The 72,089-nt window shown below is 39.7% G+C and overlaps 3 protein-coding genes across 3 annotated transcripts; all 3 read left to right on the top strand.

Annotated features, from left to right (window-relative positions):
* Nucleotides 1-27,976: 27,976 nt before the first annotated feature.
* LOC118574684 (melanoma-associated antigen B4-like) lies at nt 27,977-29,005 on the top strand. Its single transcript, XM_036175607.1, has one exon. It carries the CDS (start codon nt 27,977-27,979, stop codon nt 29,003-29,005), a length of 1,029 nt encoding a protein of 342 aa, XP_036031500.1.
* Nucleotides 29,006-44,863: 15,858 nt separating this feature from the next.
* On the top strand, nt 44,864-45,880 carry LOC118574683 (melanoma-associated antigen B4-like). Its single transcript, XM_036175606.1, has one exon. The coding sequence runs from the start codon at nt 44,864-44,866 to the stop codon at nt 45,878-45,880; it is 1,017 nt and encodes a 338-aa protein (XP_036031499.1).
* Nucleotides 45,881-70,113: 24,233 nt separating this feature from the next.
* On the top strand, nt 70,114-71,133 carry LOC118574682 (melanoma-associated antigen B4-like). The gene has a single exon (XM_036175605.1). The coding sequence runs from the start codon at nt 70,114-70,116 to the stop codon at nt 71,131-71,133; it is 1,020 nt and encodes a 339-aa protein (XP_036031498.1).
* The last annotated feature ends 956 nt before the right edge of the window (nt 71,134-72,089 follow it).

The following is a 72,089-nucleotide window of genomic DNA, read 5'->3' as shown; positions in this document are numbered from 1 at the left end:
TCAAAATCATCTTCCACTACATAACAAATTCAAGTGTAATTGGACAGCATTAGACCTCATTTCAAAAGAACAACAGCAATATAAACTCATACCAAACTCATAAACTAAAAGACAAAAGATAGAAACCAGTTACAGATAACATATCTGTTTGGAAGGAGTTTGGTGGAAGATCCACCTCAACTCCCCTCCCCATCTCTTTCCCTAAACCTGCCCCATCAAAGCCCACCAAACACAGCTCCTCCCCCAGAGAGGCTCAGGACGACTCCCACAGGGGATATCTAAGTGCATCCCCGAAAACAGACCCGTGGTTCTTCCAGTCTCATGTCCCTGTCTCCTCTCTGTCTCCTCTCTGTGGCCCGGGCCAGCGAGACCGCTTTACCCATTAAGCCTGGGCTTTCCAATTTGTTCTGATTCGTTTTGTTGCGAGGCAAAGAGGCCTTCAGGAGGCCTAAAACGTATCAATATACATTAATATAACTATATCAGAATAATTTCATGTGCTACAGTTTAAATATATTAATTGAAAGGTAGATAATATGTAAGTGTATAATAAAACAACACCCAGCTAGTTGTTTTTGAAACAAGACTTATTTTAAATAAAAAGACAATGCTTTTCTGTAAAGGACAGAGGTTTGGACAGATGGGCCAGAGGTTATGAGGCCTTGTTGCTCTAGTAGAGTACCTAGATTCAATTTCCAGCACCTATAAGTTGGTCCACAAGCACGCTTAACCCCAGTTCCAGGGGCTCCAATACCTTCTTCTGACCCTCTTTGGAAGGAAGCACACATGTGGTGCACATACATGCCTATAAGCAAAACACTCACAAATAAAAGAAAATGAATATATTTATTAAAAAGGTTGTTTTAAAGATTGGAGAGACACATGAAATAAGAGCATTAATTTTAGGTTAACATCCTTCATAAGAAGGAAATTTATCAAAGAAGTGCATTCGAGGGTTTAGCAGGTAAAGGTGGCTTCTGCTATGCCTGACAATCTGAGTTCAACCCATGGAACTAGGGCTACATAGAAGAAACTGACTCCCCTAAATTTTCCTCTTCTAGCTACCACATGGCACACCTCCTCTACTAAATGAACAAGTGTAAAAACAATAAGAAATATATTACATAATGACAAAGTAATAATTTTCAAATGAGATCTGACAGCAGACAGTCAAATACACTGGTTGAAAACTGGTCAAATGCCAGACAAAAATAAACACATGCCGGGCGGTTGTGGCACATGCCTTTAATCCCAGCACTCAGGAGGCAGAGGCAGGCAGATCTCTGTGAGTTCGAGGCCAGCCTGGTCTACAGAGTGAGTTCCAGAAAAGGCGCAAAGCTACACAGGGAAACCCTGTCTCGAAAAACCAAAAAAAAAAAAAAATACACTACTGTAATTGAGAAATTCAATACCCTTATATCAGGAGTTGAGAGTTCCTTAAGGTAACAAATGAGTGTGGATATATTTGAATTTTATTAGTCAACCAACAGGATCTAATTGATAATTATAGAATAATTAATCCAAGAGGAAAATAATGAACATTCTTTTCAAACTCAAATCAAATGCTCACTCTTACCTGTGTTGTCTTAGCATTTCAATTGCTGAGAAGAGATACTATGACCATGGCAACTCTTATAAGGGAAAACCTGGCTTCTAGATTCAGAAGTTCAGTCCATTATCATGATGATGGAAGGCATGGTGGTGCACAGGCAGACATGGGACTAGAGAATGAGCCAAGAGTTCAACATCTGGATCAAAATGAAAAAAATCAATAAAACTGATAAACACCTAACCAAACTAATAATGAAAAAAGAAGAAAAAGGACAAATGAATAATTACAAAAAATAAAAGAAATTTCATTAGAATTGTCCTTGTTAACATTAAAAGTATAATAAATTAATATTTTTACAACTCTATAACCACGAGCTTTATAATGTAAATAAAAGGGACTGGTTTCTTGCAAGACTTAATGTGCTAAAACTCACATCAGGGGAAATGTATAATCTGAACAGGCGCTTTAATAAGACTAAATCAATGATTAGTACCTTCCTAACACCAAGCATTTGTTCACTAATGTTTTCACTAGTTATTGTACAAAACATAAAATGAACAATGCCATTATTTGTCTCTGATCTGTTCCCCCCAAATCTAGCATTGTTGAGGCCTACTTACTCATTCCTTGAGGTCAGCATCATCCTCAAACAAAACCAGGCCAGTATCAGAAAAGGAGAAAATTGATGAGCTGTATCTCACACGAACACATATGTAAAATTCCTAATAAAATATTAGCCAAAAAATTAAGCAATGTAATCTAACAGATTTTGTTCCAAGTATGGGAAGTTATTTCAGCATTCAAAAATCAAGCAGTATATCCCATTATATCAGTTGACAAAGGGTAAAAAAAATGTACACCAATTTATCAAATAGATGCAGGGAAGAAATCTGACAAAATTTAATGCCCATTCATGGTTTAGAATAACTGTCAATGAACAGGTAATAATTGAGATTGTTGAGAGGGGATAATAACAATACAGGAGTCTTAGAGCAGTAAAACTTATCTAAGTTATAATCATAGACACATGTCATAATGCACTTAGAAACTCTCAAAAAAAAAAACCCTATGCAACACAAAGTATTTCCTCAGGTAGGCCTGGTGCTAGAAGCCTGTAATCTGAGCTACTTTACACAGGTGAAATAAGACCTCAAGTTCAAGAACAAACAGAAAGCTCTGTGAAATTTTGTCTCAAAATTAAAAATCATGGCCAGGCTGTAGTGGCGCTTGCCTTTAATCCCAGCACTCAGGAGGCAGAGGCAGGCAGATCTCTGCAAGTTCAAAGCCAGCCTAGTCTACAGAGCGAGATCCAGGACAGGCATCAAAACTACACAGAGAAACCATGTCTCAAAAAAAACCCAAAAATTAAAAACCAAAAAAGGGCTGTGGTTACAACTCAGTGATAGGGTACTTGCCTAGCATATCTGAGTCCCTGGATTCAGTTTTCAGCCCTGTTTACCATGTTTTCTTATATGAACTTTGATTTTTTTCTTCATAACAATGTACTGATATTGGACAATGTCATGATAATATCATCATAAAACAATACAAGGTGTTAGAGAGGAGACTTTTTGGATGGAAGAGCATACGTGAAAAATGTATTTTCTGTTAAATTACTGCAAAAATAATGTATCTCAGAAACAGTCTATCCATTAAAAATAAATAAATAAAAGTTGCCACAATGGGAATCTCCACCCTTTTAAGGCCCTAGAGAGATGACTCAGAGATTAAGGGCACTTTTTACAGAGGGCCCAGGTTTGGTTTACAGCACCCATATCATGGCTGACAACTATCCAATGACCTCTGCTGGCCTCTGTGGGTACTGCAAGCACATGGTGTACAGATACACATGCAGACAAAACACACACATGCAAAACAATGAAATAAAAATCTCAAAGATAGGCTTTCTTTAACTATAAATCAGTATCAAGGATTTGGTAGACAATTTTTATCTTTCTCTGTAACTAGCAAAGCATCTTTACCTTTGATCTTGATTATGTTTCAGAATATGTAAAGATATTTCCCTTTTCATGTAGGAAAGTCCTTTATCTTCTTCAAGATCATGTGCTATATCCTCCCCAAAACTTTTCCTAATCCCCCAAATCTGAGATAACATCATGCTCCATTTATGTTTATATTTATTTGAAACACATATTTGTTATGTGATTATCTATCTCTTCATTTTCCTAGTAATTCATAAATTTCTTAATGGTAGGATTTGAATATTTTTATATTGGACTTGTATAATTTACTAAATATTTGGACAAAAGCCTGAATGAAGAGGAAACAAAAAGTTTACAATGTGTCTTCCATATTTTAGTCAAATAAGGTTCTTTTTGCATGTGGTAGTCCAAATAGATATCAAGGATGAACCAGAACTGACTTTTACTTAATATTGCATCTTTCAAATGAATATTATATCATTGTTTATTGAAAAGATTTGAAAATATGTTTTCACCAATCAGCTAAGGATTCTTTTGCTCATTTCAAACAGAAATAAAACAATATAGCTCTTTTTGATGTTTCCAGCTTTCAGCTCTGTTTAAGTGTTATCACCTTTTAGTTTTACCAGCTCAGACAGGAGTGCTATCTCTTAAATCTGAGTTAAAAGGCAAAGCAATGTTACCAAAAGCATCATTGATGCTTGTAGCTGAGCACAAGGGAAGGAGAGAGAGAGAGAGAGAGAGAGAGAGAGAGAGAGAGAGAGAGAGAGAATTCCCAGATCAGGTTTCCGAGAATATAAGAAACGAAACATATATAGGCAAAGAGGTCAGTCTCCTGCAGGCAGAGGGCAGCTACACAGGATCACAGAATTTCTACAGTCCTCTCAATTTCTTTGCTCTCAACATCAAGGTTTGCACTTGCCTCAGCAAACAGCTCATGTATGTTGGGACTGTGTGATCATGAGCTGCAAGAAATGATGGAAGTATACATTACCAGTACCTTAGGAGGCCAAAAGAAAACTTCAAGGAGATTTTTGTCAAACCTCAAGGGATCTTTGTCTACTAGATTAGTGACAGTGGCAGTTGTTAGAACAGAAGTAGGGTTGCCACAATAGTAGCAGAAGATGCAGCATCATGAAGGATAGTGAATGCAATGGCAGTAGCAGTTGCTGCAAAAGTAGGAGCCCATAGCCTATGGTCATGAAATTCTGGCATATATGACTACCTTTCAAAGCATTTCAGCAGTGGCTGTATCCGACACTCAGTATCTCAATAGCATGCTCTTAGTCTCCACTCTATCTTTGCCCATTCTGAATGCCAGAGGTAGTAGAGGCTTTATATATAAATATATAAAACAAAACAATCCTTTCTGGGAGATGAGACCTCTCCTATTTCGTATCAAATTAGTGTGTGTGTAATTTACCCACACATTCACAGCATTTCATGGATATAAGCTTTTTAACTAAAACATGTCATGAATCATTGAAACTAAATAGGTCATTAGGCATATCAGCAGCTTTCAATTTTTTATGTATTCTTTGAATTCATATACATTTATCCAACATATCCTTAATCCATAGCTGCCCCACATCCTTCCTCCAACACATTTCCTTCACGACAGCATGTCCTTTTTAAATATATGATAACCCAAAGTCCAATTATTATTCCTCACATGGACAAGGATGTGGGACCATCCACTGGAGCTTGGCTAATTATTCCTCTCCTAACAGCCATTAATTGCCAATAGCACACCATATAGGTGTAGGGACTCATAACTCAAACTCCCATGCTATCACCAGTTTTTGAAGGCAGTAATAGGTAATACAAGTGATCTGATCCATTAAAATCTAACATTCACTTAGTAAAAATGGTGAGTAATTAAGATCAATATAATCCAATAGAATTTTCTGTATTCGTAGACATTTTCTGTATCTGTGCTGTAAAATATGGGAGATACATATGATCATAAAACATTTAAAATGAGCAGAGTAAAACAACAGGCAAAATTGTATTTAAATGTTTTTATTCATTGAGAATTTCATATACTGTATTTTGATCATATTCACACCCTCCTCCTTCCAAATCCACCTCCACCCCCCCATGCCACATATTTTTCTTTCCTTAACCAATCAAGTCCAATTTCTACTGCCCATGTATTCATGGGTATGAGGATATCCACTGGAGCATGGTAAACCTCTCATGAAATTTATGTTTAAGGGTGATAGGTAAAAGAAACACACACACACACACACACACACACACACACACACACACACACACTCCCCTACACTGTCAAACAAAACCCTAAGCTAAACCAAAGTCTGTAGTACCATACTTCAGCAATAGAAAATAGGTCAAGATGCTTATTAACAAAGAAAAATTGTAGAGGATAAATCCACGATATTTCACAGTTTTCAAAAATGCATTGCAAGGAGAATATTTACCTCACACCATCTTAAAAATAAATTACTGGACTTAAAACATATGATAAAAAAATCAGACACTTGTTACTTGAATTCAGGCTCTACTGTTATCAGTTATGGATCTTAAATAAATTATTTAGCTTCCCAATATCTTTTTAAGGACTTCAGAACAGTTTTCATGAATACTTCAAATTATGTATGCATTAACTTTTTCTTATCAGAAACATTTGTGGACTAGAGAGATGGCTCCACAGCTAAGAGTGTTTTCTGTACTTGCAGAGGGCCTAAGTTTGGTTCCCAGTACCCACATGGCCGCTCATTATACTTCAGTGCCTTCTTCTGGCCTCTGTGTGTGCCAGGCACACATGCATGCAAACACTCATACAAATAAAATGAAACAAAAATATTTAAAAATTTCTATTTTATTTTTGTTTGCACAGAAATTAATTTAACTTTAGTACAGAAAGAATATTGATCCTGACAGAATTTTTTTAATTAAGAAACCAAGTTCTTGCCGGGCATTGGTGGCGCATGCCTTTAATCCCAGCACTCGAGAGGCAGAGCCAGGTGGATCTCTGTGAGTTCGAGGCCAGCCTGGGCTACCAAGTGAGTTCCAGGAAAGGGCAAAGCTACATAGAGAAACCCTGTCTCGAAAAACCAAAAAAAGAAAAAAAAAGAAAGAAAAGAAAAAAAAAGAAACCAAGTTCTGGAAATAATAACCTATGACAATGCATAGTGCCAACACTATATGAATTTTTATTCATAATTTGGAAAATCTATAAGAAGAATCAATGTTAAAATAGTTCAGTCCTGGCTATGGTAAGTGGTAGCATTAAACCCCCACTCCCTGTTTTGGGTACGATAAATGAATCTTTCTGGGGCAGTGAGATGGCTCAGTAGGTAGAGACACTTGTTACTAAACCTAGTGAGTTGAAGTTGACCCAATGGACCCACAAGGTACAAAGAGAGAACTCCCTCAAGCTATTCTCTGATTTCTACACATGCATCATCACATTCTTGGTAATAAAGTACTACGAAACTCATCTTGGACCTCTCCCTATATTCTAATGTCTCCCACTTCAACATTTCTAAAAGAATTTCAACATTTCCACAGAACTACATCCAGTTCCCTAAGAACCATCTTATATATCAAGGCTGTTTAATATTTTCCACATGTGACTCTCGACTTTTTTTACACGCAAAATTTTTTTGTTGTCTTTTGAGACAGGGTTTCTCTGTGTAGCACTGGTTGTTCTGGAACTTACTTGTAGACCAGGCTGTCCTAGAACTCAGAGATACACCTGCATCTGCCTCCCAAGTGCTGGGATTAAAGGTATATGTTACCACACCCGACTTACATGCAAAATTTTTAAATGACCCAGGAATATAAATATATAATGTAGGTATACAAATAAAACATTTACTGATAATTAAGTGATAAGGAAATAAGGGATAGAGATATGATAGGATAAAAGGGTGGATTGTTGAACCTACTTTTAAAGAGCAATTTGTTTAAAATGTTTTACATTAGATAGATTTTAGCTTATTGATACAAATTTAAAGTTAATTGTGTTATACTGTATGTATATTTCTACTCTTGTTTAAGGCATTATGTTGGTACAGCTCATTTAAATTATCATGGATAATTAAGAAATACAGATTAATAATTAGTTTTCTATGATAATCAAACTCATAGTCATGTTAAGTTTTCTAGGTATACATAGATATATTTCAGTTAGGTAAATAATCTTCAAACACTTCAAAGACCTACAGAATATGGCATTTAAAATGTTTTAAGAACTTTGACTTTCTGGACATTGAGACATGTCTGCTCCTGGCAGCACCAATCTACTTCAGAGAAGATAATGGATATTGAATAAACTCATCACGGAGTTTGCTTTCTTCATGACAAAAATTAGCCACTGAGCAAAGAAGTGTCCTTGTGTCTACTGAATAACAGTATGTCTTATAAACTGGACATGCAGTACCCATAGGAAGGTGACCATTGAACTTTGCAAGGCAAGATGGTCCTTCAGATTCCTGTTTCGCAGAAGAAACTGCCAGACATTCTACAGGACACAGAGAGAAAAGTAACTGAGAGACTCTAGGCCTGTAGGCTGAAGAATGGATGCCCCAACATTACGGAAGAACTTTGGGCAACTGTCCAGATAGCTAGCTGTCTCTGTCATTCTAGATTTTTGGAAGTTGCTTATAATTATCCTCCTTTTTATTTAAATAATAATGTATCCTTCTGAGGTCTTTGATGTACTTGAAGACTAGATAGTTATAATATTTCTTGGTTATGATCAGAGATAAGGCAGATATGAAAACTTAGACTCACAAATATAGGATAGATAGTATATATTATTTAATTTTGCCAAATATAAATTGACTAGATATTATAATTCTTGCTTGATAACTATTTTGTTATATGTAATTTTACTATGTTGATGTTAAAACCTTTTTAAATAGAAAGAAAAGGGGAAATGATATGTGATGTCACTCTGTATGCTGTGAATGTGTTGCTATGATTGGTTGATAAATAAAATGCTGATTGGCCAGTAGCCAGGCAGGAAGCATAGGTGGAATAAGCAAACAGACAAGGAGAATTCTGGGAAGAGGAAGGCTGAGTTAGGAGTCGCCAACCAGACATAGAGGAAGCATGATGTGAAGGCAGAACTGAGAAAAGGTACCAAGCCATGTGGCTAAACATAAATAAGAATTATGGGTTAATTTAAGTGTAAGAGCTATTCAGTAATAAGCCTGAGCTAATGACCATACAGTTCTTAAATAATATAAGCCGCTATGCATTTACTTGGGTCAGAGCCACTGTAGGACCGGTGGGTGAGAGAGCTTTGTCCTGATTGTAGGCCAGGAAAACTTCAGCTACAATTAAGCATAAGGAAATTTATTAAAGAAAATTTTCATAACAATGAGGTGTACATACTTGTTTACTTCTACATAAAGAACTATATCATGGGGTCTACAAGATGGCTCAGTGGGCATCTTGATGGGCATCTGCCACCAAAATCAATGCCCCAACTTTGATCCCCAGAAACCACATGGTGAAAGGAGCAAGAACCACATGATGAGAAGAGAGAATCCAATCCCCCAAGTTGTTCTCTCACTTCCACACGTATGCCTTGGTGTGAACTCATACAAAATAAATATATAAAGTGTAAAAATAAGAAATAAAGAAATCTATAGAGATGCTGCCATCAGGATAAATAGTCTTCCCCAAGGATGAGCACACTAATTGGTTAGAAAATATCAAATGGTCAGCCCTGAAAACTTATATACATACAAGTTATTTTATACAGACTGAGCAGGTTGCATTTATATTACATGATATTGGAAGGAACTATGCATGCTGCTAAACTGGGAAATGCAGAGGGTGAGTCATCTACAGTCATCTATGAACCTTGTGTACTGTAATAATGAGCTGCATGTTTAGGCAGTCATGCTGGTGAAACTTTATGGGTGGGGCTTCAGACAATCTCACAGCAAATTCCATTATCCTCTGGCTCTTACAATCCTTCCACCCCCTCTTCTGCAATGATACCTGAGCCTTAGGTAGGGGAGTTGTACTGTAGATATATCCTTTGAGACTGGGTTCCACATACATGGAGCTACATCTAAATGTAGATGGAACAGTCTTATTAAATAAGAAACACAGAGCCAAATGCAGAGTTAAAAGCCTAAGAGGTTAGAGCAGTAGCTAAAACCTTTCTTACCCTTCACTGCTGCTGTCATCCTTCTCCTCAGAAAGAGACCTAATTCCTGTGTATCTGTCTTTTTATTGACTTTCTGTTTTGCCTTCTTATTGGTTGTAAACCCAACCACATGACCTCCTCGTCACTGCCTGTCTATACAGACCTCTAGGTCTTTATGGTTGGTATTGAGATTAAAGGCGTGTGTCTCCATGCTGGCTGTATCCTTGAACACACAGAGATCTACCTGTCATGTGATCAGGATTAAAGGTGTGTGCCACTACCACCTGGCTTCTGCTACGACTTGCTATTAGCTCTGACCACCAGGCAACTTTATTTATTAACATACAAATAAAATCACATTTCAGTACAAATAAAATATCACCATATTCCCCCTTTCTATTTAATAAAAAGAAAAAAGAAAAAAGTTATAACTAGTAAAAGAAAAACTATATACTAAAGTACAATAACTATATATCACATATACAAGCAATAAATACCTAAACAATGTCTAGTCCATTTGCATTTGACAAATTCAGAGAAAATAATTCCATTATCTATCCTATTTTGGTAATTCCAAAATGTACCTGATTCACTTTCTATCCTAACTTATATTACTAACAGAACTATCTTATAATGTCTTTCAAATTTATACACTTACTCTTTAGTGAGTTTCTTTTCTAAAATTCTTAACAAGGAAGGCGCAAAGCTACACAGAGAAACCCTGTCTTGAAAAACCAAAAGCCAAAAAGCAAAAAAAAAAAAAAAAAGGAAAATTATAACTTTCTAAACTTTAACTATCTAATCTTCAACTCTAACTAATCTTCAACTCCCTCAGAGACCCAAGAAAGAAATAATATTACCTAATAAAAATAAAAACAGGAAGTCAGGCAAGCAGCTTCCAAAAAAAAAAAAAATTGAGTTGACAGAAACAGCCAGTTGCCTGGACAGTCACCCTAGGTTGCTCTGCAGTGTTGGGGCATTATTTTCAGCCTATAGGCTTAGCATATCTGACAGACTCATTTATGAAGTAGGATGTACACAAGGTTAACAGTTCCACCTCACATTTGGTGAGAGCATGGAGAAATTATATATGAGAAAAAGAAGCCCTGACATGACATTATGAAGGTAAATCCAAAGATGCCACAAAATTCATTTTCTGTTGGCCATCTACTGCTTGGTGTACAGCATACTTTTAGGAATTGTTTGCTTCCCCAGTGACACTCCCTGGGAGAAAACTAAAATTCCATGTGCAAATTGCTATCAATTGGAGATGGCTTCTGAGTTAAGAATGGGGGCATGTGTCCACTTATCCTTCCAGCTCCAGGACTCATACTGCACTGATCATGTTGATTTAGAAGGACTTGTTTCCTTGGTTTCCTCAATAACCTCTAGCTGCTGTATTCTTCATCTCCTACTCAGGGTTCCCTGATCCCAGAGAGGAGGATTTGATGGAGACACAATGTTTAGGGGTGACTGTTCCTCGGCCTCTCACTCTCTTTCTACTGTCTAGCTGTGCAGGAGGAAACTTCTTTGATGATGGTTGATCTAAGAGTATAGCAGAATGTCATTAGGAGTCATTTTATTGCCACATTCTTTTAGTAGAACACTAATATTTGGTTTTGCCCTAGGTCTCTAGGCTGTGTTGGGTATGGGTTCCATCTCATGGCGTGGTCCTAAAGTCAAATCATATATTGATTTGTTACTCCTACAAGTGTGTGCCTCCACCACTCCACTAACATTTCTTGCAGGCAGGACACCACTGTGGACCAAAGAGTTTATGACTGGGTTTGTGTTTACAATTCTCCTGCAGAGTACCTTCCTGTACCAAAGATGCTAGTACATAGGAGTGAAGGTTCTATGCAGACACCAAATCAACTTCTTCACAACAGCCTGGGTTGTTTGGATGTTCTCATGGTACTCCTCTTGCCAACAACTCAATTAGATATGACACATTCCTGATATTGGAAGCTTCTTTTGGTGACAAGAGATGTCCAGTTGGGGCTCTGTCTCAACCACATTTTTAGAGTTTTCATTTAGATCATATTCATATATGAGCATTTTTAGTAAGCTTATACTATATTAGGTTTCCATACTATCCCTTAAATGGCCCTTAATTTTAGCTGTCTCTTCCCATATTCCCTCCCTCATCCCCCTCTCCCCAACCCCTCCTCACTTAGTCTTCCCATTCCAGTCCCCCCTAAATAAATCTACAACTTTATAACCTAGTTTTCTTTAATAGGGGTGTGTATTTGTCTCACCTTGTCCCTTATTCTATGCCTTACTTCAGTTCTATGGACTTGGTTATCATTGACTTAATAACTAATACCCACGTATAAGTGAATACATAACCTATTTGTCTTTCTGGATCTGGGTTACCTCACTCAGGATGATATTTTTTTTAATTCCATCCATTCACCTGTGAATTTCATGATTTCATTCTTTATGATGGTTGGGTAATATTCCATTCTGTGAATATACCACTTTTCTTAATTCATTATATGTTGAGGGACATCTCGGTTGTTTCAAATATCTGGCTATTATGAATAGAGCAGCAATGAACATTGTTTAGTAAGTATCTCTGTGGTAGGAAGAAGCAACTTTTAGGTATATGCCCAAGAGTGGTAGAGGTGGATCTTGAGGTATATTAATCCCCAGCTTCCTGAGGAACTGTCATACTAGTTTTCATAATGGCTATAAAATTTGCATTCCCACCAGAAATTCTCTTACTCCACATCATTGCCAGCATGAGCTATCATTTATTTTATTGATCTTAGCCTCTCTGGCTAGTATAAGTTAAAAATCTCAAAATTGATTTACATTTCCCTGGAGGTGAAGAATACTGAACATTTAAGCATTTATCAGGCATTTGAGTTTCCTCTTTTGAAAATTCTGTTACTGTATGTACCCATTTTTAATTATGTTATTTTTTAAACCTAGATTTTTTAATTCTTTTACATATTTTGTATATTAGCTCTTCAATCAGATATGTAGTTGGTAAAATTATTTTCCCATTCTGTTCTTCATAGGCATCTTCTTTTTTGGTTAGGGAATTTTGTTTTATGATTTTATTTAAAATATTTTCTGTGCCTTAGACATGGCTTTCTTCTGCTTCCTCCATTCTTATTATTCTTAGATTTTGTCTTTTCATAGTGTGCCAGATTTCCTGCATATTTTATGACAGGATTTTTAAGATTTAAGATTTTCTTTGACTGAGGTATCCATTTTTTCTATATTGTTTTCAATGCCTGAGATTTTTCTCTTCCATCCATTGTATTCAATTGGTGAGGCTTGCCTCTGAGGTTCCTGTTTGAGTTCCTAAATTTTTAATTTCCACATTTCCCTCATTTTGGATTTTCTTTGCTAATTCTATTTCCACTTTCAGGTATTGAACTGTTTTATTTATTTTCCTTCATTCTTTGCTTGTGTGTTCATAGATTTCTTCAAGGGATTTATTAATTTCCTCTCCTATTTAAGGACTTCTATCATATTAATAAATGCTATTTTAAGGTGTTTTTTCTTAAGTGCTTTAGCTATGTTGCAGAATTCAAGACCTGCTATGGTAGGGTTGTTGGGCTTTACTAGAGAAATATTGCCCCAGCTGATATTGATGGTGTTTTAATACCAGTATCTAGGCATCTAGGTTTAAGATGATTGTCCTTCTAGATGCTGATATCTGATCTTGAGTTTAGGGGAAGGTGTTTTTTTCCTTGTTTTTTGTTGCCTTCTCTGTTTCTGAGGAAGTTGTGATGGCTATGTGTTACTGTGTTACTTGGTAGGGAGTTCTGAGATTCTGCTATTTGTGTCTGGGGGGGGGGGGGGGGGTCTGGGTAAAATGTGTTTCTGGGTATTGGGAAGTAACATTTAGGAATAGGTATAGGTTATGAAGCAGGGGAGGGGGTGGGGGGGGTGCGGGGGCTGAGGGAAACCGCAGGAGGAAGGAAAGCAGGTTGTTTCACCTGGATATGCTTAGTCTCTGGGGAACAGAGGCAGAGCGTGAGTGAGCAGAGGCATCAACAGTCAATCTACCACAGAGCTGGGAAGAGACTAGCAGATCGAACTTGGAGAAGTGGAGGGAGAATGAAGATCTGAAGCTCACCTACCTGCTTCTCTGGCCTACCTACTTCACTGGCCTGCCAGCTTCACTGGCCCACCTGCTTCTCAGGCAGGCTTGGCTGATAGGTTCCCAGTGAATGCCTGCTGAAGTAGGGGGCTGGGATAACAGGATGAATGGGGAGGAAGGTTGTAAGGAAAGATCTGCATAACACCAGAGATGGATGCAAAGAGGCTGGAGCAGGTGTATAGCAGGAATCTTAACAGGTCTTATTAATAAAATCAAACCTGAGGCCAGTTATTGGGGTGAATGCTGGAAGATCAGAGAAGCAGAACAAGCCACAGTTTCCTCACCTTGCCAATTCCTCAGCTGATCCTGTTTCCTCAGACTGGAAGCCTCTGAGCTGAACTGTGCTGCTAGAAGCCTGAAAGCTTAACCAGCCAAATGCTTCTAGTTTCTGGTCTTCACGCCTTGTATACTTTTCTGCTTTCTACCATCACTCCCTGGGATTAAAGGCTCTCTTTCTGAGATTAAAGGCGTGAGTCACCATGCTTGGCTGTATCCTTGAACAGATAGATCTCTGCCTCTGGAAAACTAGGATTAAAGGCATGTGATACCACTACCTATCCTCTATGTTTAATATTGTGGCTGCTCTGTTCTGTGACCCCAGATTAGTTTATTAGCGTGCACAATATTTTGGGGAACACAATACCACTACACAGGTGGTCTGCTAAAGAGCTGGGAATGAGACTTCTTTCCCAGCTTGAGTGGCCTGTGGGTTTCCAGGATATGCCTGATCCAACTAAACTTTCATTTTAGCAGCATCTGTATTTCTCATACTTATTGATATTTTTGTACCTCTTGTATATTTTGCTTATCATTTAATATGTTCTGGATTTCTGATTCTCATTGGGTTTTGTTATCAAAGAACAACTGGTTTTGCTTACTTCTTTCATGAATTCTGTTTTGTTTTCCACATTTTGATGTAAACTATCTTCAGTCAAGAACATAAAGGCACAGAGACCTCAATTCTATGAATTTTTGGCTTGGGTGATACATTTGACATAATCCAAAGTTTAAAGCCCCTCTAGTTCACAAACATTTTATTTAGATATCTAACTTTCAGTCAAAATTTCACATCAAATCTACTTCATTAAATAAGTTGTTACTAATGTGTTCAGGTTACCTGGCTATCGTATGTTTATTTGATGTTAAAACTTGGAGGAAAAAATCCATGCATTTTATACTTTATTTTCTCTGTCAGTCACTGTCAAAATCTGAAGTTCAAATTGTGATGTTAGTTTTTTTGTTGTGTTTTGGTCCCTTTATTCATGTTCTTTGAGTATTGTACACAATTTTTGGGATATTTTCTCCATAGGGGTTTTTCTTAAAAATGGAGTATTATTGTCAATAGCTTAAGCAAACATTGCAGCAGTTAAATCAATGAATAGTCAGTAGAAGAAGAAAAGAAGCAAGGAGCTGGATTTCTTAACCCATCTGCAAACTGAAAAGAGGTAACTAGATGGCAGACTTCTGTCATTATTCATAGGTAGTTTGTGTATGCCAAGTTCTTCGTTCTAGACATCTTCTAAATTTTTCTAGTGGCAAACATGAAACAGCTTGAAAATAGCAGCTACCACTGAGTGGGACAGATTATGCTATTTTGGTTACTTTGCTTTATAGGTTGTTTTAAAATTTCCTGCCTCATTTCAATGATAATTTTGAACAACGAAAATTAATACTTTTGAAGAGGAAGTGAAAAACTTTGGTAGAAGAAATATAAATATATTCAGCACAATAATATGGCACTTTGCAAAAGTTGAAATGAATTTATACATTGATGTTTAAATTTTGTCCTTTAGCTTTTTACTCTGTGATGACAAAACAGCATGTGGTTGCACAAAATTATAAAACCTGAAGTTGCTTCCTGCTTGTAGTGGTTACTCTGTGGATATGTTTCAATTGCAATTTTTTAAAGCAAAATTGCAATTCTCTTCTGCAATTCCCTGATACTTTCACAACATGTTTAAACTTTATCTAGCCAAATATTATGGAGGAAAACAATAAAGTACTAAAATCCAATGGAAGAGACACTACTAAAATGTATGCTGGAAGAACAAATTTTAGAAACAGTTCAATTTAATATCTTTATTAATTAGCTAGAATATTTATAAAACAATATGCTAATGACTTTCATGGGGTTTATTCCACTGGGCAACATAGGCACTAACAATCACTAATATTGCCCAGCAGATGTGAAAGTAACGTCTTAAAATTGTTACTCATCTGCTGTTTTTTTTTAAAGCCAGCTATCCTTAGTCATTTCATTTCCTTATATTTAATAATGTTTTGAAATATAGTACTTAAGAAAATAACTCCATAAGCTCAACACCTGGCTAATTGCCTAACATTTTAAGTCCACATTACAAAATTAGCATTTTTCATTGTTTTGCAGCTTTATCTGAGAAATTGCTTTGGTTGTCAATTGATTTGAAGTCTAAGGAGAGAAAAGGATATGCTTCTCCCAAATTGATTCAGATTTCCATAGACCCTATTTGTAACATTGCTCTGTGTCTCCATCTCCATTCTCTAACTTTCTCTTTTTCAGACAGATATATGGTGCATTATTTCTACACAGTCTATCTATCTACATTTTCTGAACTAATTACTATTCAAATAAGAGAAAGAAAATTTATCACCCCCATTTCCATGTACAGAAGGGCCTGAAAGAAAGCAATCTTTCGATAGAAGTATATAGTGCATCATTTAAATAAAATACAAGCACTTTTGTGGCTTCTATGTTATTATAATCTCTGTCTAAATAAAGCCATTTCACAATATACTAATTTTTCTCTTCCAAATATTCTCTTTCTCTACTGAGGATGAATATTTGCCCTCAGCATATTCTTTTTACTTAGATTCCCTGAAGTTTAGTCGACACACCCTTGTGGAATGGAGAACTTAGGCATATGCTTTGATTATAGCAGCCTTAGCATGGAATCATTTTGGAAGGGGGAATCTAGAGAGTCATACATTTAACATCACTGTTTTGACTATATCTCTTAACAATCAGGCATCTGAAGGTAATTTTAGATGTAGTGGAGCTCTAATGAGTTTCTAAATTGAATTTTTCGAAAAAAATAAATAACTGATATTTCATGTCATTTATTAAAATATCTTTGCACCTTAGATATTATCTTTGTGGTCACTAAAGATTTTTGGTTCTGAAAATATGTTGGAATGGTATTCTTCTTCCCTTCAAGGACCATTGCATTTGCACTGAAAATATTCAGAAAAATACAAGCTGACTATCGGTCAGGAAAATCCACAGTTTAATCTCTGAATAAACCTTAAAATGCAATATGGAAAAATGGCAGAGAGGCGTGTTTTTCATGGTCAACTGGGCTTAGAAAACTCATTCTCAAACTATGTTACCACTTTGAGAGTTTCCCAGTGCATATCAACAAACGGAGGGGGGAGTGCTTCTGGGAGACGGCAGTGAAAACAAAATTGGAAGCTAAAGTATGCTCAACATTGATTAAACTAGCTTACTCTAAAATTATTTGACTTTGGGTGGTGTGTGTGTGTGTGTGTGTGTGTGTGTGTGTGTGTGTGTGTAGCCAAATATACTACCTATCTTATTTTGGGAAGTGCTTGGTGTTAATATCATTTCATCACTTTTTGAGAGATTTGTTTGAGACCCAATAATATTTTTGCAAAATATCCATTGTCTTCAACCTCTCCCCAACTCACTTGGAAGTCCTCAAAATTGCTTTAATTTGAGTATCATGATTTCTTGATATATCTGAATTTCCCATATGAAAAAAGAATAATATAGCTCCAGTGTCCTACTCCATCTTTATTATGAGACTTTAGAGTCCCAAGCATAGTTATAAGCAGAAGTCTCTCCTATCCTTCTAAAATTGGTTGCCAAGCATGAGGAATGAGGAAAAGAGCTGGTATGTTTCTTTGTCCAATGTTATTTTCTTTTTATTGGAATCATTCATTTGTTTGAAGGATTCCAAATTATTGGAGGGAGAAATTTCAGATTATTTTTAAAAATCAAGAAAAAGACCCTGATTTGATGGGCCCAACAACACCAGAAAAAAAAATGATGCCATATAAAATTGCACCCCAGCTGTCAACTGACGTAGCACAGAAAGAAGAAGTCATATGAAATGTCACTTCACTAGAAGTCTTAGAGAAAAAATTACCTTGATCTGAAGGAAGATGATTTCAGGTCACAGAATGAATATCAAAAGAACTACCTGGTGAATACTGGAAGTCATCAAAAGTAAAACTGACAAAACTCCATATAATTCAAATGTTTGCCTTGGTGTTGATCTCTGGAAAAATTTGCAGACAACTGGATGAGGACACCACAACAAGCCTTCTTTCTTCCTCCTTCAATACTTATGGGGAAAAAACTGGAGATGAATTAGTCAGAGTAAACAAAGCTGAATGCACTATCTAAAGCTGTTCACCTATTACCTTTCATTAAGATATCATCTCCGTTTTCCATGCTTTCAAACCATACTTCTGACTGTGATCACCAAAAAGATATCATGACTGTGTGCAAGAAACATTAGTAACTATATGTACAAACAACTGGTTCACAGGATGATCTGAATCCCGGAATGCCTATGGTCTTATATAGTGCTTAATAGAATAGTACTAAGAGCTCAGGAAGAATTATAAAGTCAAACAAAGAATTTTCTCAGCTCTCTTCTAGATTGGAAAATGGCTTTATCAGTTAATGAATGATTTCTTCTCAATAATCCAGTGAAATAGATATGTTGAAAAATGTCACAAAATATAAAGAACACTTTTGGAATTCCCCATGAGAATCTTCAAGCTTATTAAACTGGCCTTCCAAGATGTAGTAAAAGGATGAGGCAACTTTTATGCCCCTGTCAAAACTTCATCTATAATAAAAGACTTTTCTCTTGTTACAATGACAGAACTAGCTTCTAGATGACTGTCTTAAGTCTGATATTCATACAGCACAATAGAGAAGATAATCTAGGAAGAATTAAATATAGTGACAATATATTTTGGTAGTGCTTTATCTTTAGGGATCCCAGGAAGCTAAATATTTGGTTCAGAAAAGGTCAGTGGAATATCAGCAAGTGTATAATAGTGACCTTGCACATTTCCAATAACTGTGGAGTCCAAGAGCCCATGTTCAAGCCAGAAAAATGAGAAGATTAAAAGTTTCTGACCCAAGACTAGTATCACAACTGGACCTTGACACACTGGTGTAAGAACTTTTGAGTGATGGGCGAAAGCTTGAGACAAATTTTGGGACAAGCTTGGCACTACTGTCAAAACTGAAACATGTTCCAGAACCATGTCCAACAGGTTGTTCCATGTCTAATAAAGGCTATGGAATTTTTTTTTCTGTGTTTGAAGTTTGTGGTCATTGTTCTTATGTTGTGTGACAAAACTTTTCCTGGGGAGACACTACACAAATGTCTATACACTGACGACAGGGAATCCACCTGAGACCAAAGTACAGATACCACCGAAGTATAAGTTGATGAACCAATGAGGTTTATAGGTGAGAGGTTACTCACAGGAGCAGAAATGACTCAAAGACACCCAGCCCCAGAATGTGTGACAGCTGGAAATTTAGAGTACAACCTGCAGACACCCCAAGTTGGAGAGTGTCCTTTCTAGAGAATTCAGCTGGTCTAAATCTCTTCCAGGCAGCATGGCTTGTTTAAGAGTGTCTCTTAGCAGTCTTTTTTTTTATTCTGGGCCTAGAGAATTGGGTTAGTTTCAAGAACATCCTCTAGTTATTTTGAATTGTTTACCTTCTAGTTTAAGGAGTTTCCCTTCATGATGAACTATTTCAATTTCAGAGGAAACTGCTACATAGTCACATAGTCATTCTAAACAATATACATGGTTGTAGGTAAACAAAGTGCCCAAAACATATGTCCTTTGTGCTATTGGTGTATATTGATACCTTGTTTGTTTATTTATGCACTGATATTTTTAATTATTTTTCTTTTTAACGTAAGATTTTTATTTGAGACAGGATTTCACCCTATAGCCCAAGTTAGCTAAGAAGTCATCAGGGATCACTGGCTGGTCTTGAACTCTCAGCAATCCTCCTGCCTCAACCACCATTATAAGCATGAGCCATCATACCTGGCTTTAATGGATGATTTACTTAGCTCAGAATCTTATGTTTTGGGGTGGTATGGATTACAAATTTATTGCTGTTTAACAAATTTAGGAATATGAGTTTTAGAGGCTGGAGCTATAGTTCAGTGATAGATTACTTACTTGATATGCTTGAAAACTAAGGTTCAGTTCTCAGTATTGCCAAAAAAAAAGAGTTATGATATTAAGCAAAACATTGAAAATACTTGATCCACAGCCCCCCACCAAAGTACAGCATTGAGGTAATCATTTATTGGAAATTATGAATAATACTACATTAGAAACAGTTGTAATCATGAAATGATGGGTGATGGCATCTTGAGCGCAATATGGTGGATTCCTGCCACAGTCGGTAAACAGCAGCATCTCCAAGCCACATCGTGCACTGCATGGCAGATTTAGCTTTTGCTAATATGGAAAAAAGGGTTTTGAACTACACACTGCTGGATGGAGTCATAGACCCACTGCCTCCTGGAGTCTGGTGGTAAACAGTTCTTCCATGTTGACAAGCTGAGGTGGGCAGAGCCAGCAGCCAAAGCTGCTACTTTAGTCCTATTAATGCTACAGTTTAAAGCAATAGATTCACAATAAAACAGAGTCAGATAAAATAAACCTCTAAATGGTTTACAATACGTGTAAAAATGTACGTAGGCTTGGAAGAGAGAAGAAAAGGAATATAGACAATTATATAAAAAAAGGAAAGTTTTTTTAAAAAAAATCTTTAAAGAGCAACTAAAAGTAATATAAAAATAAGCCATATAAAGATGGATATTGCCAGGTGGTGGTGGCACACGCCTTTAATCCCAGTACTCAGGAGACAGAGCCTGGCGGATCTCTGTGAGTTTGAGGCCAGTCTGGTCTACAGAGTGAGTTCCAGGAAAGGCACAAAGCTACACAGAGAAACCCTGTCACAAAAACAAAACAAAAAACAAAAAAAGATGATATCACACAAAAAAATCTGGATTGTGTTGTCTTAACTACAGAAAGACATTTGGTTGTAAAGGCTGCTCAGTTAAACCAATATGTACATTTTAAAGACATCTTGATTCCAAAATTTATGTCTAAGGATATGTTGCTTTGGAAAAGAGGTTCTACTTTTATTTCCATAGAAGATGTGAACTTATGGATTGCTTCCAGGTTAATATGGTTTGATCAAGGAAGACCCCATGAGAGGCCCAGATGATCCAACATCCAAACAGCTTGAAGGCAACTGGCTCAAAAAATACAACACAGACTATTCCAGTCAGAACTTGATCCTAATTCTTAATTTTCTCACGATACTCATAAGAATATAGCACCCTTTATCAACAGGAAGTAGCCTAGAAAACTAAGTTCTCATTCTTAAAAAGTGGATTATGGATGTTTGTCTTTGTTTAGGTTGTTGATTACAAATTGTTATTGGTCATAGTCAATATCTTTCTAAAAAAAGAAAGGGGGTATAATATGGAAATATAAAATATAGATATGATAGGATAAAAGGGCAGATTGTTGGACCTACTTTTAAAGAGCAACTTGTTTAAAATGTTTTACATTGGTATAGGTTTTAGTTTATTGATATAAATTTAAAATTAATTTTGTTACACTATATGTATATCTCTACTCTTGTTTAAGGTATTATGTTTGTGCAGCTCATTTAAATTGTAATGAATAATTAAGAAATACAGATTAATAATAGTCTTCTATGATAGTCAAACTCATAGTCATGTTAAGTTTTCTAGGTATACATAGATATAATTTATTTAGGTGGATAATCTTCAAACATTTCAAAGACCTACAGAATATGGCATTTAAAATATTTTCAAAACTTAGACTTTCCTGGACAATGAGACATGTCTGCTCCTAACAGCACTGATTTACTTCAGAGAGAAAGATGACCATCGAAGACACTCCATATGGAGATATTCTTCTTGGAAAAAATAGTACTTGCTTCACAGAAGAAACTGTCAGACATTTTACAGTGACGAGAGACTCTAGATCTATGGGCTAAAGATGGATGTCACAACATTGCAGAGGAACTTTGGGTGACTGTCCAGACAGACAGCTATCTCTGTCATTCTAGATTTTTAGAAGTTGCTTTCAATGCTCTTCCTGTTTACTATCCTTCTGGAGTCTTTGATGTAGTTGAAGACTAGATAGTTATAATTATGGTTTTCCTTGGTTATGATCAGAGACAAGGTAGATATGAAACCTTAGACTCACAAATATAGGATAGATAGGATATCTTCTTTTGCCAAATATAAATAGACAATATATTATAACTATAATTCTTGCTTGATAACTGTTTTGTTATATGTAATTTTACTATGTTGAAGTTAAAACCTTCCTTTTAAATAGAAAGAAAAGGGGAAAATGATGGGTGATGTTGTTCTGTATGCTGTGAATGTGTTGCTCTGATTGGTTGATAAATAAAGATGTTTTGCCAATGGTGAGGCAGAATAAGGTTAAGCAGGAAATTCCAACTAGAGAGGGATGAAGGAGAAAGAGCAGAGCAGAGGAGATGCTGCTAGCTGTTGTCAGGAGAAGCAAGATGTAGAAGTACTGGTAAGCAACAAGCCATGTGGAAAAGTATAGATTTATAGAAATGGATTAATTTAAGGTGTGAGAGCTAGCTAGTAAAAATCCTGCCATGGCCATAGTTGAAAATTAATACAAGCCTGTATGTGTTTATTTGGGTCTGAGTGGCTGCATGACCATGAAGCCATGAGAGCTGGGCAGGACCAGAGAAAACTTTCAGCTTCAATGAATAGAGAAACAAAAATGTGTGAATTGACCAAGTCTTTTTGTAGGTGCAAGATGGTACTAGTCTTATTCATGCTATGCAAACAACCTGCCTCTGGCTCCCTATTAACTAATTTTTAAAAATAATTTGAAGTCATAGATACCACTATGTTGCTCAGAATAGCCTTAAACTTTTAATCCTTCTGTTCAACCTCAGAGTATCTGAGACTACAGATATGCCCACTTGAGGTTGTCAGTTATTGATTTACCTTATTCCATTTAGAGTTTATGTTTGTAAAATTAAAATACATGTATGCACCTGAATTTATTTGGCTTATTCCAAATTGTAGAATAAACTAATCTGTAGTGATCTAGATCTCTTGATTACTGGTTTATATCATCCACAGATTAATCAAAAATCTGTTCTTTAGAAGAACTTTGAGTTGTGTCCAACTGGCAAAGACACTTCCACACAAATATGTAACAACAGCAACAACAGCACTAGCAACATCAACTAAAATTACCATAATGGAGAAATCCTGGCTGTTACTTTCTCTTTCTTTCTTTCTTTCTTTTCTTTTCTTTTCTTTTCTTTTCTTTTCTTTTCTTTTCTTTTCTTTCTTTCTTTTCTTTTCTTTTGGTTTTTCGAGACAGAGTTTCTCTGTGTAGCTTTGGTGCCTGTCCTGGATCTCACTCTGTAGATCAGGCTGGCTTCGAATACACAGAGATCCTCCTGCCTCTGCCTTTTGAGTGCTGGGATTAAAGGCGTGTGCCACCAATGCCTGGCCAGCTATTCCTTTCTTAAGTAGCATCTTTTCTTTTTACAATTCTTTTGCTTTGGGCCTAGAGCATGTATGTGGTCAGGTTCACAAGTTATCAGCATCAGTGAGACTAGGTTCCCAGTGTGAATTTTTCTTTTTCCTACACTGTTCATTGCATACCCTTTGTACCTAAGGCAAACCTTACATCCCTTAATTCACATTTCTTCACAATATCCTCAAATATAGCTACACTCTTATGAAATATCCAATATCTTGTGGAAAATTGGCAGTATTAACAAAAGCAAGCATGTCTTCACTTAATCTTAGGTCTAAACTCCTTAAAGGATTCTGAATAATTCTGTTTATAAAACATCAAATTAGAGTACAGAGTCAAAGGAATTAATAAATTATTACATAAATGAACCTTTCAATAAAAGAGAGAAAAAGATGATACATTGTGACAGTAGCATTATTTGCATGCACAATGTCAAGTAATTGCAAATTTAGGAACCATACAAACATTCTGCATAGAGATATTTTCCGTGACTGAGGTAAATCAATTAAAACAGGGGTAATATCAAACTCATACTAATTGTCATAGAGGATATACATTGCCAGCATTTTTCTCTGACAACTCAGTATCTGTGGCTCAGAGCCTGGCATGTTACATGGAGTTACCCTCACTTCACAATAGACTCAAAGTGCCAGTGGTCAACTTTACTGTAGGGACAATGTTTGAGAGGTTTCATGGACACTTCATTTTTCAAAAAAATCTCTAAGGGAAGGAGAAAAAGAACTCTATGAAGAGTACTAAAAATATACCAACTGATTTAAAAATTATAGTCTTATTTATCAATCCTTCTAAACCTTCATTCAAGGCTGGAGAGATTGCTCAGCAGTCAAGAGCACTGGCTGCTCTTCCAGAGGTCCTGAGTTCAATCCCCAGCAACCACACGGTGGCTCACAACCATCTATGATGAGATCTGGTGCCATCTTCTGGCATGCAGGCATACATGCAGGTAGAATACTGTTTACATAATAAATAAACCTGCACTCAGTCCTCACATGCCTTAGGCAGGCTATTCAAACTAGACATCTCCCTTGAGGTGAGACAGAACATTGGTGGTAACTACAGTTCTTAGATACCCAGTAAGAAACCTAAATTAACACTATTTGAGGAAGATGAAAATTGTAGTCCCTTGCAATATTGACTTTACTCTCAGCTCTCATAAGACGTGAGCATTCCTAGCCTAATGTGGCTTACCCAACAGGAAAATAGAGGCAAAGCAATCTTATTGGGAAAGAACTCACACCAGAGACGGTAAAGAACACATGGCCAGGTCCTGTTCTTAACTATGAACTTAGGGGGAGCTATGAAGCTGAGCTATGTGCTTATTTTTTTTTTTATTTTGTTTTCTGGATGGTGTCTGGGAATAATGGGCAAGATGTAATATATTGAGTTTAACTCTTCACAATCAGAAAGATGTCACTGTATGGAGATAAGGTGAGGAGACCCACTCACAGGATGCCCCTGAAAAGAGTGGTAGACCAAAAACATCTGTGTTAAGTCACTGACACAATAAAACCAAATGTCCTGAATCTGGAAAATGGACAAGTAGGGAGGGAAGGATCTTTACAGTGATAGAAGGGATGTAAGACAGAGATGGGGGAGAGTACCCAGGATGCATTATATATTTGTATGAAATTGTGAAAGAAATAATTTAAAAGAAAGAAAGGAAGGAAGGAGGGAGGGAAGGAAGGAAGGAAGGAAGGAAGGAAGGAAGGAAGGAAGGAAGAGAGAGAAAGCCTTATCCCTACTTCTTTATCTGTGAGGGTTGAGAAAACAGTCTTAACTGAGGCATGTGTACACTTCCACTCACATGAGTGAAAAGGGTGAGGAGCATGTTTATGGCAGGTGGGCTCAGAAAAGTAGAAGTCTCAGGATCCTCAGAATCCACTATGTTGAGCCAGCATATGGAATATGGGATGCCCCCTATTTCTGCCTTGAACAGGTCTCAATTCTTCAAGGGAGAATTCTTTTTCAAATTCCAAAGACCCTAAGTGGGAAAGAGAAGGACTGACCCCAATCAGGGAAACTTGGAGTCCTGCTATCTGGCCTGAGAAACGACAGCTGTGGATTCATGTAAGGCTTGGCTCAAGTATTTGCTGTGACCTGGGAAGATATGGGCTTCCTGTGGAGGCTGAAGGGCTTCAATAAGTACAGTGAAAAATTTCTTGGGTCTGCTACCACTCCAGAATAAAAGGAGGACATCAAAAGTCTTAATTCTATTTTCAGCCCTGTGAGCCAGAGAGAAACCTGTTAATCTTTATGTCCTATCTAGACTTCCACTCCAAGGATTAAGAAATGGGAGGGCAATGTTTGCTGCTGGTAAATTTGAATCGATAGAGGAAAGGATCCTAGGACAAGGTAGAAACTGTTCCTGATTGTGGTACACCAGACAACATTGCAATCTTGTTACTCTCCTATCTCTGGGAAAGCAGGGAAGTTTATCTGAAAGCAGAGAAGAAAGTTCCAATTTGGGAGGGACAAAGAATATGGGGCAAGGCATACAAAATGAGGGGGTTTAGGAGGATTTGAGAAATGGATGGAGACAAAGTGGGCAAAATGGGGCATTTGATGCAGTGGGCTTCAGAGGCTCAAACAAGGAGCTTTGTGTGCTACACACTGAAGAGTATGAAGGTCTGATGAGGCTTGAATACAGTGAGGAATTACAGGTTGCCTTCCGTATTGAACTGACAGTGGGGTTACTTAGCAACCTGGCCCTGCTGTCTATCTTGAGAGCCAGCCCCTGACCGGATGTGATCTACTCTCACTTCCTGTTGGAAGAGGAGGAACTGGGTTGTTGGTGCCCTTGGCAGAGATGCTGGATGCCTTCTCGTAGACCAGCTGCTGTTCCAAAAGGAGCCTTCACACTCAAGGTAAGGAACCTGAATATGTACTAAGATGATACCCCTCAGATAAGCAAAGAGGCTGCACTCAATTCCACCTTTATGTCATCGGGCTTGTTCTGAGAACGCTGTGGGTTGCAATGTATCTGGGAAGGTCTCAGAACAGAGAGGGGACATTGATCTTGGAAAGGAACCCTGACACTGTGGTGGTATCCTTTACCACAATTAAAGCCAAACTTTGGACCCTAAGTGATAAAGAATGCTCATTATAAACAATTGTGCTTCCACACTCTGCCCCTTTGCATTGTGCTCTAGAAGACCCCATGAAGATTAGGCAAGTCAACATGGAACAACCTGACTAAATCCTCAGGGGTTAGGGATTCTGTAGCATTCCCTCACTCCAAAAAAGAAAAACAACAGTAAAAAGAACATGGTTTAAAAAAAAAAAAAAGAAAACTAAAACGCCCCAAATATCATGTATTTAGATAGCAAGGGAGCATGTAGGAGGGATGCAGAGGCAGGAAGAGATATCTTCAAAAAGCAAGGCCAACCTGAATTGTGTAGTGATACAATGTTTTGAGTGCAAGGATCAGAACAAAGAAAACATAGAAGGATTTAACCCTGTATTTAAGAACCACATACAATTTTAGATATAAGTGGTTTATGAGAAAAAAAAAGTCTCTGAAGAAAAAGGAGGCAGGGAAAACAGGACAATGGCCAATGAATATAATCAAACTACTGTGTGTGTGTGTGTGTGTGTGTGTGTGTGTGTGTGTGTGTGTAAAATTCCATGATGATTCACATTGTTTAGTATAATCAAAATACACAAATAAAGAAAGAAAAGTATTAGTTAAGAATGTTTAAGTAGTATGTTGCAAGGGCTGGAAACAAAGTGAAATATTGAAAGCAGTATAGGACTTACTAAGGCTTGTGAGGAATCTGACAAAATAAAATGTTGTCTCATTCTTTTTTCCAGAGGTAGTGGAATAGGTTCACTTAGGCTTTGGTTTTGCAGTGCCTAACAGAAGTAAAGTGTGTGGCAATGAACCATGATGAGGTGACCACTTTCAGGAAAAAAAAAGAGGCCCATTTAGAGCCCCAGATTTGTGGTAAGCTATGAAATGCTGGCATTATTAGCCGCAATCAGTGCTCTCACGGCATTTTACCTTCAGAAAGCAAAGAGGCCAGCTGCCGGTTTCAACACTTCTTTCATCTTTTTATTTTAGCCAAAAGGGTGAATATCCTCAATCTAAAAAGTTTAGCATGGAGTGGGTGGTGCCAAGATTTTCTGGGAACTTAGGCAAGCAACCTAAAGGAAGGCTGAAGACCCCAGAGGGCCTTTGCTAAGTCTCAGCACTCTGTGTACCCAGTTAGTGCAGTTGTACTGAAGCTCCCTGAAGTTTTCTCCCTCAGGATTACAAGGAACCTTTGAGCTGTCAAATGAAAGTAACAGAGGGGAGTAGCCCGTAAGCTACAAAGAGCTGATATAATCCTAGAACTGAAGGTGCTCAAACACTAGTAGACAGGGAGCCTTGTTGAACCTCAGCAGTGCCTGCAGGTTACTCAGGAGACCAGGAGCCCTGTGGGTTTGGGGAAAGTTAAAGGAATATTGATAAAAGGCAGTATATTCAAAACATAATTAAGGTGCTTATATTATCTCATTTTCCCTGTCCAGATATCCAAGGCAACTGCTCTGTAAGCTACTCTTTCCTGCTGTCACTGACCATACCCATCATGCCCAGGGGACAAAAGAGTAAGGCCCGGGCTCGTGAGAAACGCCGCCAGACCAAAACAAGGTCCAAAGAGCTCCAGGATACTCAGACCATGACACCAGAGAAAAGAGAGTCATCCTCTTCCTCTACTCATGCCTCTGGAGATGCTGCCCCTCGTGCCTCTTCTGATATCTTTTCCAAGTTGTTTCAAGAATTTTCTAATGCCACCACATTCAGTATCTTCATTGCCCACAAAAGCTCTGATAAAAGTGCCAAGAGCCAATGGAAGAAAACCATGAACTTCTCTGGGGCCCAGCACTCCACTAAGAGCCCACAGAAGGATCTTCTAACAAGGAAGACAGAGATGCTGATGGAGTACATGCTCACCAAGTACAAACAGAAAGAGCCCCTGTTGAGAGAAGAAATGCTGAATGTAGTCAACAAACGTTTCAAGGAGCAGTTCCCTGAGGTCTTCAAGAAAGCTTCCAACCGCTTGGATCTGGTTTTTGGCCTAGAGTTGAAAGAAGTCCAGCCCAAAGGTCAATCCTATGAGCTTGTCAGCAAGCTAGATTTCCAGGATGATGGAAGTCAGAGCAGTGAGATGGGTCTTCCCAACAGAGGCATTCTGATCCCTCTTCTAAGTGTGATCTACTTAAATGGCTACTGTGCCCCAGAGGAGGAAGTCTGGCACTTCCTAAATACATTAGGAATCTATGATGGGGTCCCACACCTCATCTTTGGGGATATCAGAAAGCTCATCACTGAAGAGCTAGTGCAGGAAAAGTACCTGGAATACCATCAGGTTCCTGACAGTGATCCTCCTTGCTATCAGTTCCTGTGGGGTCCAAAAGCCTATGCTGAAACCAGCCAGGTAAAGGTGATGGAGTTTTTGGTCAATATCAGTGAAACTGGCTCCTCTACCTACCCATCCAATTATGAAGCAGCTTTGAGGGAAGAAGACAGAGCTCATGCCGAAGGTGCAACCCAGAAAAGCACTACATCCAAGCCTAAGAAACGTTCTAAAACCAAGTCTAGCCTTCCTAGCTGCTAGTGAGATCTAAGGTAGTCTCCACTCCATGATTGAAAGAACTTACTAATCTTTGCTTTTGTGATGTTCAAATTAGTTATTGACAAAGCTGTTTGGTGTTTTTTATCATAATGTTCATTTGAACTCAGAAGTTCTAAAGAACAATACCATAAAGTGTGTCTTCATTGCTGTTTACCAAGTTGAGGGTTGAAAGTTTGATTTGATGTGAAATGTGATTTGAAATTTCATAGTCAGCTTTGGTGATGTATCATAAGGTAATATGGAATTAGAACCTAAATGTGCCTGAGAGTAGGAGAGAAAAGAAGATATACAAAAAAATAATAGACTTTCAGTTCATGTTTTGTTTTGCTCCACGCTTTCTTTTTTTTAAACATGTAAGAGATGCATACCTACTTTGCTTATGATATTAAAGGATGTGTAAGAAACTAAATCACAGTAAATTGGATTTATTGCTCAAGGTTTGTATTTTACCAAAACACTTAATTGAACATCCATTCTTAGAAAGTCTTACTGGAGATGTTAAGAAAATAAGACCCAGTACCTGCCCATACAATGATAGGTTCTAGAAGAAGCTCTTATTATGGATGAAAGTCAAACGTGGTCTACTTCCTAAAGAAGAAACTGGAATATATGCTTGAATAGAAATTTTTTTTTCATTTTTCATTGCTTTGTGACAAAAAGTTTTTGCTGTTTTCTCTCTGTGTTTGGGGCCCCCAGAACTGTATATTTTATGGCATGTCTCAGGGTAAACATGAATAGAAACAATCTCAGGTGGATAATGCCAATGAAACAGCTCAAAATGCTCACATTAATGAGTGCCACCCTTTAGTAAGTACATACAGGACAAGTCAGATACCAAAGTCACACATTCAACATGAATCTTACTGGTCCTAAAAAAAAAAAAGGACTCTAATAAATTCACTTCTTCTTAGTGGAGAGCTAGCATTACAGAATATCCTAATGTCCCCAAGTTCACAGGGATGGTAAATAAAAGAGTTCATCCTGGACCCCTTATCTAGAGCCTGTGCTACTTCACTCATATGCTGAAAACCAGAACTGAAGGTCTTTTTTCAGTACTCCAAAACACGTCTTGATTAATGTAGAGATGGAACTTGTGCCCAAATTATGGGATTAGAATCCATAGCTAGAGCAAGAAAAGAGAGTCCCAAAAGAGAATGGAGGGTCTGCAGGATGGTTTAGTACCTTCCATCATGATGACAACCTAGGCTTTATCTCTAGGATCCATGTGGTGGAAGAAGAACAGACTATCACAAATTGTCTTTTGACCTCCATAAACATGCCATCATATGTGCCTTTTGCTCCCCCAAATAAATGTATTTTAATGAATAATGAAATCAGATTAATGAAAGAAAAAATGGTCATTTAACAACAGTGTGATTATTTACATTTGCAATGCTATCTAATATTGAATGATTAGGTACTTCAGGCCAGGATGGGGAATACTTTGTTGTACAGCAACTGTCTAGCTGACATGTAGCCTTGTTTCATTCAACTTCCACTGTGGACATCTTATTTACTCTATAAAGTTAAGTCTCTTGTGGCAGATGTTAATGTAGTTCTATCTATAAAGAGGATGGTCATTTTAGCATGTTTTTGTTAAGTATCCTGAATCTGTTGTCCATCTCACATCATTCCTGGCACAGGAATCTATTCTCAAGAAGGTATACCAAGGTGAACTCACTCTAGACTTAAAAGCACTGGACATTTCCTAGAACTATTCAATCTCAGAGACAAAGTCAAAAGATAATGAAATATGAACACACCTATAGAAGAATTGGAAGTATCAAAATATCAGAATATAATGTACGTAATGGAGAGTACGACCCCATCTATTTTCTGACAGAGTCCCAAACACAGTTGCCAGTCTGATAAACCTTGGTTCGCATACTCTCTTAAGGTTTAAAAGACCTAAGGGCCTTAGGGACACCTTGCTGATGTGAAATGAGAGAGGAAGGCCAGGCTTTGATAAAAATTAACTAATGAACTACGGTGAGGGTCGCACAAGACCCAAGAAAACAGGGATGTTCAACTAAGAACTTAACGGAAAGCATATACTAAAAGGAACTTTAGAAAATCTCACTTCCATACCCCTAGAAGGAAAAGAATAGGATTGCCATGTTGAATTTATCCCCTCTTTGTGGGTGAGGTGGTCTCAAGGGTAGGATCTCCTTGGATTGATGACATTAGGCTCCATATAGAAGAGATGGGATATTTATTGCCTAACAGGAGTCAACAGTGTATACAAAGCATGAATGTAGGGACTGAGTCATACTTATGGTGACAGTTCTTTTCAAGGCATCATAGAGGCAAAGTGTGTGCTATCTCATGTCAACAGAGGCCAGATTTCCTGATTGTACCAGGATCCTGCCAATTCCTTACACATAACAGGACCAGGAGAGGGCCTTGATCTTAGAAAGGAGGCGTGTCTCTAAAGATGATGGGATCCTAGACTACAAAGTCAAGCTGCAGGCTCTTGATGTTAAGGAGAAAAATTCCAACTGACTGCATGTCCATGCTGAATTAGCCCTCACTCTGTGCCCTAGAAAGTTCCAAGCAGAATACACAAATAAAGGGGGTAAATCTGACTTCATCCTTAGTGAAATTTGAAGTTAAGACCAAAAAAGTAAAAAATGAAAAATAAGTGTGTTGCATGAATCCTAAATGGTCTTATAGTTAAAAAAAAAACAAAAACAAAAACCAACCTGGAGCCAGATATTGGGGTAAATGCTAAAAGATCAGAGAGACAAAGGACAAAGCCACTAGAGAAACTTTTCACCACTACCAAATCCTCAGGCTGAATGGAAAGCAAGATCCTATCTCCACGAATCCTCTGATTTAATCCTCCTGAGTCCTCAGCCAAAAGCTCTAGTTCCTGTCTTCTCACACCTTATATGCCTTTCTCTTCCCAGCCATTTCACTTCCTTCCTAGTGATGGGATTAATGGTGTGTGTACATCCCAAATCCAGGTAGCAAAGGCATGAGATCTCAAGTGCTGGCATTAAGGGGGTGTGATTCCCAAGTACTGGGGTTAAAGGTGTGTGCCACCACTGCCTGGCTCTATTTCTCTCCTAGATTGGATCAATCTCATGTAGCTCATTGTGGCTTTGGAATTCTGCCTCCTGAGTGCTAGGATTAAAGGTGTGTGTCACCACTGCCTGACCTCTGTGTTTAACTCTGTGGCTGGCACTGACCTCTGATCTTCAGACAAGCTTTATTTCTTAGATTACAAATATTATCACATTTCTCATTTTTTGTCTAAAATTATAAAAGAAGGTTATAACTAATAAAAGAAAACTATATACAATAAGTACAATTACTATGTATAATATGTACAGACAAGAATTACATAAACAATGTCTAGTCCATTAACATTTGACAGATTCAGAGAAAGTACTCCATATTTATCAAATTTGGTGAATCTAGATTGTTGTACTTAATTTACTTTGTATCCTAACTTGTATTACCAACCAAAAACTATCTTTTGATGTCTTTCAAACTTATACACTTTACATCTCTTTAGTGAGTTTCTTTTCTGAATTTGGTAATAATGAAAACTATGACTATCTAGGCTTCAACTCCCTCAGAGACCCGAGAAGGAAATTATATTAACTGAGTAAGCAGAAAGTGCAAGAAAGTGACTTCCAAAAAATATGAGAAATGACAGAAAGAGATGGCTGCCTGCACAGTCACCCAAGGTTCCTCTGCAATATTGGAGCATCCATCGTTGTCTTAAAAGCCTAGCATATCAGACAAACTTATCTGTGAAGCAGGATTTTCTGAAGGTCTGTCTTACTTTCTCTTGGCAAGGTTTGGCAGTCCTTTCTTTTGTTTCCTGATTGTCCATTTGGACAGTATACTGTCAGCAGTTGCAGCAAGGACACTCTCTTGCCTAGTAGCTAACATTTGCCACAAAGAAAGTAAACTTCATTTGGAGTTTCTTCAAGGCCCACCATCTTCTATGAAGTAGACTGGTACTACCAGGAGTAGACATGTCTCATAGTCATAAAAAATTCTATGTTATTAAAACATCTTAAATACCATATTCTGTAGATCTCTGAAGTGGTTGAAAATTTATCTCTGTTTGACTTTGAAAACATACCTAACTTGACAAGTTCCATTGGAATAGGTGACAAACAACTAACCTGCATTTCTTTGTTATCCTAAATAGTTTATAATAATAACTTTTAAGGACTAGCAATTTATGTTACATTGTTAAATGAACTGTATAGATAATACCTTGAAGAAGAGTAGAAATGTATGTACAGTATGTTCCAACAAAAGTAATTTCAACTTTGTATCAATATACACAATTTATAAACAATATACAAAAATCCAATGTGAAATGTTTTAAAAAAGTAGTTGCTTATTAAAAGTAGATTCAATAATCTACCTTTTATTGTATCATATAAATATTTTCCCTTTATTTCTTTTCAGAGTAAATTCAATAATCTACCCTTTTATCTTATCATTTCTATATCTTTTTTCAGAGTAGATTCAATAATCTGCATTTTATCTTATATCTATATTCTCTTTCTTTTTTTTTTCAAACAAGAACCCTGAATCTAATCTCCTTTGTTTAGCTTTTTCCTGACCATTATCAATTAACAACTTGTAACCAACCATCCTAAACAATGACAATTATCCATAACTCATTGAAAGGCCAAAAACCACCCACCCCACCTCTTGGGAATGTGGGAGTTCTATTCTTAAATTTACTTCCTGCTGTCTGGGGAAGAAAGCATCTTTAGTGGATCCTGAAAAGAAAAATTTGGGGTTCATTGTCCAGTCCTGGGACAGGTATCATTTGTTGTCCAGTCTGCATAATGGGAAAGTGCAGGGCTTGTCTCAGGTCCTGGCTAGAGTAGGCTGTGAGGCAGGATCATCTCAGCTAGCCATCTCAAAATTGTCCTGAGCAGTTTGTAGTCCAAAGCTGATCTTTGGTGGTGTTTGCCACCTTAATGGTGTTATCATCGTCCTGATAGAATCCTTGTTGTGGGGTCCCATCATCTTTTCAGGGACTTCAAAGGTTGCTGTTAGGTGTGGTCATGGTTAACAGCAGAAATTTTTTTCATGGGACGTTTTTTCTGGATGATTTGTCATTTTCTTCAGATGTTTCATTTGTCCCGTGTTCTTCAGATTCCTTAGCCTTCATTCTCCTGAAAGACAAAAACAAAACCTTTCTCCAACCCTAACTTTGGGCAGGTTCACAATCTAATATTTATCGATTTTGATTTATAGTTTCTCCTGACTTTTTGTTCTCTCGTGTGTAGCTGTTCTATTATCCAGAGCATTATGGTTTTTTACAATAGTCATTAGGTTCTTTAATTGTTCTGGGAAGTAGTTTCTTCCATGGTGACAGGAAAGGACTGAACTGAATTTGAGGGGGCTTGCAAGAGGTCCTTCAGGGCATTTCCCCATGATAAAGGCAAAACATTACCTTGTCTGTTCCTGTTGATCTACAGTTGTTTGTCCAATGTCTGCCTTTGCCACACATTACACATAATGCAGAAGGGGGGGGGGGCATTCTGTTGAAATTATTGTTTAAAAAACATTATTCCTAGGGATGCCCTGTTTACAGTCCCTTCTTAGGTGACCCTGTTTACCACAATTAAAACATTTGACATGACTATTTTTCTTCAAACTTCTGGAAATCATCTCTCCTATCCAAGCATCATCATAATTATGAGATTCAATATTTATTGCATCTCACATCCATTTCCCCAAAGGTGCTGATCTTGCATTTAATGGCCTAATTACCCATTTGCATTGTGCATTGGCATTTTCAAAAGCCAGAGATTCAATTATTATCTGTCTAGCTTCTTACTTTGGTATCATTCTATTTACTGCTAAAGTCAGTCTTCATAAGAAATCAGTGCAAGTTTTTTTGGACCCTATATAACATTTGTAAATGACCCAATTTTCTTTCCTACTTCTTCAATTCTGTACCAAACACTGAGGGCTGCCTTTCAACATAAAGCCAGGGTGTGGTCATCATATAAAAATTGTCTTTGTATGTCAGCATAATTGCCTTCTCCAAGAAGATGATCTTGGTAAATTTCCATGTCTCTAGCTCTGCTTTGTTGTTCTATGGTCTTAGCCTCATCCTTCCACAAGGTCCTCCATTGTAATCATGGACCATGCTCTAAGAGGGCTGTAACCAAATCTCTCCAGTCTTGAGGGATAATTCTATTACAAGTTGACCACAAATTTAAAATCTGCTTCACAAAAGATGAGTGGATGCCATATGAGACTATTGTTTCTTCGAATCTCCGATAATCTAATATTTGCATAGGAGTCCAATCAGCTCATACACAGCATTGAGGATATCTATCATTTGCTAGTTCCTGTAAGGTTAGTGGATAGATTAAGGTTAGATTTTTGAAAGCCTTAGGCTGTTTCTCTGTAACCCTATAATGCAACCTTGAGCTTGGTTCTCCTTTAAATTATTCTGTCTGGGTCTGAATATCACTATGATCTGCTTTAACAAGCTTTTTTCTAAAACTTTTATCTTGGCACTCATATTAATCAACTTTTTTAATAATAAAACAAAAATCATCAAATAATATTTATAATTGACATTACATCTATCCCATCACCATTAATTATACTCTCATCTAATTGTTCCATTTTCAGATCGTTTAATGTATAGTCAAACAGAGACCAAATGCTTCCCAAAGTAAAAATATTTTCCATTTTTTAATGTTGGAAACAATTTTCTTTTAACTAATTCCTCCGTTTAAGAAACCCCAGTTAACTCACCAAATCTGCAGCAGCCTGAGGAGGTGGCCCAGAGAAAGCCAGAGCCCACCAAGAGAGGAAAGAAGTGAAAGAGCCAGCCATCTGCATGGGGGAGTGTGCAAAAGTGGCTAGCCCCTGCGGTTTTTGGAGCCCCAAAACCTATGGAGTTTGCTGCAGAGAGGCTGCAACAAAAACTTAGCCAGTGGGTTAGGGTGTCTGGCCCAGGCCGGGTGGAGATTCTGGCCATGTATAGCTCTAGCTTGAGTCAAGACTGCAAGGCCACAGGCAAGCGGCTTTTTTTGTGTGAATTCCTGCCTCACAAGATGAGTGGACCTTAACCTGAGGCATTTCTTGGCTCTGGGAAAGAGTGGGAAGCAGCACTCTGGAGCCCAGGATAAAGCTGTCAACCTCTGCAGTAAATCTAGACTTCCACTTCAAGGACTGATAGGGGGAAACCCACAGAGACTGCTGACCTGGGCTAGGGAGAGCTCATGGACTCTGGATGGACAGCTGGGGAACCCGCAGGACACTGAACCAGGCCCTCTGAATGTGGGTGACAGTTGTGTGGCTTGGTCTGCTTGTGGGGCCCCTGACAGTGGGACTTGGATTTATCCCTGGTGCATGGACTGGCCTTTGGAGAGCACTCCCTATGGTGGGATACCTTGTTCAGTCTTGATGCAGGGGGGAGGGGCTTGGGCCTGCCTCTTGATGTGCCAGACCTTGTTGCCTCCCTTACCCTCTCTGAGGAATGGATTGTGGGGGTGAGGGGAGGTAGGAGGGGAGCAGGAGGAGGGGAGAAAGGGGGAACTGTGGTTGGTATGCAAAATGGAAAAAATAAAAATATAAGTATGTATATGTATATATATATATATATATATATATATATATATATATATATATATACTTTTATTGTAAATATATAAATGTGTGTTATGAGGCAGGGAAGGCTGTGTGTGTGCAGCTGGCAGACTTGGGTGCATATAGGTCAGGAGCTCAAGATTCACTGTTCCTAGTTGGAACACACTAGACAGATGTTGTGACCTGGTAACCTTTATTCCCCCATACCCCCCACACTGCCCCCTCCCTGGGGTGGGGGGAGCAGAATCATAGGAAAACAGAGAAGTGTAGCTGAAAGCTGAGAATTAAGCTGTAAACAGAAGACGATTTGCACACTGCCTGGGGCAGGGCATGCAAAGGGGAAGAAGGCGGGGTCAGGCAGTGTATGGAGAGGATGGAAGTATGGTGTGGTGGATGGAGCATGAGTTAAGTGGGGGCTTCAGAGGCTGAGGATTAAGCTCTGTGTGCACCAGAGGGAGGAAAGTGTGGGGGTGTGGAGGGCTAGGTGTCTTAGGGAAGTACAGTGAGGAAATCAGACTCTCCTGTAAACTGCCTCCACAGCAGTGGGGTTCCATAGCGACCCAGCCCTGCTGTCAATCTTCAGAGCCTGCCCCTCACCGGATGTGGTTTATCCTTGCTTCCTGTAAGGAGGGGAGGAACTGGGTCTTAGTGCCTGTGGCACACAAGCCGCGTTTGCTGCTCTGGACCAGTTGCTGGCAAGTTCGGCCGGAGGTCTGCGGTCAAGGTAAGGACCCTGAATGTCTACCAAAGAGCACATAATAATTACAAATAACGCCATGGGCCACACTTAGGTTGACAGGCTTGCTCTGGGAAAGTATGGGCTACAATTTAGTTTCTGCTACCTCAGAGAGGAGAGGGGGGACATTTTTCTTTAAAAAGGAGGCCTGGTCCTTATGATACCAGCATCACAGACCACAATTAAATTAAAACTTTGGGTCCTCAGTGATAATGATTAGAATTACAACTAAAGGTGTATCCATACAAAGCAGTCCACACACCACATAGAAAGTCCCAGGCAATGTCTGCAAGCAGACCTGGGGATGGGACATAACTTTATCCCTGGGAAATTAGGGAATTAAGTCCAAAAACATGAAAAAATGAAGTAATAAGCAATAGGTTGGAGAGATGTTCCCTGGCTAAAGCACTTTCCATTAAAGCCTGAGAACCTGAATTAACATTCCCAGAACCCATGTATATCTGGATACAAGTATGTCTGTAATCCCAGCACTCCTACCAGTGGATAAGAGGTGGAAACAGGGAAATCGATAGAAACCAGTGAGTGAAGTTTCCTACTGTGCAAATCCATGAAAACACGCACATGTTCATGCGCACGCACACACACTCACACTATCTTAGTTAGAATCATTATTGCTGTGATGAAACACAGTAACCACTACAACTCTTATAAAGGAAAGTATTTAACTGGAGCTTTCTTACAGGTTCAGAGGTTTAGTCCAATGTTGTCATGGCAGGGATCATGGCAGCATTCAGGTAGACTTTGTGCTGGAAAAGTACCTGAGAGTTCTATATCTGAATCAACAGGCAGCAAGAAGAGACAGACACTGAACCTGGCTTGAACATTTGAAACCCCAAACAAGGCCAGTGACACATTTCCCCCAACAAGGCCACACCTCCTAATATTGCCACTCCCTAATGACCAAGCATTCAAATACGAGCCTATAGGGGCCATTCCTATTCAAACCACTACACACACACACACACACACACACACACTCACTCACTCACTCACTCACTCACTCACTCACGCACCCTGCTGCCCATCAATATCTGAGGCAGGTGGAAGACCTAGCTCTGAGGTCAGAAGGGCAGGAGAGCTGCCCCTGCCCACCACAACTTGCAACACTCAGGAGAGCAAGCCATGCACCTCGCCTGGCAGCACAATAGAGCCAACCCCACTGGCAGAGGTGTGGGTGAGCCAGCCCTGATGTTGTATGGGAGAACTGTCCCTATTATCCATCTGTCACGTGGCAGCATTGGTAGGGGAGAGATGCCCTCCCACCCCTGCCCATCAACACCTGAAGCTGGTGGGAGAACTGGCCCTGAGGTTATAAGAATGAGAGACAAGAGAGCTGGTCCTGCCCCTTATCAGCTGCAGCACTCAGGAAGAGTGGCCCCTACACCATGCCAGGGCAACACAGTAGAGCTGACCCTGAAGGTGTAGGGGTAGGAGATCTGACCCTGGAGAACATGAAAGCATGAGAACTGGTCCCAGCCCTTGTTCATTGCTACAAGGTGTAAACTCTCCAGAGCAATGCAGCTGAGCCCACCCCTCTTGGTGAGCACAAGGCCAGAGCTGGTGGGCTGTCCAACCCTGCAACTACCCAGGCCCAGGGCCAGGGATATGTGTTGGCCCACTCCACCATCCATTCCATCTATGATCTGCTGGAGCATATGAAGGGACTGGTCCTGCACATCCAAAGCTGCAGGATCTTCACAACACAGGGCAACAACAGGACAAGCACAAAGAGTCCTAGTGAGGGACCAGCATCAATAGTGAAGCAGAAACTAGAGACCTCACACCAGACCAATGTCTCTTTGCAAGTAACACTTGCAAGTAAAGATTTATAGATAAAAGGGGGAAAAAAGATCTGGGTGGAAGGCATTTTCTTAATTAGTGATTGATGGGGGAAAGCCCAGCCCGTTGTGAGTGGTGCTGTTCCTGGGCTGATGGTTCTGGCTTCTATAAGAATGGAGGCTGAGCAAGCGGTGGAGAGCAAGCTGGTAAACAGCACCTCTCCATGGCTTCTGCATGAGCTCTTGCCTCCAGGTTCCTGCCCTGTTTGAGTTCTTGTCCTGACTTCCTTTGATAATGAACTATGAAATGGAACTGTGCTTATAATAATCCCTTTCCTACCCAAGTTGCTTTTGGTCACAGTGTTTCATCACAACAATAATAACCCAAACTAAGGCAGTTCTCCTTCAAGATCTGTGACTTTAAAACTTACAGAAGAGAGTTCCTGAGCCACAGTGGCCACCATGACTGCCATGGCTGCATGGAACTGATATTGCTCCTACCTCAGCTGAGAACTGAGGGAGACACTTTACTGTGATTGTCGGGTGTTAACTTTCTAAGTAATGAGGAGCTAATTTGAATAAGAGAATAACATGCTGAATTTTTCATTCTTAGTTTACTGAGATAACTAGAAGTTTTCCCTTTAAAATATAGTCAACTTATATAGAATTATTTACTGGATTAGAAATAAAAATAGAATAAATTCAGAATTAATTACTGAAGTTCCTGTAATTTTTAGAAATGTGCATCATGTTGTGACTATTTTCCATTTACAACGTAATGTGATTATTTACATACACAAACTGAGAATCTTTGAATATCTTTTTGTAGCCAAAAAGGAAAAACATTTTCTGTGAATAAGTATATTACATCATCATGTGAGTGGGTTGGGATCACTCAGCAGGTGGGGGCACCTACTTCCAAGCATGATGATCAGAGTTGGATCCCTAGAATTCATATGGGGGTGTGTCACAGCTGTTATTGATTGTACCCTGACCTCCAGAAGCCCACTACTGGGCATGCACTAAACAAATATTTAGTAAAAATTCTCGTTTGTATTTAATAAATAGATTTTATTTATATTTAAAAATATTTACTAAAAATTTAGTAAAAACATTTTTAAAAATAGTACTTTTGAGACACACACTCTTGCCTTCTAAGCCTAGTGAGCTGAGTTGAAGCAGCAGAGACACTGAAGAGATGGAAGGGGAGAATTGAACTACAAAGTTGTCTTCTGGCTCCTGTGTGTGTGCATGGCACATAGATGCACACACACATCATGCACTCACACATACCACAGACATACACAATCAAAAAATACAACAAGGGGGTTGGGGATTTAGCTCAGTGGTAGAGCGCTTGCCTAGCAAGCACAAGTCCCTGGGTTCGGTCCTCAGCTCCAGCAAAAATAAAAAATAAATAAAAAATAAAAAGAGAATATGACTTGTAAATTGTGAATTTAATGTATATGTAATATTGTTGATACATGTATAGATAATAAATGATTTATATGGGTCAACCAATTAAGGTATGCATTTTCTTACTCTTTATGTGATTTTTTTTGTGGGAAGAGCACACAAAAATCTATTCTGTTAAGGGATATCCAGTACAAACTGCAAAATCAATCATAATAAAGTGATCTTGACGCTTTCGAATCAGGAGAGAACATAAAAGAGCAGTCAGTACTCACTAAATAATGAGTCCTGAATAGAACAGCACCAAAGAAAATCAAAAGCATGTTTCTTGTGAGGACCCCAAACTGATGCTAACAAAACAGGAAGGTGAGGGTAAGTTTGTAACAGATGGAGACTTCGGGCTCAGATCAGTGGAAGCAGGAATCTCAGGACCCGCAAAGCCACTCAGTTATGTCAGCAAAGAGGGTGGATTGTGCTCGGTTCTGTCTGAAAGGTAACAGTAACAAGCATAAGAGACTGTAATGGGTGGAAACCCAGTTATGTTAGGGAAAGTTCTAATTCAGAAGCAGAGACCTATGTGAGAAGGAGAGGAATGGCCCCCCAAAAGGAGGCTTATTGTGTCCTGATCCTCCTGTCAAGCCCGAGAAATGAAACTGTGAGCACCAAGTGAGGTTTGCCCAGATCCACTACCCCAGGACTCAGGAAGGTGGAGCTTCCTATGATGCCTGTGGGACATTGAGCATACAAGGAAGAATCATGTGGCTTTATGAGGCCATTCTTGAAAAGATAGGGACACCAGAAGATCCAGTGCCATTTCCAGCCCTGTGAGGTCCAAGGGAAAACTGTCAACATTTCCTGTAAATCTAGAGTTCCTCTCCAAGGCCTAAGGAAGAAGAGGGTGATGTTTGTGGCTATTAGACTTGGGTTCATAGAGGGAGGGATCCTAGGATACATAGAAATATTTCCCAGCTGTGAGCAAGCTGAGGGAGGATTAAAACAGCAATACCCTCATTTTGTCCAGAAGGGTCTATGAGACTAGTATTCTGTGTCTGAAAGCTGAGAGCTAAGCTTCAAGGTGTCTTGTGAGTGTGTGCGGGTTGGGGAGGGGGGGCATGCATGCAACACAGGGATGTGGTATACAAAATGACGAGGTCGTGGGGTGTAAGAGAGTGAGTGATAGGCACTAGCAGGGTGGACAGGGTGTGTGGTAACTGTCATTCTTGAGAGGCTCCCACTGTGTGCAGTGGACTGAAGGTGTTGAAATTAGGGAGGCTACAAAGACTTACATGAGTACAGTGAGGAGATCGAGAGTTTTCATGGTACTGGGCCCATAGCACTGGGATTCCATTAGCACCCTGGCCCTGCTGTCAATTAAGGCCCTGTCCCCACCCCGGATGTAGTTTATTCTTTCTTCCTGTGGAAGGAGGAGTCAGTCTTACTGTGCCCGGCACAGATGGTCAGCAGCCTGAATCCTTCTAAAAGAGTAAAAGAGGTTCACAGTCAGGGTAAGGATCCTGAGTAGACACCAAGAACTACTTCAAGGCCCTCAGCACAGAGTCCTAAACCAGAAGGCAAAGTTTCGGCTCTGAATTAAGACGAGAACCCCTAACTAAATATGTGTCCTCTCCGGACCTTCCCGTCCAGTAACCCTGAACTCCAGTATGCCTTCAGGCCCAGAGAATAAGGAGAGTTGAGGACCCAACTTCATTCCTAGGAAAGCAGAGCTAAGCTTTAAAAGAGAAATAGAAAGTTAATTAAAAAAAGAAAGTTTTTTTTAAAGGCCGCACTTGGCTGGCAGTTAGCCACGCCCCACACATAGTGCGAGAATGAGAACCAGAGGTGAGCAATATCGCGGGAATGGGAACCAAAGGCAAGCAATATCGCGAGGTTTGAGTGCCATCTTTAAAAAAAAGGCTGAGCGGTGGTGGTGCATGTCTTTAATCCCAGCACTCGGGAAGCACAGCCAGGCTGATCTACAGAGTGAGTTCCAGGACAGGCCAAAACTACACAGAGATACGCTGTGTTAAAAGAAAACAAAAACAAAAAAAGGAACCGGCCCAGTGTCTATCAAAATAATAATAATATAAATGAAATAAATGGAGTAGAGGCTGGAAAATTAGCTCAATGTTTGTTTAGCTTTCGTGAGCCCTAGGTAAAGTTGCAAAAACGACAGAAGCAGATGTTATTTATTTTTATTTATTTATTTATTTTGGTTTTTCAAGACGGGGTTTCTCTGTGTAGCTTTGTGCCTTTCCTGGAACTCAACGAACTCACAGAGATCCACCTGCCTCTGCCTCCCGAGTGCTGGGATTAAAGGCATGCACCACCACTGCCTGGCCAGATGTTATTAAATATTAATAAATACGTGAAAGAGTTAAAGCCTCCTTCCAAAACTCACATACCATTAGAAATAAGAGGATAAGCTAGGCTGTGGTAGTGCTCACCTTTAGTCCCAGCACTCGGGAGGCAGAGGCAGGCAGATCTCTGAGTAGGAGGCCAGCCTGGGCTACAGAGCGAGTTCCAAGACAACCAGGGCTGTTACACAGAGAAACTCTGTCTCAAAACAGCAAAAGAAAAAAAAAACAAAGAAGGAAGGAAGAAAGAAAGAGGATAATGGGAAATTGAGTGGGATGAGGAGAAAAAGAATGAGGAAATACAGCAATGGGTGAGGGAAGTGGGCAAAGTATGAAGTGTACAAGGTATACATATGAAGAATTTTACAGCAGTTCCCATGACTTAGTAAAATGAGTACAGACAGAAAAAGCATCAGTTTAAACTGTGTGAGCAGGATACTAGCTGAAACCTAGCGCACAGCATAGAGATATTTAAAATGCTGCTGAATTGGGAGCTGGTAAAGTGAGAGCCCTCTGCTCCTCTCAAAAGCCTTCTCTGAGAAGGAACAGCCTTGGTCTTGCATAGGCCCACTTTAGCCTTGGTATCCAGTACCCAACATCAGTGAAGATATACGAAGATGAGGGAGTCACTTCCAAAAATAATGGGGCCTCTGAAAGTCCAGGCGCTATAGTGTGACCTGGACATGTAATCCTGACTAGGCACAGTCAGTGTTCCCAGGGCATTTTAGTGCTGTGAGTTTCAACATCTTCCTCACATATGTGTGTTTTCTGTTAGTGTGCATCCTGCCTGTTTGCCTTTTTATATCTTTTAAGACAAGTTTTCTGTATACAGCTCTGTCTTCCCTAGAACTCACAATGTAGACCAGGATGGCTTTTAACTTACAGAAATCCTCCTGCTTACACTTCCTGAGTGCTGTGATTAGTTTTAATTTTGACTCTTATTTCATTGATATGGACTGTATTTTTTTTTTTTATTTTGGGGGGAGGATTTCTTTTTTTTTAAGATTTATTTATTTATTAACATACAGTGTTCTGTCTACATGCCAGAAGAGGGCACCAGATCTCATTACAGATGATTGTGAGCCACCATGTGGTTGCTTGGGATTGAACTCATGACCCCTGGAAGAACAGCCAGTGCTCTTAACCTCTGAGCCACCTCTCCAGCCCAATATAAGCACTGTATTATATCATTTCCCCTTCCTTCTCCTCTGTCTGACCCCTCCCATATCTCCCCTGTACCCTCTCAAATTCGTGGCCTATTTTCTCAATTATTGTTACATATGTAACAATATATAAATGCATACATATATTTTTATATATTCTTATGTGTAACTATAATAATATAAAGTAATAGATAATATAAATGCATATATGTATTATATGAATGTGTAAATATAACCTGTTGAGTCCGTCTAGTGTTGCTTACATGTGTATGTTTTTAGGACTGACCACTTGGTAGCAGAAAACCAATTAGAGTGACTATGCCTGTGGAAACTGATTGTCCCTCTCTTAACAGCCATTGTCTATAGTGCTTCATCTAGGGGTAGAGCCTCATGAGATTTTTGCCATCCATGTTATCATGTGAATTGGTGTCGCCATTCAAGTTCAAGTCTTCTTTAGGCTTTCTTCCTCCTGGATTCTGTGAAACAGTACAGTAGCATAGTACTAGATGTGAGTAGAATTGTGAGTGTTCAAACACCAGAGAGAGGGAGCCATATTTTACCTCAGCAGTGTATGTAAGGCGACCAGCAGGTGAGGAATACAGTGAGTTCTTAGAACACTGATGTCATTATAATCTGCGACAAGGAAGGGGGAGGAAGTGGTGAAAGCCAGAGTGTTCTCAGCATGCTCAAAATGCTCATAGTACATTGTTTTCCTGATTCAGGTATATCAGTTACCTCTTCTACTACCACGACTCCTGCTGTGCCTGACACTAGCCGCCATGCCCAGGGGACAGAAGAGTAAGGCTCGTGCCCGTGAGAAACGTCGCCAGGGGCTCAAGGATACTCAAGCAAAGGCAGCAGAGGGAGGAGAGTCACGTGCCTGCGCTGATCAAGCTTCAGGAGATGCTAAGGCAAGCACTCCTCCTGCCGACTTCCCACAGCACTCTCAGAGCTCAGCCCCCAGCAAAGGAATGGGCCCCAGAGGGTCTGCTAAAGGTGACCAGGGCCAAGGAGATGGAAAGCAGAGTTCCTCTGGGGCTTTACTCTCCACTGGAAGCGTACAGATGGATCTTCTGACAAGGAAGACAGGCGTGTTGATGGAGTACATGCTCTGCAAATACAGAGTGCAGCAGCCCATGAGGAGGGGAGAGATGCTCAAAGTCATCAACAAAAGGTGCAAGGAGCACCTCCCTGAGATCCTTAAGAAAGCCACATATCGATTGGATGTGGTGTTTGGCCTTGAGTTGAAAGAAATCCAGCCCAATGGTCAATCCTACATGCTTATCAGCAAGCTTGATTTCCAGGATGATGGAAGTCGGAGCAGTGAGCTGTCTATTCCTACTAGGGGCATTCTGATCCCTCTTCTTAGTGTGATCTACTTAAATAACTACTGTGCTTCAGAGGAGGATGTCTGGCACTTCCTGCATGTATTAGGAGTCTATGATGAGATCTTACACCTCATCTTTGGGGATATCAAGAAGCTCATCACTGAAGAGCTAGTTCGCAAAGAGTACCTAGAATACCGTCAGGTTCCTAACAGTGAGCCTCCATCCTATGAGTTCCTGTGGGGCCCGAGAGCCTATGCTGAAACAAGCGAAACAAAGGTGATGGACTTTTTAGCTAAGGTCAGTGAAAGCATGCCTGGGGTTTACTTATCTCGTTATGAGCAGGCTTTGGTCGAAGAGGAAGAGAAAGCCGAAGCCAAAGCCAAAGCCGAAGCTGCAGCCAAGCCTGGCACTAAGGGCAAGGCCAAGGGACATACTAAGATCAAGTTAAGCCATCCTACTCACAAGTGAGATATAGGTAGCCTCTGCTATATGGTTGAAAAGGTCTGTGTATCTTTTTGCAAATATGTTGTTGATAAAGTTTTGGGGGTGGCTTAGCAAATCGTTATCTTGGAGTTAGAATGTGTACAGATCAATTCTGTAGATGGTTCCTTCACTGTTGTTTACAAAGTTGAGTGCTCAAAATATTTGGAATGATTTGAAATGCAGTTCACAATTTGAAATGTTCTAAGTATTTGGTGATATTTAGTAAGATACTATGGAATCAGATTAAGAAAATACTATGAAATATGAAAGAAAAATATTCAAAGAGTGTTAGGCTTTCAATAAATGTTTTCTTTTAGTCCTTGTCTTTTTTTCAGTGATGTCAGAGATGTATATTGGCTTTTGCTTCTGGTATTAAAATACATATGAGAAATGAAATCACAGAGAAACAGATCTCTTTTAAAAGGTTCATGCTTTTACCCAAACATATACTGAGTATCTATCTACTCTTGCAAAATCGTTACCCTCTGTACTGGAAATGTTTAGTAAAAGAAGCAGCGGGTCTATAATATGCAATGATACATTCTCTGAGAAGCTCACATTATTGGAGAGACTAGAACAAGATCTCTACTTCCTAAAGAAGTAAGAAATGGGAGGTTGGGGACTTAGCTCAGTGCGCAAGACCCTGGGTTCGAACCTCAGCTCTAAAAAAAAAAAAAAAAAGAAAAAGGAAATGGGGTGATGTTTTGATCAACAAAAAGTATTTTTCTGTATTCATTGCTAGTTATCTTCAGGGGAAAATATCTTGTTTTTGCTTCTTTTTTTTTTTTTCATGACCTGGCATACAGCACTTTTTGTAGAATCTTTTAGGCAAGACATTAAGAAAAAATATGGACAAAATTGAATTAGATTAAAATGCTCATATTATTTTGTTTTCTTGTTTGTTTGGTTGGTTGGTTTGATTTGGTTTGGTTTGGTTTTTTGAGACAGGGTTTCACTGTTTAGCTTTACACCTTTCCTGGAACTCGCTTGGTAGCCCAGGCTGGCCTGGAACTCACAGAGTTCCACCTGCCTCTGCCTCCCGAGTGCTGGGATTAAAGATGTGCACCACTGCTGCCCTGCCTGTCTTGTAAAATGCTCATATTATTAATTGACACTTTTTGATAATTCAGTACAAGAGAGATTCAAGCACAGATCTGTTGTATTATACACATGTATCACTATTATACAAGAAGGAACTTGTCAAAATCACTTCTCCTTGGAGAGCAAGAATATTAGGAATCTAAATGTTCCCATGTTTACATGGCTAGTAAGTGAAAAAGTTTAGGTTAGACATGTGATTTAGAGACCACACTACTCCAATCGCTCATGTTGTGTCTTAATTGCTCACACTGCCTCCAGCTCTAGGAGACCTGTGCCCTCTTCTGGCCTCTGCAAGCACCTACACACATATACCCACACAAATCCCAAAGGCTATCAGAGCCCAGGAGCAGCTTTCTTGTGTCAGGTGAGAAAGGAGTGCTGGACTCTGATAGGAAAAAGCTGATAAACCTGAATGGGGATCATGTAAGACCCAAGTAGAACAAAAATGCTCAGGAAAGTAGCATTCTGAAGCTAAAGGGAAACATAAAAGGAAGGTCATCTAAGAAAGCCTCATCTCTATCTCTGGGAGGCCATGAGAACTGTTAGGTTGAGCTTACTCTTTTATGTAGTAGGAAGTTATGTAGTAGGAAGTTTTTAATCAGTCATAGGATCTTCTTAGATGGATAGGTGTGGCCTTAATTAAACAGAAAGTGTGTGTGTGTGTGTGTGTGTGTGTGTGTGTGTGTGTGTGAGAGAGAGAGAGAGAGAGAGAGAGAGAGAGAGAGAGAGAGAGAGAGAGAGAAGGGGGGGACTACCTACCAAGTGTCAACATGATTCCAAGTTTGAATGACTGGAATAACACAGAAAGAATGCTGAGAGACATGGGTATGGTAACCATGAATCATGTTCACTTCCATCTGGGACATCGAAAGGCCTTAAAGAACAACAGAAAATGTTGTCTGTCTCATGTCAACAGATGCTAGGTTTCTAGCTTGTACCAAGAACCTGATAGCTCCCTACACACATACTTCTTTGACTGTTACTAACCTTGGGAGCTCTTGGGTAGTCGAGGACAGCAAGGCAAATTTCACTTCTACCTAGAGAGTGTCTGAAATTTGAGGCTGTTGAAATGAGACCAAAGGTTTCAAATCAAGTCTGGGTATAGCAGAATATCATTAGAAATCATTTCATTGTTTACTTTTCCAGTTGGTTTGGTTCGAACGAGGTCCCTGGGCTGTCCAGATTCCTATTTCCTGGCCATCTAGGCAGACTAGGGCATGGGCTCCCTATCATAGTGTGGACCTCAATTTAAAGCAAACATTAGCCAGCCACCATTGTCCCAACACGTCTTACAGGCACGACAGAGGGTGGAGGGTTTTGTGGCTGGGTTGATATCCAGGTTTCTCTTGCTGTAGCCTGCAGAGTACCTTCTCATGTAACTGACATGTCCAGTCATCATCAGAGAGGCTTCTGGCAGCAGATGGGAGCGGGTACAGAGACCCAGAGCCAGACATTATGCAGAGAGAGAGAGAGTCTAATCTGGAGGTCTCCATTGCCCACTACCTCCCACCCCCAAGATGAGGGAACCCTGGGAATTAGAGAAAAGATTATGTATCCAAAGAGGATGGAGGACACCAGGAGAATATGGCCCAGTGAGTCAACTAAGCAGGACTCACATGGGTTCATAGAGACCAAAGTAGCAAATATGGACCTTTATAGGTGTTTGCTAGGTCCTCTGCTAGATGTTAGACTGTTAGCTTGATGTTTTTGTGGGACCTCTAACAGTGGGATCAGGAGTATGGGCAGCTCTTGCCTGTTCTTGGGATTGCCTTGTCCAGCCTCAATATGAGGGCTTTCATCTTGTCTTAACTGTATCTTGTTTTGTCCTGTCTGGCTGTCATCTCTTGGAAGCCTGATCTTTTCTGAAGAGGAAAAGGGGAATGGAGCTGGGGGAGAAAGGAGGAGGGAGCTGGGAGGAGTGGAGGGAAGAGAAACTGTGGTCGGGATATATTGTGTGACAAAAAAAAACTCTTCTATGAAGTGGGGGTCTAATACAGTTGGACTAGAATTTTCTTTCAAAGAAAAAATTTAGAAGACAATAACTTACCAAATAAAATTAGTATACAAATCCCTTATAAGCACAAACAAGAATAGAGTTATTTAAAGTCACTTCATATGAAAAGAAAAAAGGGAAGATTGCCAGGTTGTGTCAGGGGTTGGGTTGATAAAAAGAATGTGTGGACATTTATCTCATATTGGTGAGTGACACACATAATCCTCTCTGTTGTCACCACCTGGGACCCAAGGTAATGACAGGCAGGTTCCCACTTGAGGTGAACTGGACAGTTCAGGGCTGGGTTCTAGGGCTGTGTCTCATAGCACCTGAATTGGAACTGTTAGGACTGCCCATACTTTGAATGGAGGACATCCTTTTACTGCTCTGTGATGAACAACCCATTGTAAAGCCTTCATCTACTTTTCACCAATTTCTTTCAGGTATGTAGCCAGGAAATATCTTTCTTCACCTCCTTCTGCTGGTTCTCAGGGAGACAGACACAAGGCTCATGTAGAGGACACACATACCTTAACATGAAGGAGGGGAGCATGGCTAACGAGATGACTTAGTTGGTAAATTTTGTGTGGCCCAAGCATGAGTACCTGAATTCAATCCATAAGCACTCATCTTAAAAACGTGGTGCTTGTGGTGGGCTCCTGTAGCTCAGTACTTCGTAGACAGAGAGAGAGAGGACATTCTCCTTGGCTTAGCTGGCCAGCCTGACCAACCAAACCAGTGATAATCTAAGTTAGTGAGAAACCTTGTCTCAACAAATAAGCTTGGAATTAATGAGTAAGACATTAAGTTGACTTCTAGCCTCTACACATGTGTATGACAGTCACGCATAGTTAGCACTCAAAGAAGGAAGGTCTACAGTGTTACCAGGAGGAAGTCAGGCTTACCTAGGTGAGACCTGAAGGGACCTTAGAGTCACAGGGACAGAAGAGTGTCTCTGTTTTTCATTCCCACACTGAGAAACTTACAGAGCAGAGGTCAAATGACTCTTCATCTATCTTCTTTATGTCTAGAAGAAGGACATAAAAATATTGTTTGAAAATGGCAGCCATGAGACAGCAGAAGGGGAATATCTTATATATAGTAGTCATAGTTTCAAGTGCTTGCAATCCATTACACACGTTCCATCACTTGCAGAGAACAGGGCTTGCCAAACTAACTGTAAATGTAGAACCAGCAGTCCAAAAAGTTTGAGAACTTGTACATTTTGAGAGCATTGTTGTTAGCTGAAAGAGCTGACAATTCTTCATGGTGTGAGGTCATCTCAAGCCATAGTAGTCCACTCCAGCCACAGACTTACCCCAGGTCTCTTTGTTCAGTGTTTTTTAAAACTAATTCTTCCTATGATGAAGCCAAGCCTTCAGCTTAGAAATTTTATGAGCCCCTGATGATCAAAGCGCTAAAGAGAAGAGAGACTTGTCCCCTCCCACCCAAAAGTTTAGAGGTTGTAGATGTAATTCTAAACAGTCTTATTGAATAAGAAACAGAGCCAAATAGTTAAAAGGCCAAGAGGTCAGAGCACTATCGAATAGCCTTTAGCTTACCAGTAGCTGCCATCCTTCCCCTGAGAGAGAGACCTTCTCCTGTGTGACCCGTTTTTTTTTCTTTTTTGTTTGTTTGTTTTACCTTCTCATTGGTTCTAAACACAACCACATGACTTCCTCATCACTGCCTGTGTATACAGACCTCCAGGTTTCTATGGCTGGTTTTGAGATTAAAGGCATGTGTCTCCATGCTGACTGTGTCCTTGAACACACAGAGACTTTGCCTGTGGTGTGATTGGATAAGGGCATGTGCTACCACTGCCAGACTTCTGCTAAATGGCTTGCTATTAGCTCTGACCTCCAGGCAACTTTATTTATTAACATACAAATAAAATCACATTTCAGCACAAATGAAATGTCACCATAAGAGGTGTCAGGAGAAACATCACACTCTGTGCAATGGCTGCATAGAGAAACCAAACAAACATACCCTGTTCCTGAGTGAGAAGGAACTTTATTGGTTTGTCCAGAAAAACATATATGAGGGATTGGTCCCTTTGTGTCTAGAAGCCCCTCATGTTTGGGTAAGCAGGCAGGATAATCCCAAGACCCAGTGGGAGAAGGAAGTCGCAACATAAAATCTGAGAAAGTTAATTCCACAAGCAGCACATAAAACTGACCCCAAACACATTCCTTAGCTAGCATGGGCAGATAATTTTTCAGGAGAGAAGAAAAATATACGTACATACGTATGTATATGAACAAATTTTCCAAAAAGGGGGAAATGTTTGGGTGTTTGGAGATAAATTACCATCCGGTTCTCTAGCTGGCTTTATGTGTGATAATTATTAACTTGCAAGTATTTGGGAGGAAAAAAGGAAGATCTAAAGATAACTACCCCCAAAGTGGTTTATCATGCAGACTTAAGAAAGTCCTAGGCAAGCTAGGTGGCAGTAGTACACACCTTTAATCCCAGCACTCGGGAGGTAGAGCCAGGCAGATCTCTGTGAGTTCAAGGCCAGCCTGGTCTACAGAGTGAGTTCCAGGCCAGCCTGGTCTACAGATCAAGATCCAGGAGAGGCACCAAAACTACACAGAGAAACTCTGTCTCAAAAAACCAAAAGAAAGAAAAGAAAAACCTAGAGAAAGGTTTAAAAAAATCAGACAGCCTGTTATAATTAAAATGTAAAATATTTACAAAAAGAATTGATAAAATTGGCAGTTCGTTGTAAAAAAAAAAAAAGCCCTTAAAATATGTGAGTTAAATGAGATGCTAAAATAAAAAAATTAAAAACCTTTCTAGAGTTGATATCCTAAGGATAAATTCTAACATAGCTTCCTACTCAGCTCTTTCTCTGTCCTTTCTTCTTCATCTCTTACGTATCTTACAGCTTTCCTTCAGCAGCTTTTTTCTCCTTTCAACTCCCATGCTTACATTAAAGTGTCTTCACTATACAAACCAGTCCCAACATTCCTTCCAGCCTTAAGCTCAAAGTCTCTGTTTGGACCGAGTGGAGATCCCTAAAGCTTAGGGGAACCGCTCAGACTGTTAAGGATTACCAAGTGAAGCTAGGTCTGTGTACTCACCACAGCATTCCTGAGGATTTATGCTGAGATCCATCTTATCTGTCATTTGACTGACCAGTCCTTTTAAACTTTGGTTCTGTTTTCCTTTGCTTCTGCTTTTTCTAACCTCAAACCCATTAAATGTCTGAGTGTCACTAATATCAAAAATAGACATTGCCTAGATCCATCCAGTCTGCTACTGGATCTGTGTAGTAGCACACTGCTTTTTTTTTTTTCTTCATAAAACCTGTTTCCCCTGCCTCTTGTAATAAGTCTGGCAGATACAAAGATTCTAAAGAGAATATCAAAGAATGGGCAGGAAGGATAAGGGGGTTTTCCCAGGAATTTCATTCTGGGGGGAAAAGAAGATACCTTTATCCTCCTTCTTTTCCCAATATGACCACAGTAAATCTTTGCTTTCTGCTTTTAATTTGGTTCTTTTAATCTTCTTGTTATGGAAGTGTCTCGAGATGTGACTTGGCATGAGTTGTGACCCCAGGTTACCTGCTAGAAAACAGTCTGGGACACAATAAAAAACAATTTTCCTTCCTTGACCATTTAGAGAAAGAGAAAAAAGCACGAGAATTTGTCTTGTGTCTAGGACAAACTTCACTTTTTGATCTTTTGTATTACTAAGCCTTTTTTTTGCACATCTTAAAGAAATAGGATAAACTTTCTAACATTTTTTTCGTAACTAGGTGAACCTAATTTCATGTAATTGTGTCATGTCTATGATAATTATTTTTGTATATTTTTGGTTTTTTTCATATGCTGTTTGTGTTTTTAATACACACTGATGATTTCAGTTTTCTTTCTAAATTCATTTTTGTTATGTGCTAAAATTATTCCTTTGGTATGTCCAATTAAATTGCATGTGCACATTCGAATTGAAATATTTTGATCATATAAGTAAGGTCTGATAAATACATACTATCTTATAAATTTGATTACTCTAACATCTTATCACCTATCAAAATGATACCTTTGAGAGTATGAAACATTTCATAAAACTTTAATATTATATACATAGATTTTGATAAGGATTTCCTTCCAAAACAAGATCCAACTTATATAATACATAACATAAAATTCATGTGATTTGTTCAACATAAAAATATTGAAGTGTGAAATGTAAAATTTTTTTCTATTTTCTTTTTTTGGTTTTCTCATTTTTCTTTTTCTTTCTTTTTCTTTTTCTTGGTTTAAGATTAGATTATATAAATTAATAGATTTATAAGTTTACTAGAGATCTCTATATTAAGTTTCCCTTTTACAATGATGACTATAGAAAATATAATCCAAACAAACATAAACATGTTTAATCTTGGTTTCTTAAAATATCTTGCCAGTCAGTGGTGGTACACGTCTTTAATCCCAGCACTCGGGAGGAGGAGCCAGGCAGATCTCTGTGAGTTCGAGGCCAGCCTGGACTACCAAGTGAGTTCCAGGAAAGGCGCAAAGCTACACAGGGAAACCCTGTCTCAGAAAACCAAAAGAAAAAAAATATGTGTGTGTGTGTGTGTGTGTGTGTGTGTGTGTGTGTGTGTATGATTATGTATAATATAAACTACTTGTGGTTATGGTTTACTTTTACATAATATACTTATTGCCACATTGGTTTATAAGTAAATGCTTATGTGAACTAAAATTGTTAACTTGGTTTGTGACAGGGCAAGAGAGTGCTGAGATTCCTCCATCTTGTATTCTTGCTGAAGCCATTTCAGGTTTAACTAGAATTTGATCTCCTTGTTGGAGAATCTCATGGAAAATGTCTCAAATCTCTTCTAGGACCCAAGGCCAAGACACCCTCTTTAACTTACCAACTTACTCTAGCTTCTATTAAACTGCCTGCTTGTTCAAACCTTCTTCTCTAGCTAACATCCTATCTTAGTTTATGTTAAACTGCTTGTTTGTGCAAACTGCCCCCCCCACAGCTGCACTGTGAGATACCAAGATGTGGTTTTTGCCTTTAAAAGCCTCTTGCTCAAAATGCTCAGGGTCTATACCTGGGTGTTGAATACCTGAGTATAATTGAAGACAGCAGGAATAAAGACTTTGAATTGGTTATAAACTGTGTCTGAGTGCTTATCTTTGGTGTGTCCCCATGCAACATTTTGGAGACCCCCCAGTGAGGCCCCCAGAGACTGGACCTAGACACTTAGGGACCTCAGGATCCCCAGGAGTTGGGAAGAATGGGCTGGCTGAAGAGGACTCTTAGTGGGTGTGTCTTGAGATGTTATAAGGTCCCAAGAAAATCCTCTTTGACCAATTGCTGCCAGGCACTATGATGCCTCCACTCAAAAAAAAAAAAAAAAAAAAAGAAAAAAAAAAAAAAAGAAAGGGTAATTGAGGGTCATCTGTTCTGAACACCCCTGGACGTAAATGTGGTCTGTAAGGTACCATCCAGTTAGGAAACAAGAGGGGAAGTCAGACCCAACCACAGATCCCATGTTTGGGATCCATGTGAGACATCACTGGATTCCCCTGCTCTGAACAGGTGTATGAATTTGTTATGGCCGTCCCAGTTTGTCTTTCCTATGTGGCTCTGTATGACTGTGCCTTCTGGTGTGGCTTTGTTCCTTCTAAACTTCTAGCTATCCTAGAGTAATCAGTTCATTAAGCCACTACCCCCCAGGCGGTGCATCATTGCCCTTGTTTTCTTGCAGTCTCATGGGCCTTGCTGGATGTCCACTCGTGCCTGTAGCACCCCTCCCCCCACTCCATGCCAGCCGGTTGCTGCTGGTTTTTTGGTGATACTGGCATCTGTAGTAGCCACTAGTTTCCCTGTAGTATAAATAATGGCTTTCTCTGATGGGAGGTACACCTTCCACCTTACCCCAAGGCTTATGACTTGTGCCCTCTTGTTGGGGACCTGAATCCTTTTGGCTTGGGGAAGGTAGCCCAAGGAAACCCCCAAACCTCCATCTGTTCTCCCAGGCCCTCCAGAGGAACTTGACCTCTCCCCATCTCCCTCTGGAGCACTCACTTCCAGCTTGTTTAGTCTCTTATCTCAGGCTCCACTAGTGGTCCTGAGGTTCTGGTCCTGTTCTCTGTGTGGGGATGGGGAAAGCCCTAGTGCATGCAGGGAGGAGAAGTAAGTCCCAGAACCTTGAGCTCTCTGCTCCCTCCCCCACCTGCTCTAAGCAGCTGGGTTTTCCCAAGGAATGGGAAAGTACTTCCCCAAATTGTGCTGGCTGTGTATTGGGGGTGGAAGCTGTAAACGTTTCCCAATTATGGTTTATTCTCTATCAGTGACTTGCATAATTAAATAAGCCAAACCACTCCATTTTTGATAGATAAGTTGCAGGCCCTTATCAGCTTTGTTGATAAGGAAATGATTTTGGAAAAGAAAATTGTTGGAAACTTTTTTTTAAGGGAGGACAGTGTTGGATGCTTTTTTTCACCAAACATTATTGGGGGAATTGAAAGCCATGGTCAGAAAACCTACCAGCTAACTTACTATAGAAGTCTGGTCATTCAAAGACCTGATGAACTGCCTGCTAGATTTCTAGAAAGACTCTGTAAGACATATTGGGTAGCTACTGGAAAAAAAAACAAAAACAAAAAACAGGGCTGGAGAGATGGCTCAGCGGTTAAGAGTACTGGTTGCACTTCCTGAAGTCCTGAGTTCAATTCCCCACAACCACATGATGGCTCACAACCATCTTCTATTGAGATCTGATGCCCTCTTCTGGCATAAACGTGTACATGCAAATAAAGCATGCATATACATAAAATCTTTAAAAAGAAAAAATTACTCGCCGCTAATATGGCCTTTGTCATGCAGTTGGCCCCAGACATAAAGGGAAAGATCCAGACATTAGAGAGATATGAAAGTATGAATAGGTGTTAACTTTTAAAAATTGCTCAAAAGTTTGCAACAGCTGAAATTCAGCAAAAGAGAAACAGGGAACGAAACTCTTCCATGTAGTGATCACGGTCCTTGAGGAAACAGACAAGAGAGGAAACGGGGGAGATAGACCAGGAGAAGGGTTCAGAGACTTGCCAGCCTCATGTGATGGGACCCCAAGTGGCAATTTCTTGGAATTTAGGAAAAGATATCGACAAAGCACCTTGCTCCAGTGTGTAGATGGCCTCCCCATAGCTCTGACCATTGAGGGGGAATGTGGATAGGAAAAAAAGCCCTTACAGAGGCCTTCCAAGCCTTGATGTACTGAGTATCATCCAGCTGTATGTCCCTTGGGTCACATACCAAGGCTACAACCTGAAGGAAGGAAAGCCAGTGCTTTCCCAGGACCATATTTCAGCCATCCTGCCAATCCCCACCCCCACATAGCAAGAACAAGTATAAGAATTCCTGAGGGCAATTGGATACTGCTGGCTATGGATAATGGGATTTGCTGAGATAGCCAAGCCCCTGTATTCCACCCCCTGGGGTGTATATACAGCCTTTGGGGTGGACCGAGACTAAGCAGAGGGACCTCAAAGCCTCGAGAAAGGCCCTGGTGTCTGCCCTGTACCTGGCCTCCTAGACATTACTGAGCCATTCCATTTGTACATGGATGCTGCCAGAGATATTTCCTAAGGAGTTCTCATACAAACCCTGGGACCCTGGAAAAGACCTGAGGCGTATCTGTCCAAGAGACTTGAGGACGTAGCAGCTGGAGGGCCAGCATGTTCACAGGTCACAGCTGCCACCACCTCGCTGATAAAGGAAGCTGACAAATTAACTTTAGGGCACTAACTGTTCGTGACAGCCCCACACTCTGTTGAGGCCCACTTGAGGACAGCACCTGAGAGATGGATGTCCAACACCCAGGGGAACCAATACCAAGTCCTGCTTCTTCACCAACCCCACATCCATTTCAACAAGATGCCAGCCCTCAACTCCACTAGTCCCCTTCCAGATGACAAATGTCATGGGTCCCTTGCATAGTGATCATGAGGAGATTGACTTGATCTAGTCCATCAGACCTGATTTGACTGAGGTCCTGTTGGTAAAACCAGAAGAGGTTTTGTTCACCTACTGGAGCAGTTTTGCCTTAAACAGGATCAGGTATGCAGAGGCACTGGTGGTGACCCCAAGACTATCTGGGCACAATCTTTAAGCAGGGGAACCTCAGCTCAAGAGCTGAACTTACAGCTTTGACTCAAGAAGTCTGCTGGGGGAAAGACATGGCCATCACCATATACAATGATCGCCAATATACTTTTACCACAGCTCATGTTCATGGGACTCTATATAGGGGAAGAAGATTGTTAGCCTTACCAAAAAGAAATAAAAAATAGAGAAGAAATTTTAGCCCTATTATAAGCTCTCTGCTTACCCAAGTGTTCTGGAACCTCCACCTCAGCCCCTGGCACTCATATACCCAAAGATCCTGGAATGTTCTGGTGGTAGCTCCACTTCAACACTCCTCCCTCATCTCTCTCTTCCCCAACCCTGCCTTGTCTCAAGCCTGTCAGACACTGCTCCTCCCCAGAGATGCTCATGACCACTCCTACAGGGTATTTTAACTGCATCTCAGAAAACAGACACATGGTTTTTCGGGATATCTTTCCCATTTCCTTTGTGTGGGGGTGGGGTGTGGTGGTGGGGGTGGGGAAGTCATCCAGAAGGGCTTTACCCATTAAACAGGATTTTTCTAATTTGGTTTGAATTTGTCTGATTGCATTGCAAAAGACATCCAAAAAGGGATTTCCTAGTCAGAGCAGCTGACTTGATCACCTGAAAAATGGCCCTAGAATCAGTGGGATCCCTCCCAAGTCTTTATAGCTCTTCAGGAGCCCAATTTATGGGCCACCCCTGAATGCAGGAACACACCCTGGGGCAAGATTCAAAGGACAAAACAAAAAGTGGCTAAAGAGGATACACAGGAGTGGTGGAGGAGAGGCAACTGGTTGTGGATCTCTACCTAGTCAACCTCCCCTTTGCCATGCTCAGGGCCTGATATACTCTTTACCAGGAGGAACTTCCTCCTTTGAAGTTATGTTTGGGAGAACACCTCATATCCTTCCCACACTCCAAGGTATTTCCCAACTGCTGTCAAAGTAGCTGGTGTCATCCCTTGAAAAGAAGCCACTGAGGATGACACCAGATGCATTGTCACATGGACCCCTTAAAGGTAGGACTGACCAGAGTACTAACCCAGGATAAACAGTCCCCATCAGCCCCCAAACCTGGACATGGGAATTCAGAAAAACCAGGCATGGAAAGCTCTATCTTCCAGGTGAATCTCTGCTCCCTTACCAGGGATGGAATAATATTGGCCTAGGGGAGAGATGGGTGTCAGTAAGTCTTCTGTGAAGAAGACTGGCCAGAAAAAAGCCTTCAGGGATCACAATTTTATGCATGCTCTGCTAGGGAAAAGGTACCTACATCATGTCCTCAAAGTACTAATGGTTTGACTAAATGTGCTTCCTGTAGCTCACTGGAAATTTACACCTACACTTTATATTTATTGGTCTATGTTGTCCCTCAGGTTTATGCCTCTAGTAGAGAAGAAAGGAGAGCTCATGTTGGCCTTGAATCAGTGTTATCAAAAATCAATGGTCCCCTGATTCTGGACCCAATCCTAGCTAGTATGGGCAGGAATGGCCAGTGTAACTACCACAGGGCCCTCAGCCTTCATTGTTGAGAACCAGAACTTTAGGGAACTGAGTTCCCAGACAGACTTAGACCTTGGCCACTTGGAGAATTCTATTTCCAGGCTGGAGAGTCAAATTGACTCCCTCACAGAGGTAGTCCTATAGAACTAAGGAGGCTAGGTCTCCTTTTTATGAAACAGAGAGGACTTCACATGGCCTTAGGAGAAACTTGCTCTTTCTATGCCAACCAATCAATGGTAATTACAGAAAACCCCGTCATGGTCAGAAAAAACAACCTTAAAGAAAGGAAAGAAAGAAGGCATAGATCAGATCATTGGTATCAGTCTCTGTTTACCTGGTCCCCATGGCTGACCACCTTACTGTCAGCAATAGCCAGACCATTGATTTTTATTCTGACCTGGTTAATGATGAGACTCCTGTGTCCCCACTGCATGGTCAACTAAGCTACTGATCCTAGGGATCAATTATGCTCTAGAACAGGACAAATCAAGAATTTGACTCAAGCTCATAGCACCAGTGGGGAATGTGACAGGGTAAGACAATGCTGAGGTTCCTCCATCTTGTATTTTTTTTCATCTTGTATTCTTTTTGTTTGTTTGGTTTGGGTTTTGGTTTTTGGGGGTTTTTTTGTTTGATTTTTTGGGTTTTCTTTGGTTTTTTTGTTTGTTTTTGTTTTTGCTTTTTTGTTTGTTTTTTGAGACAGGGTTTCTCTGTAGCTTTGGAGCCTGTCCTGGAACTCGATTTGTAGACCAGAGATCCACCTGCCTCTGCCTCCTGAGTCCTGAGATTACAGGCGTGCACCACCACTGCCAGCCACCATTTTGTATTCTTGATGAGACCATTTCATGTTTAACCAGAATCTGATCTCCTTGATGGAGAATCACATGGAAAAATGCCCCAAATCTATTCTAGGACCTGAGGCCAAGATGCACCAGCTAATACCTCAGCTTCTGTTAAACTTGCTTGTTTTTGCAGAACCCTACCCCTTCCAGCTGACAGCTTATCTTAGCTTCTATTAAACTGCTTGCTAGTGCAAATCTATTCCTAATGCTACAGAGCAAAATACCAGGATGTAGGCTTTGTTTTTAAAAGTCTCTTGTTCTAAATCAATGGTTTTCAACCTTCCTGATGCTGCAACCCTTTAATGCAGTTCCTCATGTTGTGACTCCAACCATAAAATTATTTTCATTGCTATTTCATAACTATAATTTTGCTACTGTTATAAATCATATTGTAAATATCTGTGTTTTCTGATGGTCTTAGGTGACCCCTAAAAGACCCTAAAGGGGTTGTGACCCACAGGTTGGGAACTACTGCTCTAAATGCTTGGGGCAAGTAGGTATTTGGGCCTAAGTGTAGCCCGAGCCAGCTGGAATAAATACTTTGACTAGAAATTGTGTGTGAGTGGTCATCTCAGTGGGCTCCCCATACAGGTTCAGTTTTTTTTTTTTTTTAACTCACAGTAAACTAAAATTTTAAGAATCAAAATAATGATAAAAATCAAAAAGTACATTGAACCAACATGATCATATAGGTAAACAAATAGAGATTGGTAATGGTCCTAAATCTTTCTTTGGGACAATTAACATGGGTGTTTTTTTTTTTAAATCAAAAAATTTTAAATCTGATTGTAAGGACAAGACATACATAATTATTCAACCCTTGTGAATGTTATCTCCTAGATCTTTACCCTAATTCTGGCTCTACACCATGGATTCTATTGCCTGAGGGTATACAGTAACTTTAAGCTATGATTACTCTACTCCTGAGTAAGTTTTTCCTATCAGACAATTTCACTCCCTTGAGATACTAAACTCTTTATTCCAAAGATTAAAAGAACAACTTATGTTAGTGTATATATGACACAACTATTTTAAGCATTTTAAGGATAAAAAAATCACTACCACCTCTTGATAAACAAACAGGTTTTTCAGGAGTTTTATTTTAGCCAGGCATATGTAAGAAAAAATCCTAAATAAATTTAAATTATCATTTTGCAAACCTACTTTGAGGCTTACATACACATCTTAAAGTTTACAGATCATCTTAATGTGTTACTCCATACTGATATATTTTTAAATTATCTTTTTTCTTAGTTAAAAATTATGATAGTCATAAATGCAAAACTTTGTTCAGTTCTACATGCGTTATCTGACTTTTGATGCCTCATAACCACTAAGGAAAAGTAAATGCTTTTCATAGAAAAATCCAAAGTACTTGTTACAGTAACTTAAATATTTAACAAGTAATTAAAATTTAGTTAAGAAAACAAAATCTATCAATGCACTTTAAGTAAGTTTACAACTACTATCTAAGATACCATATGTCTACTGAGTTTTAGATATAACCAAATGAGTTTTCACTTAAAATTACCTCATTAAATTTTTTTTCTAAATTTTAAATTAGCAATCATAATGTTAAGATTAAAGTATGTTGTAAAAGGCTCTTTAAAAATAAATATGGTTGTACCTAAGTTAAAATAATATGTAGGTTAAAAAAATTAAAGGTTACTTCAATACCCTGAGATGTAATACTTGATTTTCTACAATTTTTTTTTTGGTTTGTTTGTTTGTTTATTTTTGAGACGGAGTCTATCTGTGTAGCCCAATTGTCTGGGAACTCGCTCTTAAGACCAGGTTGGTCTCAGACTCACAGAGTGCTCAGATTAAAGGCCTATGCCACTACCTCCCAGCTAACAATATTTTCTCCAGAATTGATCTGTTCTTAGTATTCTTTCACTAAATGGACATTTAAAACTTATGATTAAATTTTAGTTTTTAAAAATGTTTTCCCATTGGACAAAGCTTTTGCTGTTTGGATGTCAGTCATTGCTTTAATCATTAAAAAATGTTCTGTTTAGAGAGTGATATCTACTTAAAATATACCTAATAAATTACATAGCGATTGTAAAACTTGTTCCACTGGATAAATATTTAAAACTGTGCATAAAATTTGGTCTATTAGATAAACAACACATAGTATTGTAAAAGATTTTAACTGTGACAACTTATGTTCAAAATTCGTTACAGAGTCTTCTTCAAAGAAAAACAAAACATGATCTCATCAACTTAAAGGGGAGAAAGGGATATCACCTCAAAGACTCCATTCTGATTTAAAGATGAGGACTGTCTCCAGTACTTTTTATTCACTCTTAGGAGATGGTAAACTTTCTCACATTGTCTAAGAGCACCTTCATCTTCAACACCACTGACAGTGCAGAACCCTGAGTAACTAAACATTTTTCTCACCTTTTATGTTTCCTAAATATTCTTGTAATTAGATTTTAAAAAATATTTATGACATCCAATATTCTACTTAGTGTATTTATAAATGATAAAATAATATTAGTCTTGATTTTAATGAAGTTACAAATGAAAGTATCATATTGTTTCATCTGATTATACCTTTTTGTTATAACAGTTTGCTTACCCTAAGGTCCTACCTTATACAAAACTAAAGTTTGAAATATTCAAGTTTTTCATTGTCTTTATAAATATATGCATATAATATATAGTCTCATGATTTAGTATAATTTAGGTAAAAATATATAGTTTTCAAATTAAACTTTAAGTTTATTTACTCTACCTAGAGTTACTCAAAGATTTGGGTTAATTCTTATTTCTACATTAGAAATAAGATAATATGAAGTATACAAAAGACATCAATGTCTAACAACATTTATGATGTTTAAGATCTTCAATATTGATGTTTCTTGATGTAATTAGCATCTAAAATGTTGTATAGTACAATTAACCATGATTTCAACATTAAACAATTTTGTATTTTAATATAAAAAATAATACTACAATGATTCCTTTGAAAGTCACATTTCTAACTACTTAAATGTAAGTAAGAGAGTCCATTGAATACAAATAACTAAATACAAAGAGAACTATAGAGCCAATCTTTTAAAAATATGTGTAAATTTGGTCTTTTTAGATGTTGGTTTCATCTGTCACTTTCACTCCATTAGGCCAAATGGTATTCTTGATTACTTAATTTATATATAGTAATTTTATTTCACATGTAAATGTTATGTCAGAATCAGAGGATGTAAAAATAATTCAGATCTGTAACATAATGGCTAATGGTTTTGATATGATCCAAGACTTTCTTTCTTAATGGCCTCTACCAGCTATCCCTCTCTCCTGGAGACTGCTATCCTGCCCACTACTCAGCCCCATCTATATCACATCCTACGAATGAGCCTTCCTAGCTACATGGGACCTTATAATATTTAATAAATTTTATGTGGTCCCTGAATGTACAAATTGTGATGCCTGAGTTACAGGCAGAATCATATATGAAAACAAGCTGTGTTTAATTCTCAAAAAGAAATTGTCTATGGAGAGTGATTAACTGATTAAAATTTCACTACTGTGGAATGTTTCAGGTCCGGTGGCTAAGTACCTTATTGTGGGCAAGTTTATTTCTCCTGAACAGCCATTCCTGTCTGTGTCTGAGCTAACATCTTGTGACTGATAGAAACCTTTTCAAATCTATTAACTAACAGCCCACTAGCCTCCACTAAACCAATGCTAAGAATGTCATCAGATACTATCTTGGGACCATAGAAAAGTTTCTCCCATCTTGTACCTGCCTCTCTGATGTTCCCATCAATGTATTTTAAATTTGCCTTGATTTGTCACTTTCTTTGTTCTGTAAAACTAGAAAAACTTATGACACTTCTTCCATTATGGAACATGAATTTGAGGTAACCCAAATCAGTGTTATCAGGCCATGGACACTCAAAATGGATCCAGAATAAACTATCTTGTTTCCTTAAACTATTTTCTAATTTTTATTTTTGTGTGTATGAGTATTTTGCCTGCATGTATTTAAGTGCACTATATGCATGCAGTGCCCATGGAGGTCAGAAGAGGGCCTCAGATCCCCCTAAAACTGCTGGGAATTAAACCCAGACCCTCTGCAAGAGCAACCAAGCACTTCTTAATTGCTGTGCTCTCTCTCCAGCCCTTCAGTTTTCTTTTTATTTCTGTAACAACATCATAACAAATAAATCCTCTGATCTCGAAATACTGGTAGTAACATATAGTGAGATAAACGAGATCACCAAAACAATGGTGAAGACCTCTTAGGTGGTAGTGTATCTTAGAGAAACAGTTTTGTACTGCAATGCCGACTGTCCCAGGGAATCCCATGCAGCAGATGATGTGGAAATCATCATGTCTCTCCTTCATGACTGCAGTGATTGAAGGTATGATCCAAAATATCTGACTAAATATAAGGTATGGAAATAGAAAAATTAGAATGGGTTGTGGTGATTGAATTGTATACTTATGTGAAATCAGGCAGCTTCCAAAGATAAGGGGCTTATAAAAATCTATCTGAGCCATCCACATTTTTAAAAATAAAAGTTTAAGAAGCAACCTTAATAAATCAGGCTGACAAAAATGAAGGTATAGATAAGAGTTTTTAGCCCTTTCTGAATTCCATAATTTTCTTTGTATTTAACTTATTTTTAATTATTTCTTTAGGAGTTTGATCCAGACCAGGTATGAAATGAGGCTGACATTGAAATTATTACATAGTTTAGACTTGACCTGAACTTTCCATTTTCCTGATTTAACAGGAATGAACTGCTATGTCTATCAGGCATTTTTATTATATAAAAACGGTGGTTTGCAGGCCACCTTCTAATTTTGAACCCCTGATGCACGTTGTTCATTTCCTGATGTTTTTTTATGACATAGGAGAAAAATGTTATCCTTGCATGAATTATTACTGAAAATATACACTCAACAAGACATCATTCAAACATATATCCAAATGTAATATCATGCCCAGGATTCCTCAGACAATAGAGGCATGCCATTAGATAGCTTCTCTTGAACCTACTGAGAGCATTGGCCAAAAGAGAATGACAGAAATACAGAGAAAAAAATATTCCCAGATTTGATAGTCAGATGGTAGTCAGAATTAGGATTTGAAGAGGAAGTGTAGTTTTGTTCCCTAAAATTCTTACTCTGCTGCTGGTTTTTCTGAAATCCAAACATGCCAAACCTAATGTAGCCCACAAAAACTTCTACCTGGGAGATTTCTCCAAAGAAAAGAAGCCACACTGGGGACTGAAAAGGGTAATCTAGGTTTATTGAGGGAGAAAGTGATCCTGAATCACAAGCATGGGATTGAAATAATATGTACATATATATTTAAATATATATATATATATGATTAATATAAATATAAGATATGGATATTTATACTAAAAGCAAAAGACTTCATGAACTGACAGCTGTTATTAGGCCAGGCAGAGCTATGAGGATGAGCTAACCCTGATTTTTTTCCTGAAGGAGGTTGGGAGTGAAATACCATGTCCTTTAACAGTCAGGAGGCTTGCCTTTAATGGGTACAAAGGTGAGAACAGCCAGGAACAATCAGAGGAGGACCAGATAAAAAAGAGTGATAGAAAATCTCTTAATTAAAAAAAAAAAAAGGTGCTTCTTCAAAACTCTCAGCCATGCTTCTGGCTGGACAGGTGAAGAATAGGAAATGGGTCCTAACTGGGGTGTGACTAGACATCCACTTCTGGTACTGAGGTGAGTGAATTCTACGGTAGAAGCAAATGGCCCAAGATCAGAAGAAGGGAAGATGTCAGGAACCCCAGAAGCCATTTGTTGAGCTAGCAGAAAGAGTTTGTATTACAGCAAGCAACCTAATAGGTTTTAAGGGTCAGGACCCCAGTCCTGCAAGGCAGAGTTCCTGTTCAAAGCCAAAGTCAAACTGAGAGACCCAGTGGGGAATGAAAGGTATTGTCTCCTAAGAGAAAGTGTGAGCTCAGAATCCTGGCCCAGCATTGGAACCAAGAAACTCCAGCCTTGAGCACCTTTTGAAGTTTGTCCAGATTATCTCCTCTGGGACTCAAGAAGGTGTGGCTTCTTCTGGAGACTGGACCTTAACCTGAGGCATTTCTTGGCTCTGGGAAAGAGTGGGAAGCAGCACTCTGGAGTTCAGGATAAAGCTGTCAACCTCTGCAGTAAATCTAGACTTCCACTTCAAGGACTGATGGGGGAAACCCACAGAGACTGCTGACCTGGGCTAGGGAGAGCTCATGGACTCTGGATGGACAGCTGAGGAACCCGCAGGACACTGAACCAGGCCCTCTGAATGTGGGTGACAGTTGCATGGCTTGGTCTGCTTGTGGGGCCCCTGACAGTGGGACTTGGATTTATCCCTGGTGCATGGACTGGCCTTTGGAGAGCACTCCCTGTGGTGGGATACCTTGTTCAGTCTTGATGCAGTGGGGAGGGGCTTGGGCCCGGCTTAACTTGATGTGCCAGACCTTGTTGACTCCCCATGGGAGGCCTTACCCTCTCTGAGGAATGGATTGTGGGGGTGAGGGGAGGTAGGAGGGGAGCAGGAGGAGGGGAGAAAGGGGGAACTGTGGTTGGTATGCAAACTGGAAAAAATAAAAATATAAGTATGTATATGTATATGTGTATATATATATATATATATATATACTTTTATTGTAAATATATAAATGTGTGTTATGAGGCAGGGAAGGCTGTGTGTGTGCAGCTGGCAGTCTTGGGTGTATATAGGTCAGGAGCTCAAGATTCACTGTTCCTAGTTGGAACACACTAGACAGATGTTGTGACCTGGTAACCTTTATTCCCCCATACCCCCCACACTGCCCCCTCCCTGGGGTGGGGGGAGCAGAATCATAGGAAAACAGAGAAGTGTAGCTGAAAGCTGAGAATTAAGCTGTAAACAGAAGACGATTTGCACACTGCCTGGGGCAGGGCATGCAAAGGGGAAGAAGGCGGGGTCAGGCAGTGTATGGAGAGGATGGAAGTATGGTGTGGTGGATGGAGCATGAGTTAAGTGGGGGCTTCAGAGGCTGAGGATTAAGCTCTGTGTGCACCAGAGGGAGGAAAGTGTGGGGGTGTGGAGGGCTAGGTGTCTTAGGGAAGTACAGTGAGGAAATCAGACTCTCCTGTAAACTGCTTCCACAGCAGTGGGGTTCCAGAGCGACCCAGCCCTGCTGTCAATCTTCAGAGCCTGCCCCTCACCGGATGTGGTTTATCCTTGCTTCCTGTGAGGAGGGGAGGAACTGGGTCTTAGTGCCCGTGGCACACAAGCCGCGTTTGCTGCTCTGGACCAGCTGCTGGCAAGTTCGGCCGGAGGTCTGCGGTCAAGGTAAGGACCCTGAATGTCTACCAAAGAGCAGATAATAACCGCAGAAGCTATGCTAGCTCTCGCTCATAGGTCAGCAGGCTTGCCCTGGGAAAATGTGAGTTGTCTTGTAGCTCTGCATGTTTCTGGGAGGAAACAGGGACCCCGGTCTTAGAAAGTAACCCTGATTCTGAAAATGATAGCTTCCTAGGTCACAGTTAAACCCAAGCTCTGGCTTCTAAGTGGTAAGGAGAGAACTTTGAACCGAATTTATGTCCACAATGTGCTGTCCTGGCCCTGGGCTGTAAAACGCCCCAGGGAGAGTACACAATCAAAGGAAGTGGACTGGACTTAATCACCTGAAGATAGGTAGCTAATGTTTAAAAAACGAGAGAAGTAAACATAATAGCGTGGAAAAAATTTTAAAAACACTAGAAAAAAAATCCTAATGTCAGTGAAATGTGAGTTAGTTCCTTAAAACCTTCATGGTGGAATGAGAGAACCAACTTATGGAGTTTCTGTACAGATTTTTAAGTGCCTAAGGAGACGCTTGCAACCCCCACCTCAGAAAAACAACTGTAAAAAGCCCTGAAGGGCACGGGGTTAGCTGTGCTCAACACGGGGTGGTGGGTTGTCTCAGTGAACCAAAGGGAAGAGATACTTTGAGGCTTAAGATAGCCACGCCCAACACGTGGGTGTCAGGAAACCTAACTTCTGGTAGCCATGCCCAGCCTGTGGGTGACACAGCAGGACTAACGGTGGCCACGCCCAGCCGTGGGGGTCACAATGGGACTAACAGTGGCCACACCCTTTCCGTGGGTGTCAGGAAGCCTAGCCGGGTGGCCACACCCAGCCTGTGGGTGTCACAGCAAGACTAACGGTGGCCACGCCCAGCCCGTGGATGTCAGGAAGCCTAACCGGGTGGCCACACCCAGCCCGTGGGTGTCAGGAGGAGTAACCGGGTGGCCACGCCCAGCCTGTGGGTATCACAGCAGGACTAACGGTGGCCACGCCCAGCCCTTGGGTGTCAGGAAGTCTAACCGGGTGGCCACGCCCAGCCCAGCCTATGAGAGTTAGAGGAAAGCCTAACTTCTGGTAGCCTGGTCCAGCATATGGAGGTCAGAAGGAATCATACACCAGACATAACTGGAGGCTTTTATATTCTTCCGAACTACTTTAAAAATCAGAGACGGAGGGACAAACGGAAAGCACAGCTGGAGAATAATTTTTGCTTAGCATTCATGAAGCCCTAGGTAAAGTTGCAAAGACGGCAAAAGCAGATGTTATTAAATTTATTTAGCACTCAGGAGGCAGAGGCAGGCAGATTTCTGAGTTTAAGGCCAGCCTGGTCTACAGAGCAAGTTCCAGGACAGCTAGGGCTACACAGAGAAACCCTGTCTTTAAAAAAAAAAAAAAAAAAAAAAAAAAGGAGGGGGGGGAACCCAGCACAGTGTCTATCAAAATAATAATATAAATAAATAAATGGAGTAGAGGCTGGAAAATTAACTCAGTGTTTGTTTAGCTTTCGTGAGCCCTAGGTAAAGTTGCAAAAATGGCAAAAGCAGATGTTATTTTTATTTATTTATTTATTTATTTTGGTTTTTCAAGACAGGGTTTTTCTGTGTAGCTTTGTGCCTTTCCTGGAACTCAACGAACTCACAGAAATCCACCTGCCTCTGCCTCCCGAGTGCTGGGATTAAAGGCGTGCACCACCACTGCCTGGCCAGATGTTATTAAATATTAAATAATAAGTTAAATATTAATAAATAAGTGAAAGAGTTAAAGCCTCCTTCCAAAACTCACATACCATTAGAAATAAGAGGATAAGCTAGGCTGTGGTAGTGCTCACCTTTAGTCCCAGCACTCGGGAGGCAGAGGCAGGCAGATCTCTGAGTAGGAGGCCAGCCAGGTCTACAGAGCGAGTTCCAAGACAACCAGGGTTGTTACACAGAGAAACTCTGTCTGAAAAAAGCAAAAGAAAAAAAAGAAAGAAGGAAGGAAGAAAGGAAGAGGATAATGGGAAATTGAGTGGGATGAGGAGAAAAAGAATGAGGAAATACAGCAATGGGTGAGGGAAGTGGGCAAAGTATGAAGTGTACAAGGTATACATATGAAGAATTTTACAGCAGTTCCCATGACTTAGTAAAATGAGTACAGACAGAAAAAGCATCAGTTTAAACTGTGTGAGCAGGATACTAGCTGAAACCTAGCGCACAGCATAGAGATATTTAAAATGCTGCTGAATTGGGAGCTGGTAAAGTGAGAGCCCTCTGCTCCTCTCAAAAGCCTTCTCTGAGAAGGAACAGCCTTGGTCTTGCATAGGCCCACTTTAGCCTTGGTATCCAGTACCCAACATCAGTGAAGATATACGAAGATGAGGGAGTCACTTCCAAAAATAATGGGGCCTCTGAAAGTCCAGGCGCTATAGTGTGACCTGGACATGTAGTCCTGACTAGGCACAGTCAGTGTTCCCAGGGCATTTTCAGCCCAAGAGGGCAATGATTAGTGCTGTGAGTTTCAACATCTTCCTCACATTTGTGTGTGTGTGTGTGTGAAATCTGTGTTTTCTTAGTGCATGTGTATATGTGTGTGTCAATGTGTGGAATGTGTGTTTGTGGAAACCAGAGGCCAAACTAAGGAGGTATTCCTCAGGAGCTATCCATCTTGTGTTTAAGATGGCTTTTCTTCATGGCCTGGATCTGGCGGATAGGCTAGTTTTGCTGGTTGCAGAGGCCCAGGGATCCTTCTGTCTCCATCCCAGAACTGAGATTATAAGTGCAATCCACCACACTTCGCTTTGCTTTTGACACATGGATCCTAGGTTTAAAGCTCAGGGCAAGCTCATTATGGATTGAGATACCACCCCAGCCCATCAGCATGTCTTACTTCAATCCAGAGGTAAAATGCTTAGTCTGATATTGTAGGGCCCAGTGAAAAGAAGGGTCGTGGTGCTATGCTTAACATGGAGCCTAGGAAAGGAACTGCAAGTAGGGTTGAAGACACCAAAGAACATTGGATGGACCATTTTAGAATTGTCAGCAGTCTGTACTCAGTCATTGCAGTAGTGGGAGCTCTCTGAAGCTCTTCTCCAGGCTCCTAGGCATCTTTCATATGGCAAGGAAAGGAGAAGAGTTCTGGATGTGATTAGAACTAAGAGTACTCAGGCAACTCTGTAAGTCAGAATTAATGGAAGCTGGTCAGAACAAAAGCCCAGTGTATCCTTACCGCAATGTTCTCCTCAAAATCTGCAAAAAAACTGCTTATAGTTTATTATTTTCCTGATCTAGGTGACAAGATCACTTGCTCTGCTACCCAGACTACATCTTTCTCTTCTGACTACAGCCGTCATGCCTAGAGGAAAGAAGAGTAAGGCCCGTGCTCGAGAGAAACGTCGCCAGGTCCATGATGAGGCCCAGGGGCTAAATGATGCTCAGGCAAAGGCATCAGAGAAAGAAGAGTCACATGCCTGCTCTGATCAAGCTTCAGGAGATGCTAAGTGTCCTACTTCTGGCTTTCCACTGGGTAAGGCACCCACCATTACTGCTAGTAAAGGCTTGGCCCACAAAAAGTCTGGTAAAGGTGCAAAGGGCCAAGAAGAGAAAAACGAGAGTTCTTGTAGGGCCCCACTCTCCACTGGAAGCATGCAGATGGATCTTTTATCAAGGAAGACAGGAATGCTGGTGGAGTACATGCTCTGCAAGTACAAAGTTAAACAGCCTGCGAAGAGGGGAGAAATGCTCAAAGTTATCAACAAAAGGTTCAAGGATCAGTTCCCTGAGATCCTCAAGAAAGCCACATATCGTTTGGATATGGTTTTTGGCATTGAGTTGAAAGAAATCCAGCCCAATGGTCAATCCTACATGCTTATCAGCAAGCTTGATTTCCAGGATGATGGAAGTCGGAGCAATGAGCTGGGTCTTCCCAACAGGGGCATTCTGATCCCTCTTCTAAGTGTGATCTACTTAAATAACTACTGTGCTTCAGAGGAGGAGATCTGGCACTTCCTGAATATGTTAGGAATCTATGATGGGGTCCCACATCTCATCTTTGGGGATGTCAGGAAGCTCATCACTGAAGAGCTAGTGCAGGAAAAGTACCTGGAATACCGTCAAGTTCCTGGTGGGGATCCTCCATCCTATCAGTTCCTGTGGGGTCCAAGAGCCTATGCTGAAACCAGCAAGATGAAAGTGATGGACTTTTTAGCTAAGGTCAGTGAAACCATGCCGAGTGCTTACTCATCTCTTTATGAGCAGGCTTTGGTTGAAGAGGAAGAGAAAGCCAAAGACGAAGCTGCAGCCAGGCCTGGCACTAAGGGCAAGGCCAAGGGACATACTAAGATCAAGTTAAGCCATCCTACTCACAAGTGAGATATAGGTGGCCTCTGCTATATGGTTGAAAAGGTCTGTTCATCTTTTTACAAATAAGTTGATATGGTTTTGGGGGTGTTTTAGCAAATCGTTAACTTGGAGTTAGAATATATATACAGAAAAATTTTGTAGACTTTCTTTACTGCTGTTTGTCAAGTTGAATGTTCACATTTTGAAATACAAATTAGTATTTTGCATGTAAGTTTGGCAGTGCTACAGCAAAGTAACATGGCATTTATAGAGGAAGAATCTTGGAGATAGAAAAATCTGTAGCAAAATATTTGAAAATGGACAAAAGTGAAAGTTGGTCATTTATTGTTTACTCAGTTACTTTTTTCAAACTTAAGAAATGTACACCTGCATTTGTTTTTGATATTAAAGAATGCATGAGAAATTCAATCACAGTGAGTCAGATCTCTTTGTTAAGACTCGTGCTCTACCTAAACAGTAATTAAACATCCAGTCTTGGGATGTCTTCAGACTTTATACTGAAGATGTTTATTGAAAGTAGATGTAGTGCCTACTCATGCAGTATTAGATTCTAGGAGAAGATCTCATTATGCATGAAAATGAAAACTAGTTTTCTTCCCAATAAAGAAAGAAACTGGTTTTTGTGGCATTGGACAGAAAACATTTTTAAGTTGCTTTTTTAAAAAAAAAATTCTGATAGTTTTATTGCAATTTAAAATGCTGTATACTCTGTGCCATCTCAATTTAACATGAAGAAAAATAATCCCAGGTGGATGGGTAGCAATGAATCAAATCAAAATGCTTATATTAATGATTCCCACTTAAAAAAAGAAAACTCTTTCACAACTGAGGTTTTGTATACCAAAATGTGAAGTCATATATTGTGTTCATGTAACCAAAATAGCCATGTGTTGTTTCTCTTTGAACTTATTCCACCGATGTTCCAGCCTACAACTTAACAAATTTTCCCCAAGACCAAACATAAC

Source organism: Onychomys torridus, chromosome X (genome assembly GCF_903995425.1).
Source record: "Onychomys torridus chromosome X, mOncTor1.1, whole genome shotgun sequence".
NCBI lineage: Eukaryota > Metazoa > Chordata > Mammalia > Rodentia > Cricetidae > Onychomys > Onychomys torridus.
The sequence above is the reverse complement of the archived record's forward strand: the minus strand, read 5'-3'. Positions and strand labels throughout refer to the sequence as shown.

What these genes read in the sequence shown, in the direction of transcription:
- LOC118574684 (XM_036175607.1), top strand. Translation starts at nt 27,977, where the DNA reads ATGCCCAGGGGACAAAAGAGTAAGGCCCGGGCTCGTGAGAAACGCCGC.
- LOC118574683 (XM_036175606.1), top strand. Translation starts at nt 44,864, where the DNA reads ATGCCCAGGGGACAGAAGAGTAAGGCTCGTGCCCGTGAGAAACGTCGC.
- LOC118574682 (XM_036175605.1), top strand. Translation starts at nt 70,114, where the DNA reads ATGCCTAGAGGAAAGAAGAGTAAGGCCCGTGCTCGAGAGAAACGTCGC.